The sequence below is a fragment of the Gavia stellata genome, unplaced genomic scaffold (genome assembly GCF_030936135.1).
Source record: "Gavia stellata isolate bGavSte3 unplaced genomic scaffold, bGavSte3.hap2 HAP2_SCAFFOLD_42, whole genome shotgun sequence".
Classification (NCBI taxonomy): Eukaryota; Metazoa; Chordata; class Aves; order Gaviiformes; family Gaviidae; genus Gavia; species Gavia stellata.
The window spans coordinates 911754-977335 of NW_026776913.1; the positions used below are offsets into that span (position 1 = coordinate 911754).

At 51.1% G+C, this 65582-nt stretch overlaps 3 protein-coding genes and 1 pseudogene across 3 annotated transcripts; 3 read left to right on the forward strand and 1 right to left on the reverse strand.

The window, feature by feature from the left end:
• Nucleotides 1-4914: 4914 nt before the first annotated feature.
• On the reverse strand, nucleotides 4915-5862 carry LOC132321514 (olfactory receptor 14C36-like). The gene has a single exon (XM_059835009.1). The coding sequence runs from the start codon at nucleotides 5845-5847 to the stop codon at nucleotides 4915-4917; it is 933 nt and encodes a 310-aa protein (XP_059690992.1). The 5' UTR covers nucleotides 5848-5862.
• A 9315-nt stretch (nucleotides 5863-15177) lies between these two features.
• LOC132321433 (olfactory receptor 14J1-like) lies at nucleotides 15178-25050 on the forward strand. The gene is made up of 2 exons (XM_059834929.1): nucleotides 15178-15372; nucleotides 24091-25050. Exons 1-2 carry the CDS (start codon nucleotides 15178-15180, stop codon nucleotides 25048-25050), a joined length of 1155 nt encoding a protein of 384 aa, XP_059690912.1.
• Nucleotides 25051-44588: 19538 nt separating this feature from the next.
• Nucleotides 44589-45533, forward strand: LOC132321516 (olfactory receptor 14C36-like). The gene has a single exon (XM_059835011.1). It carries the CDS (start codon nucleotides 44601-44603, stop codon nucleotides 45531-45533), a length of 933 nt encoding a protein of 310 aa, XP_059690994.1. The 5' UTR covers nucleotides 44589-44600.
• Nucleotides 45534-56912: 11379 nt separating this feature from the next.
• LOC132321434 (olfactory receptor 5AP2-like) lies at nucleotides 56913-57688 on the forward strand (annotated as a pseudogene).
• Nucleotides 57689-65582: the final 7894 nt, after the last annotated feature.

Here is a 65582-nt window from a genome sequence, read left to right on the forward strand (position 1 = left end):
GGCTGCGAATATGCGTAATAAAATAAGGATTGGTTCGCTGATTTAACAAATGCAACATCTGTAACAACAACTGATATAATATTGTGTTTTTCACCTCACGTACCGTAGATCGCTCAATCCATTTAAACAGTACCCACTACATACAAAGAATCAGGGCGGGGGGGCGGGGGCGCCGGGCGCACACAGCACAGGCACACGCACGGCGGTGGCGGCGGCACCCCCGGGCCCAGGCTGCGGCAGACAGATATTCACCCCCTCCCCGCTCCCCACTTTGCGCCACTTGCTGGTGCCGATTTTTTCTTCCCGAATGCCTAATAAAGCCTTTTGCACTAGCTGTTGGCTCAACTGTAAAACAGGTACTGTGAAAGTAGCCTGGAAATCCGCACGCACAAAAGGACCAGAGCCCATCAACATTTGCGCTTGTACTCCTTGCAAGGGATCTCCTTGCGGGAGAGGCTCAGCAGCTGCCTGATCACATCATTGCTGCCAGGTACTAAAGAATTGAAGCCTTTGTGAGGGACCGAGCAACATTTGAACAATTTGTTTGCTATCATACGGAGTTAACAAATTTGCTGTGAACAGGTGTTCTATTAATGCTCTCGTATAAGGAGAAGTTAACCCGTACTGGGTAACGGCTTGCTTAGTCTCCTTTAATATCTTCCAATCTAAGGGTTCCCACGCTGCTTGTCCCGCTGGTGTGGTAAAAACTGGATAGGCGGCAGCCTCTAAAAACACCCTTTATCCCACTGCTTCCTTAATCACTCCCTTCCATCTATTTTGAAAACCGTTTCCTCCCCTCTCATCTCCCCCACGCCCATCTATTCCTGAGGTCCCGTGCATGGGAGGACGATAAGCAGGTGAAGGGTTAACAGATCGAGCATCTAAGCGAGCTTCCAACACTTCTAACTTTTGAATTAGTTCCCAAAACTGATGATCTTTCAACCCCCCACCCCCACCTTCAGTACTCGATGGCAATGGGGATGGCGGTAAAGGAGGATTAAGAGTTAACTCAGCCATAGGATTCTGCTGTAACTCTTCCGCAGTTTCTTCTCCCCCTTCAGTTGCAGGAGGAGGAGGAAAACCTTCGGCTTCTCCTAAAGGAACAGGTTCTTCTTTTGTTCGGGCTACAGGCACCGTTTTTTCTCGGGGCTGCGGCGCAACGATTCCTGGAGGTTCACCGAAAGACAGTCTTTTTTTTTTTTTTCTTTTTTCTCTTTTTTCCTTTTTCTTTTCTTTTTTTTCCTTTTTTTCTTTTTTCTCTTTTTTTCCTTTTTTTCTTTTCTTTTTTCCTTTTTTCATTTTTTTCCTCTTTTTTTTCTTCTCTTTTTTTTTTAAGTCCAAGGTCACCGGCGAGCCACCGCGCTCAGTTCAGCGAGCGCCAGCGGATCGATGTGCTGCGGGTTTGATTGTGCATCCCTGGATCGTGGGGCCACGCACCAGCGGGGAGGGCCGGGGCACGGGGGGCGTGCGGGGGCCCGTGCCGGACTCCCGCCTCCGCCGCGCTGCACGCCTGGCATGGTGGCCCCACACCCGCACCGGCACCGCCGCGCTGCCGGAGGCCACATCTGTCCAGCTGGGTTTGGCTGGCGGGTGCCGTGGGCGGCGCACCACAAGACAGTCCTATAGGGTTGGTTTCCTTCTCAGGAGACGGAGCCATGAACGCTGCAGCAGCAGCACGTCGCTCTGCTTGCATTTCCGTCAAAGTCTCTGAGATTAACCTCCACACCATTGCTTTCTCCTCACTCACAAGAGACCTCTACCATTGCCATGACCTTTCAATAGGCATATTCCAAGGAAATGTTGACCTTCCCCTGTAACTTCAGGACCACTCTTCTGCCTGTCCTACGCTGTATTTCATTTCTCCTATCTTTCATAGACTTTCCCCTGACCTGATACAAAGACCATTTCTAAAGCCGTTGTGTCAGATGACGACTGCCTGGGCAAAGGCCCTTTCCATTATTCTCCAGTTTTCTCCTTCCCTTTCTCTTTGTTCATTCAGGTACCTCTCAACTGCGCTGCTGCTTTGAGCTTCAGGGACTAAAAGCCGGCCTGTCCTTCAGTAGTCTAATTGTCTCTCTTTAAGAGCCAACTCTTTAATTATGTTGATATTTACTTTTTTGTATCTCCCTATCTAAAGCATTTCTCATGAGATTATCCCTTGTAGAAAGTCAGCCTCATGAGACCTAGCTTCTACTTTATGTGTGGCTGAGGAGTGCGTTTTAATGTTTATGAAACTTTTCCATGCTTTCCTTCTCTTTGCTTGCAAAGAGGAACATTCCCTCTGTGCCGGTGTGCAGGCAGTTCTCTAAGGAAAGCAGGTGGGAGGTGGTGCAATGGCGCTGTAACATTCAGCTCCCAGAGTCCCGAGAAGTCTGACGGAAGGCAAAGTGAGGCAAGTCCCAGGTGGCCAAGGACAGAAATGGTGGGGCTGGGGAGGTGAGGAGCAAGGGTGTCCGTGCAGTGTCAGGCCTCAAGGGACTGCTTTTCCTCCCCGACACTCTGGGTCAATATCAACTGGAGAATGCTGCTGTCACCTTACCTTTAAACTGAAAGGAATAAAATGTAACATTTTAAAAAATGTATTTTTTATTAGGGGCACTTTGAAATCTTCCTCTTTAACTGCACTATGAAATGATTCCAATTAGCTCTACAAGTCTTGAAGACTTGAAGAAAGTGTCATGCAGGGAAATAGCTCGTTAGGGCTTTCTGTACTTTAATGAGCCCCACAGTGTACTTGGGCCTGTAGTCCATGAAACTCTGATGATGATTGTGATCAAACCTCTCAAGAAGTCAAAGGCAGAAGCAAAAGCTAAAGAACCTTGAAGCATTACTGGGTCCCACTGAGGGCCATTACTGACAGAGCCTCCCCAGGGACTCGTTAGAGCCGATAACTGGAGGCTGTGATTGCAGGGAGGCAAAGGCACTGTGCAGGTGGCTGTAATGCTGAGAAAGCCCTTGGATTGTTAGATGAAGCAGAAAGGCCAAACCCTGAGCCCCAGGCCCTGGGCAGGCAGAGCTGGTCCCTCACGTGTGGCTCAGGGCTCTTCCTGGGGGCAGGGGGATGTGAGGATGAGCAATGCCAAGTGCAGAAAAACAGCGCAACACTTCCCAGCCTCCCCAGAAGGGGCGAGGAAGAACCAAAGTCCAGAGCCTCCGGGTTTCTCCTGGTAGGCGTCAGTAGCAGAGGCAACTGCCATAGCCCAGAGGACAAAGACCTTGGCCCTGTTGGGCTTTGGGGAGGGTTTGGTGTTCTGCTGAGGGTGTCCAGTTAGTGCCAGGGGAGGGGCTCGCTTTGTGGATTAGGGTTTGTGTAGGGCTGTGGGGAGGGTGAGGGTCAAGGCTAGCATTTAATGGCAGGGATAAAGGCTGGGAATTGGAGTGAGTAACAGGGTAGGAGGAGGAGTTTCTGGTTTGGGGCTTTGGTTTAGAGGTAAGGTTTGAGGTTAGGGATTAGAGCAGTGGGTTCCTGTCAGGGTGAAGGGTGCCATTTTGGGGTAGGGTTAGGGCTTCAGGTTACTGCTTAGAAAGAGGGTAAAGGCCTCACGTGAATGTTTTCTCAGTCAGTATCATGGTGGCATCAAAACTACCCAAATGCATCTTTCCTCTTCAAAACCTTTCATCTCTCTTGGCCAAACCTCTCTTCCCTCCTCCAAATCTTGTCCCAGCTCCCCCTGACCTCCCCAAATCTGTCATCTTGTTGGGTCCAGCATTGCAATGGCTTTCGAGACCTCAGAGTATCTGTCTCCCCACTGCTGGCTGCTCAGACCTGACCTCACAGCCAGCACCCAAGGGGACACAACGTGCTGCTGTGCTGGAGAGGCCTCGTCGCAGCCTACCCAGCAGCGCTGAAGGCAGGCGATGTCTTCCACCACCCCGAGGTACCCTGCCTGCCTACCAGCTCAGGCTCCAGAAGGGCTCCCAGACGTCGTGGGATGCATTTCCCACGTGGGTGCTTCAGCTCCAAAGGACAGCGACCACCTCTGCGTGGGTAACTGAATCCAGTAGATTTTCAGGAGAAAACTGGAAACCTCTGCAGAAAAGACCTCAATGTAATACCTGGAAAAATCTTCCTTTCCAGCATGGCTGGCTTTTCATGAAGTTTCATGATTTTTTTTCATAGTTTTTTCTTAACAGCAGCAACGGCATGTACTGGCAAGCTGATTCCACTCCCTTGCTCTCTGTGAGTGGTTTTATGCAGCCCCTCAGCAAAATAAATTTTCTTATCATTTCTTCAATTGGAGAAGCATTGCTCCGAAGAACTACTGTCTTTATATTGGCACATTTCATCTCTCTCCTTCTGCCTCTCTGTCTTTTCTCCTTCCTCTGCCTATGCTATCTCCAAGGAAAAGACTCACTGCATGACAGAATAACTCAGGTTGGAAGAGACTTGACCATTGTCTTGTCCGTCTCCCCTGCTCGAGGCAGGAGATGCTCACCCTGATGGCTCTGCCCTGGGTATGTCCCTCAGTGACACTCACCATGCCCACTGTCACTAGACACACTCAGAGATCAGTTCAAAATCCATCCCTTGGTCTCTAAGAGGGCATGATGTGACAAGGAAGTTTTTGCTCTCACATCCATGGCCCAATGGGCCCTTTTGGGCTCTTGTTCTGCTTGACAGCAGCTTTGGAAGAAGAGCCAACCGTGCAGGCAGCGTGCAGGGGAGATCCCGTTTTATTACAGAGCTAGTGTGAGAGAGTCAGTCAGGAGACAATGTTACAGAAACTTTTCTAAGGTGTCCAAGTGAGAGAGAGCACGTTCCTGCCTTAGGTGTAGTGGGACAAATCCAAACAGTCATGCAGGAAAATGATAGGGAGAAATAACAACAACAAAACCAGCAACAGAGTGAATAAACAAAGCTCTAACAGACTACGGGATGCACTGTGAATCATGTGTGAAGAGAGAGGGCAGGTCTCAGCTGTTGAAAAATGTCCATGAAAACCATTTCTTGATGGCACCCTTGAGCTCCTGGTTCCTCATGCTGTAGATGAGGGGGTTCACTGCTGGAGGCACCACCGAGTACAGAACTGCCATCACCAGGTCCAGGGATGGGGAGGAGATGGAGGGGGGCTTCAGGTAGGAAAACATGATGGTGCTGAGGAACAGGGAAACCACAGCTAGGTGAGGGAGGCACGTGGAAAAGGCTTTGTGCCGTCCCTGCTCAGAGGGGATCCTCAGAACGGCCCTCAAGATCTGCACATAGGACAGCACAATGAAAACAAAACACCCAAAACTGAAACAAGCACTAACCACAAGAAGTCCAACTTCCCTGAGGTACGTGTCTGAGCAGGAGAGCTTGAGGATCTGTGGGATTTCACAGAAGAACTGGTCCAAGGCATTGCCTTGGCAGAGCGGTAGTGAAAATGTATTGGCTGTGTGCAGCACAGCGTAGAGCAACCCACTGCCCCAGGCAGCTGCTGCCATGTGGACACAAGCTCTGCTGCCCAGGAGGGTCCCGTAGTGCAGGGGTTTGCAGATGGCAACGTAGCGGTCATAGGACATGACAGTGAGAAGACAAAATTCTGTTGACATCAAAAAGAGAAACAGAAACACTTGGGCAGCACAACCTGCATAGGAAATGATCCTGATGTCCCACAGGGAACTGGCCATGGCTTTGGGGAGAGTGGTGGAGATGGAGCCCAGGTCGAGGAGGGAGAGGTTGAGGAGGAAGAAGTACATGGGGCTGTGGAGGTGGTGGTCACAGGCTATGGCGGTGATGATGAGGCCATTGCCCAGGAGGGCAGCCAGGTAGATGCCCAGGAAGAGGCAGAAGTGCAAGAGCTGCAGCTGACGCGTGTCTGCGAATGCCAGGAGAAAGAACTCAGTTATAGAGCTGCTGTTGGACATTTTCCTCCTCTGGGCATGGGGACCTGTCGAAGGAGGAAAAGACAGTGAGAAGTTAGGGAAGACTTCTCTGAGCAAAACCTATTCAATTTCTCATAGAACCCCACCAAACTGCCTCCACCTATTCAGGAACACCTTTCACACTTGCCTTTTTTTGAGTTCTGGTTGGTGCTGGCTGAGTGTGTCATGAGGAGTCAGTCCAGCCTTGCACCAACAGGTAGATAGGAACACAGGGTGACCTCAGATTAAATCCATTCATGGTGTCAAATGACTTTTCAGCATTGTCTCTCCCAATTCACTCAACTGCAGAACTGAGCTGTGGGGATTTTGTTTTTCTTATGCTGTTCTAGTTGCCCCACTACACCTGAGGAGGGTTTTTAAGGCAGAAACAGCTGGCATTTCTGCTGCACTACAAGTGAAACGTTGGTCCTGAGAGGTAAAGGGACTGTGCTTTCGTGCGGAGTGAGGACATTCTGTCAGCCCTTGTCTCATCTGCCCTGTGCTGGCACCTCTTTCAGCTGGAGGACAATCACACCCAGATGTTCCCCCAAAAAAACTGGGCACTGCTGAGAGCAGAGGAACCCAGTTTCCAAGTGCGGATCTCCAAACCCCTCAGCCCGTCTCATTGTACCTGAGGAGAATCTCAGCTCTGGCCTCCCAGCCAAGGACACAGAGGCACTCATTGCAGCTGCCCACATACAGTCCTCCAGCAGCATTTCCATGCCCTTAGCATCGAGATGTCTTCTCTGCTGGAGTCTTGGGAAACAGAGAGATGCCATGGGAGAGCTGTGCTCTTCTGGAGGGCAGCCTGCAGCCCAGCAGGACCTCCCAGGGAAAGAGCCAAGAGCAGAAAGATGACATGTCCTGACAGGAGGGCAAGATCATTGCCAGCCCCACACAATGCAGTGCCTAGACCCCAAAGTTTGCAGGGGACTTGGATGCTTTTCCTCCATGGGTGCATCTGCATGGCAGGACCCACAACGTCTGTGTCTGGGCTTCAGCCGAATCCTCACCCCCACACCGGTGAGTGCAATGGAAAAAAACAGGGCAGCGGGGACAAGAGGGGAACATGCCAAAGCACTCCTGCCAAGGGAGGCAGGACAGGGAGACAGCTGGACACACGACCATTCTGACTCTTTGGTGGTCTGGCTGCTGGGAAGGCAACTCTTGACAAAGTCCCGTGACATTAAGGGTGGGGGGCTCTGCTGGGTGGGAGAGAAGTCTGTGGGGTAGCTCCAGAAAAGTTTTTTGCATCGCAGGGGATGGCAGGGAGGTGCCCGTATCCTGCCTCCCAAGATGTTTCTGGTAAGAGCTCCCTCCCTGCCCATGTCTCTGCTGCCTAGAGCTGTCCCTGCAGGAAGCTGTCTCTTTGTCTCCACGCCTCCTCCCTGTCAGTGCTCACAGACCCCATCCCACCCACCACATGCTCAGCTCTGTTCTGCAGAGAGCTCCTGCGGCAGAGCACTGCCCAGGGGCATCTCTGAGTGTGCAGGGTCTGAGGACCAATTCATACAAACACTGATGAAACTAGAAATGTGATGATGGTGCTTTCTGAAGGCTGAGGCGCCCTAAAGCACTGTGGGGAGCTCCCCGGGCAGGCTGAGTGCTGACCCTGGCAGGCGGCAGAGTCCCTGCCCCAGCACCCAGCCCCGGGGGTGCAGGGACCCTGCTCGGAAGGACAGCCCTGGGCACCCCTGGCTGCACACCCACCTTCACACCCTGCAGCCGTCCCTGGCAGAAGGCAGCCCTCATGCCCTGTCCCTCTCATGGTGCAGCAGGGAAGCCCTGCTCTGGGGCACCTCCTCCTCTTCTACATTAGAGAAAATGTGAAAGTCCTTCTGACAGGTCCCATAAGCTGTTGCATGTACCAGATTTAGGAGATCCCTCCAGAAACCGCAGCTGCATCGCCCTGCACCCACAGACTTAACAAGTAGAGGGCTTTTAAGATTTCTCCCTCCCTGAGCTCTCAGCATCTTTCTTCTCCCAACTGACTTTAAGCTCTCTCAGGCTCCCGTGTCTCCCCTTCGTGCTTGCAGGCAGTGCCCTCAGCCCTGCTGCGCTCTTCAGAGAAGCTGCTCCTGGGCAGAGCTGTCTCTCCTCAGTGCTGCCCGCTTGCCGTGAGCTCCCTCCATCCCAGGAGCCCGGCCCAGCTCAGCAGCAGAGCAGCCCAAAGCGGCACTTTCTCTGACTCCCACCCTGTACTCCCGGGGGCTCCTCAGGAACCTACCTTGAAACAGACTGATGTAACCACTGTTCCCTCTCTCACCTCTGCAGAGACACTTCTTTCTAGCACTGACCTTTCTCTTCTCAGGGACAGAGTTAAGTCTGAGAAGCACCTTTCCGTGTCCCATCGTTAGACAAGACACCTGGACAGTGACAGACAGAGGTCTCCTTTACCCGTGCTGAGTGAAGGGATTCAGCTGAGTCATTCGAGGTGTCTCATCCTGGGTTTGTAGTCCTGGGACTGGAAGGATACTCAGCTCCCTCCCATGGACACCACAAAGACACAGGAGGTGGGATTCCTCTTGCCTCAGTTCACTTGTTCACAAAATAGGTACCTGCATGGGAGCTCCTCGTCTAAGCTCCGCTGGTATTTGATGGAGGTGGAGGCCAGCAGTGAGCTGTTCAGATGTGACACCTGGTGCCATCTGAGGTGCCAGAGGTGGTCCAAGATATGTGCTGGTAACTGCAAGGTCTAACCGACCAATGCTGAGGGGTTGTGGCAACATCTGGGGACATCATCCTGGAGCCTGTTGGGGAATTCCTTTGCGCAACTTACAGTGGACAGCAGGTGCCCACATTAAGAACAACTAAATCTCCTCTACTCATTGTGTTCAAGGCCACCTGTAGAGGTTTTCAGCTGAACAAATGGAGTCATGTGCCATCAGGACAGCTACCACTCTCTTTCTCTTCTCCATCAGCTCTGCTTCCTACATCTCCAGTGACTCTAATGGAAGCTTTTACATGCACATCCCTATATTGCCTAACCTTAGCCAGGGCAGCTGCTCAATTTAGTGGCTGAATACAGGCCTGCTGTGCCACGGGAAATGTCAGGGCGCTCCAGCACAACTGCATGTTGCTGGCACAACAGCACAGGACCGACAGGGAAACCATGCCCCACTCAGAGTGGGTACGTTATAGACACCTCAGGGCATCCTAGACATTTTTGGGACTGGTCTGAAAGCAGTTGATTCCCACCGCTGCAGTAAGGCCAGGTCTGTCCCATCTCTGTCCACCAGATGCACGCAGTGTATGAACATGAAGCACATCATAGGGAGGTCTCCACTCGTGGGCCTACACTCTCAAACTTTGCTGGTTCTTCTATCCCCTTGATGATACAATCAGGGAACAGGCCAACAATTTTCACAGTGTGCTCGGATCGCAGGATGTCCACACCCAAGGGCATTTTGAGCAGCACCTTGTTTTTGCTGGACACCAGGTATGATAACCAAGGACACCAAAAACTGCAGGAGACAGTTACCCTTCTGCAGCTGAGGGCTGCTGCCTTGAATGCCTCTTCACACTCCTCTGCTTGCAGTAGGTATGTCTCCATGAGCTAAATGGGAGAGTCACAGCCTCATTCATGTGCAAAGATGTCCATGTGGACACCCACACTGGGCTGTGTACCTCACTGAGCTGAACCCCTTTCGAGTTGCTGCTCCAAGCGGGTGCTGGTGTCCGGGATTTGCTGTGTCATATTTACCAGTCATCTGCAGGTGTCTTTGCAAACGACTGGCCATCTCGAGTGCCTGTCTTCAAACCCCTGACCCAAACACTAGGTTTCTGGGGTGCACCAAGCCACTCCCCAGGCTTCGCTGGCTGTGCAGCACTACACTGTGACAGGAGCGCAGGCACCCTGCTGAGGGGTGGAACAAATGCTTTGTGTAGGATTCAGCTTTGCACCCAGTTCTTTCCCCACTCTGCTTGCCTCGTTCAGGGTCGTAAATATATATCTTTACACGTGAGGCAGGCATCTAAAATCACATCTGTGCCCTGGAAGGTCTAGTCCATACATTCAGTGAAGCTGAGGGTGAGATTTGGCTAACCCTGCAGTCAATATTGGCCAGGGCCCTCTACACCCAGCTTGGGTTGAGGAAGTCTTTTCTGTCTGAGGGGGCTTATCCAATGAATCATAGAATCATAGAATGGTTTTGGTCAGCAGGGTCCTTCCAAGATCATCTACTCCAACCCCCTCTGCCATGGGGGGGTCCAGTTGCTCAAAGCCTTACACCCTCCCTCTTGACAGTCTTCAAGATGACGCCGGTGTTTGCCTTTTGCTAGACATCAGGAACCTCCCCCAGTTGAAATGGCCTTTCCAAAATGATGGGGACAGTGCTGACATATGGAAAGAAGTGCTTCCTGGTGCCCTTCACAAGCCTCACTACTTCCATGTCCAGCTAAGCTCTGGCTTTCCTCTCTCCATCCCAGCAGCCTCAGCCATGTATTCCTCCAGGTGGCCCATCCCTGATCCCACCTTCTGCGTACTCCCTTTTCGTGCTCTGTGAGGAGATCCCCGTTCATCCGTGCTGGCCTAGCACCACTTTTGCTGGACTTCCTACACATGGAGTTGTCTGTTCTTCTGCTCTCAGGGGCTTGTCCCTGATGATCAGGAAGCTGCTCTGGGGGATCTTCTCTCTCCAGGGCAGTCTCCAAGGACATCCTGCAAAGTACATCCCTGGGAAAGCCCAAAGCAGCCCTCCACATACATTCACTTCTTCAGCCAGTCCTGCCTTGCCTTTTTGTGGAAAACAAATCTAGTACAGCTTCTCCTTGAGTCAGGTCAGGGATCACCTTCCACCTTCCCCTCAGCAGTACCCTTCTAGCAAAGACCCATGGTCTTCACAGTCCCCAGTGTTGCTTCCTCCAGCTGTCTAAAAGAGAGCTCCTCTGCTTCCTGACCTTCACCAGGTGGTCTACACAAGCCTGTGTAGATGCCATTGTAGAAACCACTGCAGAGAGCACTGCTGATGCAAAGTCAGGTGCAGGTACAATAAGGGATGTAGGAGCCGCTGCAGACACTGACTGCATTACAAATGCCTTTGCCGATGCGGAGGCCATTGCAGATACTGATCCCACGGCAGATATCTTGAGGGTGCTCACAGGGTATGTGCAGGACAAACAAGGGATCCGGCCCAGCCAGCACGGGTTCATGAAAGGCAGGTCCTGCTTGACCAACCTGATCTCCTTCTATGACCAGGTGACCCACCTAGGGGATGAGGGAAAGGCTGTTGATGTTGTCTACCCGGACTTTAGTAAAGCCTTTGACACTCTCCCACAGTAATCTCCTGGAGAAGCTGGTGGCTCCTGGCTCAGACCAGTGCACTCTTCGCTGGGTAAAAAACTGGCTGGACGGCTGAGCCCAGAGAGTTGTGGTGAATAAAAGGAAATCCAGTTGGCAGCCGGTCACAAGCGGAGTCCCTCAGGACTCAATTTTGGGGCCGGTCTTGTTTCATATATTTATGGGCAATCTGGATGAGGGGATTGAGTGCTCCCTCAGCAAGCTTGCAGACGACACCAAGTTGGGCGGGAGTGTTGATCTGCTGGAGAGTAGGAAGGCTCTGCAGAGGGATCTGGACAAGCTGGGTCGATGGGCCAAGACCAACTGTATGCGGTTTAACAAGGCCAAGTGCTGGGTCCTGCACTTGGGTCACAACAACCCCATGCGACGCTACAGCTTTGGGGACGAGTGGCTGGAAAGCTCCCCCGCAGAAAAGGACCTGGGGGTGCTGGTTGACAGACGGCTGAATATGAGCCAGCAGCATGCCCAGGTGGCCAAGAAGGCCAACGGCATCCTGGCCTGTATCAGAAATAGTGTGGCCAGCAGGAGGAAGGAGGTGATCATGCCTCTGTACTCGGCTCTGGTGAGGCCGCACCTCGAATACTGTGTTCAGTTTTGGGCTGCTCACTACAAGAAAGACATTGAGGTGCTGGAGCATGTCCAGAGAAGGGCGACGGAGCTGGTGAGGGGTCTGGAGCACAAGTCTGATGAGGAGCGGCTGAGGGAGCTGGGGTTGTTTAGCCTGGAGAAGAGGAGGCTGAGGGGAGACCTTATCGCTCTCTACAACTACCTGAAAGGGGGTTGCAGAGAGGTGGGTGCTGGTCTCTTCTCCCAAGTAACGAGTGACAGGACTAGAGGAAATGGCCTCAAGTTGCGCCAGGGGAGGTTCAGGCTGGATATTAGGAAAAAGTTCTTTACTGAGAGAGTGGTGAAACATTGGAACAGGCTGCGCAGGGAGGTGGTAGAGTCACCCTCCCTGGAGGTATTCAAGGAGTGTGTGGATGTGCCATTGTGGGATATAGCTTGATGGGCATGGTGCTGTGTGGTGTTGGGTGGGTTGGTTTTGGTGTCTTGTGGTTTGTTGTTATTGTGTGGTGTGTGGTGGTTTTTTTTTTTGTTTTTTTTTTTTAGGTTGGACTTGATGATCTTACAGGTCTTTTCCAACCTTAGTGATTCTGTGATTCTGTGATTCTGTGATAATCTTCAGAAACCGCTTTTCCACCTCAGAAGAGGTGTCGTAAGTGGATTTTGAAAGGGGAGAGGGGTGGGGAGGGCAAACACATGGTTATGATGCATCTGCAGAAATGAGACCTCTCTTTCTTAGCAGTGTAAGATCTCCTTAATCGAATATCACACCAGACTCTCTTCTGCAACACGTCATCATAAGACGACCCTACATAGCAATGCCTTTCAAATGACCTACAAGCACTTTACAAACCCTGGTGAATACCACAGTGGCATTTTCTAAGCGTGCAAACCAAGACAGAGAGCAAAAAGCAGAGGACTTCATCCCTCCATGGCACACCCAATTGTCAACAAGCTTCACCCTCCTCCAGTTCTCATGGAACTGCACCTTGCTCCTAAATGTGTTTTCCCGATTATTTTGGTGGCAGATCTTTGCTGAACCTCTTAGTCTTTAGGAAATGACAGAAAATAGGTGGAACACAATGAAGAGAAGAATGACGGCCTTATTTCTCTGCAAAGTGGCACTTACATATCACTTAACCTCCTGGTCAGAACAAAAGCATGCCTGAAATTCAGTCCAGTTGAACTGTTGAGAATGACCTCTCTTCTAATTTGGTCCAGAATCTAGAATATTGGTCAGGAATGTAGGTTTGAATAACAGTGCACCTGTCTCCACAACACGTTTGGTGAAATAAATGTCCAGTCCTTGACACAATGCTCCCAGAGCCAATACTTCAGCTAATCCAGCACATTCAGAGGAATTAGCTTGTTCAGACATAGACTTTTATAACTTTAATGTCTAAAACGATGAGTTCATTCTCTGGCCTCCTTTGGTAGCGGGGAAGATCAGCACTCTAGAGGGTGATATCATCTCCTCCTACAGTGGTCTTCAGGAGAACTGTACTTAGCATAGACTTGGCAGCTTCGTTTTCCCATAGGTAATGCCAAGTGCCCTGAGCCACATACTGGGCAACGTGTGCTCATTTGCACAAGGGAGGGACTCTTGCTCAGCGGGGCCTTCCTTTGAAGACATGAGGGTTACAATTGTCCCTTAAAGTCTCTCCAAAATTAAAAGGAAACCTGTCTTCTTCTCTAATCCCTGTCACAGTGTTGCCATTTAGTGCCAGTGGCCCTTGGCACAGTGGCAGCTATGAAGTGAGACCATGTGTCGGGGTACAGTCCTGTCCTGCCTGTCTTCTCATTCCAGCTCCTCTTCCCTTAGATACCCTCTCTGTGTGCTTGACACTGCTGAACCCAGATACAGGCAGCGTGGTGGTCAGTGCAGTCAGAGCTGTGGGGCATAAGCTAATGGGCACTCACACACCTCAGTGGACAGGCAGAGGTTGGGGCAGAGTGTATGGGGCCAGGGTGCCAAGACATGTCCCTTATGTTCTCAACTCTCTAAATCTCTCGCTGTCTCTTTCTCCATCTTGCTCGTATCTTAGGGATCCATCTCTATCCCTCAGCTCTCTCACAGTTGTCTCTCAGCCATCTACATGGGATATGATTTACAACGAGCAGAGAATCTGAGGCACCCTCCCCATGGAAGCACCTTCAGGACCAAGGCACCCCAGTGTAGGTGGGGTGAATCGCTGAGTAAAAGGGCTCCTCCATTCCAGGAGCTCTCTGGGCTGTCTAGGTGACTGCCTCGGCCATCTTCAACTCGCTGTAAAGGTATAAATTTTGAGAAAGTTCTTCCTCAGGGTGAAGATCAGTCTATGGCACAATGCATTGCCCTAAAGGCTTTTTTCATGATGGAGCTTTTCTGTCGGGCCCCTCTTCCTGTTGCTTGAAAGCAGGACTTGGCTAACGCCTATGCCAGGTAGTATGGGGAATAACTTCATGCGTCATAATGTAATGTGAGCAAATGAACATTCTCTATCATTCCACAGAAATAGGCACCTCAGTGCGGCAACTCATCTCTCTAATGAGAGGAGGTTCTTCCAAGAAGAGCAGTTTGGCCCTCTCAAAGAACCTCTTCCTGCCCTTTCACGAGGAATGGAGCCCCTAAGCCAAGTGTGAATTCAGTCAGAGGAGGGAAAACCGCCGTGTTGTCTCTGGCAGTGACTACTTCCCGATTCCTTTGTCCAACAAACACAGAAGCGCATGCCCTTCCTCAGGTTTCCTTCCTGACAGGTGGGGAAAAGAAAGTCCTGCAGCACTTCATAGAGAAAGAAGAATGGGACACGTGGACATCACCAGTGGAGTTCCTCCTCCTGCTGGGACTGAGTAATGTCCCCAAGCTTCAGGCACCTCTCTTTCTCCTCTCCCTCGGGATCTACATCGTGACGGTGTTTGTTAACATCCTCATTGTTGTGCTGGTGCTGGCAGATGGGCATCTTCACACTCCCATGTCCGTCTTCCTGGGGAATTTCTCCAGTGTGGAAATCTGCTACACCTCCACTATCCTGCCCAGGCTGCTGGCCAGCTTCCTAGCCAGGGACAGAACCATTTCTGCTCAAGGCTGCATGGAACAGCTCTTTTTCTTTGGCTGTTTTGCAGGTACCGAGTGCTATCTGCTGGCCACCATGTCCTAGGATCGCTACTTGGCCATCTGTCAAGCCCTGCTCTAGGCAAGCCTCATGAACTGGAAGCTCTGTCTCCAGCTGGCGGCTGGGTCTTGGCTAGCAGCATTGCTCATGTCTACCATAGTCACCGGGCTCTTTTCCAGGTTACAGTTCTGTGCTCCCAATGCCACTGATCACTTCTTCTGTGGTTTTGCCCCATTGCTAGAGCTTGCCTGCAGTGACACCACGGTGCTTAGGCTGGTTACTTTCAGAGTCTGCTTTCTGGATGTAGTCTTCCCATTTGGACTCACACTGGTATCCTACATCTGCACCAGAGTTGCAGTCCTGAGGATCCCAACCACCATGGGGAGGCAGAAGGCCTTCTCCACCTGCTCCTCTCACCTCATCGTGGTGACTGTTTTCTGTGGCACCCTCGTCCTTGTCTATATGACACCCAGGACAGCCTCCCTGAGGCAGCTCCATAAAGTCCTCTCCTTTTTCTACACCATCCTCACGCCCCTGGTCAATCCACTCCTCTGCAGCCTGCGGAACAGGGAGGTCGAGGGGGCTCTTGGAAATGCACTCAGAAAAACTGTGGCCTACCTCGACAGCTCACACTAGTTGTGATCCACCAGGAATAAACAGGTGGTGGATATCTTCTGATCAAGTGGGGACCACTCCTATGTGCCTCTTTTGTGTACCAGGTATATCTTTAGAAGTGCAGAATCTTGGGACTGGTTGTGGAATGAGAAGCAGGAGAAGGGAATTTGTGTCTTAAAGAAATATAGGTCTGGTCTTGAAGAGTGTAAAAAACTTGCCTGGCTTTCTTCCTTCTTTAAAGCAAAGCCAGTTGTGATCCTGCAAGTGGGAGCTGTTGAAATGCCACACCTGCCCAGGAGTGGGAGGAAACTGACTCTAAGCATGCTGTTTTCTCTTCTGTCACCCAGCCAGGCTGAGGCGTGGCATTCCTGCATGTCTGGGATTCCTCCCGGCATCTCCGTATTGGCAGGGAGAAGTGGGCAGCTGAATGAAGCCCTTCCACTGGACATGTCTAAATCCAACTCGGTGAATCCCATCCCTCTTGTTCTCTGGGCTTCCTAGCAGAGGACAACTGTGAAAGCTACTCTGATAGGGTCAGCCCCTCTGAAAAAAAAATAAAGTAGATCCTTGCGCAGAGGATAGATGCACAAGTTGGGTCTCAGTTTCCCCATTTTTTAACACAGAGATCATTACTTCCCCCTTCTTTCCTTCTCTTATTCCGACTCCCCTCCACCAATGTAATTACTTATTTGTTTCCCACTGTCTGACTTAGATACTGCAAACCGAGTCCTCCTGTTTTCTTCTTTCTTGCAAAAGAGAGCAAGGTCAGCTCATGGGGCATGATTGAGCACAGACACCCCCAGCAGCAGGCTCTCCCCATTTCCTAGGCTGAGGCAAGCGCACAAGGTGGGAATGTCTCCATCATCTCTGATTTGCGCAAGGGCCTTCCCCCCGACATACTCCCACAACACACTTGTTCCTCCTCCACCCACAGACAGAAATTCCTTCCCACTTCCAGGCTCAGGTCTTGGCTGCAAGAATTTGCTGCACTTCAGAAGAGGCCTTGAGCTTCTTGGCTCTTCTTGGTGCTTAAGGCAATCTTCCGGGCTCCCTCCAGATTTCATGGGGGGACTTCTTGCCTCTAACAAGGACTTTATGACAAGTTTTTATGAAATGTTTGTTTTTCTGTCATTCCTGTGTGTGGAAAGAGTAGACACAGAGAAGGAGGATATACACCAAAAGGGATGCGAGTGAAGTGCCAGTAAGAACCAGGGGAGCTCCCCCCATGCCTGTGGCTTCCTGGCAAGGAGTCTGTCCTGAGAAGGGCATCCAGCCTCTACCCCACTCTGGAGTGGGGAATCAGCAGCACTCGTGCCTCCTGGGGGACACAAACGATGACTTTTCAAGGGCACCTTTCCTCTGAACTGCTTTAGATTTGTCCTTGAGGATGAGGTATAATGGCCAGCACTGCAAATACTGATTTAACTGGCATTGCCCAGAGTGGTCATCAGAGATGCAAACTGCTATGCTGCAGATAATTATATTAAGGCAGATTAATGTTGCGGGTTTGGTTTTGTTTTGTTTCTTCTTTTTTGATACTGATACTCTTAGGGAAATCACACAAGCATCTGAAGGATTATTGAAGGTTTTCTGAGAGAAGCCCCAGCAGATTAGCATCTCAAGCAATGGGGTGCCAGGGGACAAGGGAAGGATGGTTTGGGCACTGCCCTGGGATTTGGGAAACGGAAATGAGTTCTCCTCTCCTTGACACCCTGCCCTTCTCAGTGAGGGCTGTGAAAAACTCTGCCAACTAGGTCGGAACTCACAGCCGTGTCAGGGAACTTCTGTCGAACTGCAGCCAACGTGGTCCTGACAGCTCAGGCGTTGAGTTTCCATTGGAGTCCAAACTGCTACAATTCACACTGCCTCCGTCTTCACTATGACACTGGGTGTTGTGTGACACAACTGTCCTGGATCTCCAGGCAGGATGGGCAAAAGTTTGATAGCTGAACCAGAACTTTTCCTCTTCCTGGAAATGTCAATGCCACAGGCTCGAGCCAAGAGGCCCAAGAAACAAAACTTCCCAGAGGGTCAATTCATGAAAACGTCCCCCAGGCTGTGGGACTTGCTCTTGACTGACAGAGAATTTGTGAGTCTGGACAAATTTGTGAGTCTTCACCTATTTTTCCCCCTCTCTTTGTAACTTGGCTCTCAGCATTTACATATTGAAACTGCTTTGCCACTTTGAAAATGTGTCTTTGAGAAACTAGCTCGGGATATTTTTATTACCTTTTTTTTAGCCCAAATGAATATGCAGCATTGAAGTGGGTTTCCATATATGGAGCAGTTTTGCACAATGTCTGCTCCAAGAGGAGAAATATCTCAGCCTGCAGTGGGTAAAGAGTGAAGCTGTGGGTGGTAAATGTGCTTCTTCAGACGATATGTGGTATGCATGCAAGAGAAAATGTTGTGAAGGTGAATGGGCATGAAAGAAATGGAAAACTGCCCATCCAATGGAGCTCTGCAATATGAGGATGGAGCCGTACATAACATGGCATGATCCAAGTGGGATCAGCATGGAGAGAAGACATTTGTAGGGAAGGTGTTGCAATGGAGTACCTTGACGTCACCCAGCTGAAAAAGAGAGATTGGAGAGTGCGCTGAAGTGATGGGCAGAAGCATCCTGGGCTAAAAGACCTTGGCTAAGAGAAGGTTGGAGGGATTTGGGTTGCAGAGGTTTGAGGTAGTCCTTCCAAGATCTAAGCAGGCTGAGCTTTGGAGACAAGTGAAAATAAGGAAGCTCTCAAGGATGTTTTGCCATTTGTTGTACTCTTTGCTCTCTCTTATCATTTAAAGATACAGTATTGCCCTTAAGTAATCCATGCTCCATATCTTTTTTCTCTGCTTTTTTGAGGAGGGGGAGGTGGAAGAGAAGAATAGTTTCTTTTTTAACTAAAGGCAGCCAAAGGGCAGATCCCAGGTTAGCGAAAAGGTACAAAGGAAGGCAGAATTTTGATGTGGTGTACACTGGCACAAGAGGATTACCTGCATTTCCATTCACTGAAGTCCTAACTAGGCGACTGAGACCGTGGAAGCTCACAGCTCCCTTCATCTGCCCTGCATTTCAGCATGTAAAATGAAGCTAACTGAGTCATAAAGTTGGTTTTGATTCTCTTCACAGCCTAAGGCACAGCATGGGGCAGGAGACAGGCAGGACACCTAAAGAGGCCTCACACTTCTCTGCACAAAAGCTTAGGTGCTTGCGGGAACCTCAGGAGGCATGGCATACCGATTCCAGGGTTCAACAACCTGGTCAAATGCCTTGTCTCCTTCTCTGTAATGGTGGCATCGATGCGTGGCACTCATGTGCGGACTCTGTACAAGGATCATAGAATCATTGATTCATAGAATGGTTTAGGTTGGAAACGACCTTTAAGATCATCAAGTCCAACTGTAAACCTAACCCTGTTAAGTCCACCACTAAGCGCCTCATCCACACGTCTTTTAAAAAGCTCCAGTGATGGTGACTCCACTACATCCTTGGGCAGCCTGTTCCACTGTCTGAGAGCCCTTTTGGTGAAGAAACTATTCCTAATATCCAGTCTAACCTTCCCCTGGCACAACTTGTGGCTGTTTCCTCTTGTCCTATCACTTGTCACTTGGGAGAAGAGACCAGCACCCACCTCTCTACAGGGGGACAATCACTTCCCTAGTCCTGCCAGCCACACTGTTTCTGATATAAGCCAGGATGCAGTTGGCTGTCATAGCAATGCTGGCCAACAGATGAATGTTTCTTTTCCATAGGTATTCAGAGAGATCCTTCTTGTGCTCGGGAGAGGCTGTCCTGCAAGGCCTATCACATTTCCTGAGCTCCTTCCCCCTTCAGAGCTGCTTCCCACGGCACCACCTGGATCAGTCCCCCCTGTATATCAAAGTCTTTGTCTCTGGAGTCCACCAGCCTGTGCTCTGCTGCTGGCCTTCCTTTGACACCTGGGACCCCACTATTTCCTTGTTTGCCAGTACCGCCTCCAGGTGAGCATCCCCCTTGTTGTCCCCACCTGGCAGCTCTGTTCGGAACTTGTCCCAGGAGCCTCCAGGCTGCCGCCATCCTGTCGCTTTGCCTGGCCAGGGAATGCCAGGGCACTTACAGTCCCCCACAGGAACCTGCTCCTTAACTTGGACACTTCCTCGGCTTGCTGAGAGAGGACTATTGCTGTTTCCTCTCCCTGACCAAGTAGGTTATGAGTGCCAAGACCATGTCACCCTTACTGACTTCTCTTCTCATCCTCACTCACAGAAGCTGGCCCAACCTGTTGCCCATCTCATAGAGGAGCTCCATATATCCTAGTTGCTCCTTCACACAGCGTGGTTCCCCCCAATTCTTGTCCTCCCTGTCACCTTCTCCATCAGAGCCTGTATCCCTGCACTGCAGCACCCCAGCTCAGCAAGCTGTGCCACCACTTCTCATTTAATCCCAAACCATCACAGTAGAGTGACAAGTCCTGGGGCTTCAGCTCCTCCTGCCTGTGCTCCAGCTCCCCCTGGCCATGCACCTTTGGGCTGCAGCACCTCAGCCGTGGCACCGGGGTGGAGCGCAGACTTCTCACAGGCAAACCTCATCACTGATCCTGACCCGAACACCATTGTGCACCGAGCAGTTCGTGCTGTGCTGTGCTGCGTGTACAGCGTGGCCTCCACACCTGTACTGTGCTGCAGAGATCCCTTGGGCACAGGACAACCTCAGCAGCTCCTTGTCACAGTGCAGCCTGCGGGCAGCTCCCACTCGGTACCGGCCATCATGGCACCTGCATGGCCTTGTCTCTGTCTGACAATGCAGCAGGAAGGTCTCATGAGAACATTATTTCTGACTGAACGTGGAGAAGAGGCATAGTCTCGTTTCCTCGTAAGCGAATACGGTAAGAGTTTTTGACCAAAATGAGAGACTTTTTTCTCTGGACAGGGTCTGCATGGCATGCTTCGCATGGCTGGGAGTCCCATTCGATGATACAGAACCTAGGCATCCCACCACCTAACTGGATAAAAGATTACCTTTACGATTCTCTCCTTCTAATCCTCGACCTAACTGCATTTTAAATGATACCTCACAGAGTCTGAATACCTTCCTTACTGGGATCATCATGGACCAGGATCTACTGGTGAAGAACTCTCCCAGCACACTTGGATGCAGCCCCTACGGTCCAATGGACTGGTAGGTGTGCAGTTTGCTCAGGTAACCCCTGGCTTCATCCCCATTCACAGCTGGTTGTTCTCCTCCAGAGCCCTGCCTCAAAGCACAAAGGCCTGGGAGACCTTGCTGGTGGAAACTGAGGCAAAGGGAACACAGAGCACCTCAGATCCATCTACACCTACTCTTACTAAAATTAGCAGTGGTTCTGCAGTCTCTCTGTCTCTTCCTTAACTCTTCCTGAAGTAGCAACAGCTCATCTTGGTGCCCTTGAATTCCCTGTTGAGTTTTGATATGGACCATTGCTGTGCTTGGAGGATGCGGTCCATGAAGACAAGATGTGTGCAGGCACAGTGAGAAAAGGATTGTTCTGTTCCTGGACTGTATCATCAAGGGAGTGAATAAAGATCCCTGTGTGATGTGCTTTGTGTTCACGCAATGCCTGCAGCTGTTGGGTAGAGAAGGGACAGACGTTGCCTCTCTGATGACATCTGATGACCAATACCTCTGAGTGATGGCAACAGCAATGGCACACAGGCACCAAATTGCATTGTCTGCAATGCCGCCTGCGGTGTCTTGTCACGCACCCACCCTGAATGGGAATTGCTTTCCTGTTGGTCCTGTGATTTTCTTGCCAGCCCTGGCATCTCATGTAGCTCTGTGTGCCTGGATTTGACCATTACATTGAGCAGCTGCCTTGAATTCTGTACCACAATGTGGGGATGAACACGAGACAGCTGCCAATACAGTCAGTGAAGGTCTAGTGAATCCAACACCTGGAGGAGAGGAAGAAAGAGACGGAGCTCTCCCTATGGCATACGACTGCATTCCATCCTATGAATATCTCTATAGGCTGACCTGAACATAACGAGTAGGGACAGGTTCAGTTGCCCTTAATTTGGGCAGCAGCTGTCCTTTCAGTTCGCCAAAGGAAATTCCCAAGAGCCTCCAAGAAGATGCCCCAGATGTTGGCCTGTCTCTACATCAGCCTGCACGTATCTTCAATCTGTCTCTATTAGCGGCACATATCTTTGACCACCTCTGGCACCTCAGATGTCACCAGACAACTGCATCTGAACAGCTCACTCCTGGCCTCCAGCTCCATTAATTACCATGGGAGCTGAGAGCAGGAGCTCACATGCAGGTGCCTATTGTGTGTCCACCTGAAGGGGGGCAGGAGGAATCCCACCTGCTGTGGGTCTGTGGTGTGCATGGGAGGGAGCTGAGTGCCCTTCAGCCCCAGCACTCCAAACCCAGGATGAGATGCCTTGTCGGGCTCAGCTGCATCCCTTCCCTCAGCAGGGGTAAAGGAGATCCCTGCCTGTCCCTGTCTGGCTGTCCTGTCTAAAGATGGGCCAAGAAAAGGTGATATTTAGGCATGAGTCTGTCTCTCAGCAGGGAAATGTCAGTGCTGGGAAGAAGTGTCTCTCCCCAGCTGCGGGAGGGAACCTCAGTGATTGCTCCAGCCTGTTTCACAGCAGGTTCCCCTGGAGCCCCAGGGACCCCTGGGGGGAGCCCCGAGGGGCAGAGAAAGTGCCGCCTTGGGCTGCTCCTCTGCTGCTGAGCTGGGCCGGGCTCCTGGGATGGAGGGAGCTCAGGGCAAGCGGGCAGCACTGCCGAGAGACAGCTCTGCCCAGGAGCAGCTCCTCTGCAGAGCGCAGCAGGGCTGAGGGCACTGCCTGCAGGCACCGAGGGGAGAGGATCAAGGCAGAGAGAGGTTAAAGGCAGTCTGGGGTGGGAGGACAGAGGCGAGCTCACTGGAGGAGAAATCTTCACAGCCCTTGACACGGTAAGTCTCTGGGTGTGGGGCAATTTAGGTACAGTTCACGAACAGATCTCCTAATGATGGCACATCCCACAAACTCTGAGAGCTTTCAGGAAGAAGTGCCACAGGTGCTCCAGTGTAGAGGAGAAGGAGGTGCCCCAGAGCAGGGCTTCCCTGCTGCACCATCAGAGGGACAGGGCATGAGGGCTGCCTTCTGCCAGGGACGGCTGCCGGGTGTGAAGGTGGGTGTGCAGCCAGGGGTGCCCAGGGCTGTCCTTCCGAGCAGGGTCCCTGCACCCCCGGGGCTGGGTGCTGGGGCAGGGACTCTGCCGCCTGCCAGGGTCAGCACTCAGCCTGCCCAGGGAGCTCCCCACGGCACTGTGAGTGGCCCTTCAGCGCAGGGCAGGGTCCTTCTGCTGTTGAGAGGGTGCTGTGTGGGTCAGGGCTGCTCACAGCTCCACATCACTGCAGGATCTTCCCAGGAGACTTTTCAGGAATCACAGCAAGGCAGGGGCTGCCTGAAAGGGAAGGATCCTGGTCTTTCACTCTTCTCCTCTGGGTTGTCTGGGTGGGCAATGGCACATAGAAATTAATCTCGCATTTCCGGAGGAGGCACTGAAATTCCAAGTCTGTTCCTCTTAGAGGTGAATAAAGCGGGGAGTATTGGAAATCACCATGCCGTGGTCACAGACAGCATCAGTGTCACTTTTCCAGCCTTGCCAGGGCTGGTCTGATGTTCCCCTCAGAGCCTGCACACCCAGAGATGCCCCTGGGCAGTGTCCTGCTGCAGGGAGGGCTCTGCAGGGCAGAGCTGAGCAGGCAGCGGGTGGGATGGGCTCTGTGAGCACTGCCAGGGAGGAGACACAGGGGACAGAGAACCAGCTCCTGGCAGGGACAGCTGCAGGCAGCAGAGACAGGGACGGGGTTGGGAGGACACTGCAAACGAGCACAGGGGGAGGGTGCGCTCAGGCAGCTCTCTTTCTGTGTTTCCCTGCAGATGTCTGCTGGGCACTGTCTGCGGGGCAATGAGCTGACTCTCTCTGTAGAACCTCCCATCGGAGGGACCCCCGAGTCTCTGCTTTGCCTGTCCTGTAGGGCTTGTAAGCTGCCCCCCAGAAAGGCGCAGCTCTGCTGTGGGATCCTCGGGAGTGCGGAGCCTTTCCTTGGGGGTCGGCACTCTCCTCGCAGAGTCAGTTGCTTCTCTCTGGGAGGGGTCGTGTCCTGCCATCTCCATCACAGCTCCACCTCTGGGCTGGGCTGGAGAAGAGTTTGCAGAGCTGTCCTTTGAAACAGGACTCCTCTGGTCTCATCAGAGTGCAGGTTTAGGGTTTTTTTTTAAAAGAGTAATTTGTGTCTGAAGTCATCTCCAAGGCAGCACAAGCAAAAGCACAGGGTGGATTGCAAAATGGCTGATGGACACTGCAGCTCTGTGAAAAAACATAGACAAAATTATTAAAAAGACATGCTGGGTATCTCTGCTCCAGCCCACATTCTTTCAAGTCATGAGTGCAGATATTGAACTTTTCCATGAAAGATGTAATACATCTGACATCCCCTGTGAACATTGGAGCTGTCATAAACCAGCTCCCATGTACCCACTGCAGCAGAGCAAAGCTGACTCCTCAGCAGCAGAAGGGCAGAGCTCCTGCTCCTCACAGCACACTCAGCCAGCACAAACTAGAGAATGGAAATGTATTCCAAGTGCGTGGGGTTGCGATGAAAAATGGAGTGGGTTTTCTCAGAGAAATCTGTCCTAATTTTTCCTGTTTTTTCCTTTTTTGGACAGAGCCCCCAGACCAAGAGACAGAAAATGTCCAACAGCAGCTCCATCACCCAGTTCCTCCTCCTGGCATTCGCAGACACGCGGGAGCTGCAGCTCTTGCACTTCTGCCTCTTCCTGGGCATCTACCTGGCTGCCCTCCTGGGCAATGGCCTCATCATCACCGCCATAGTCTGTGACCACCACCTCCACAGCCCCATGTACTTCTTCCTCCTCAACCTCTCCCTCCTCGACCTGGGCTCCATCTCCACCACTGTCCCCAAAGCCATGGCCAAATCCCTCTGGGACACCAGGGCCATTTCCTACTTGGGATGTGCTGCTCAAGTCTTTCTGTTTGTCCTTTTCATGTCAGCAGAGTTTTATCTACTCACTGTCATGTCCTATGACCGCTACATTGCCATCTGCAAACCCCTGCACTACGGGACCCTCCTGGGCAGCAGAGCTTGTGTCCACATGGCAGCAGCTGCCTGGGGCAGTGGGTTGCTCAATTCCCTTCTTCACACAGCCAATATATTTTCACTACCTCTCTGCAAAGGCAATGCCATGGACCAGTTCTTCTGTGAAATTCCACAGATCATCAAGCTCTTCTGCTCAGATGCCTACCTCAGGGAAGCTGGGCTTCTTGTGGTTACTGCTTTTTTCAGTTTTGGCTGTTTTGTTTTCATTGTGCTGTCCTACGTGCAGATCTTGAGGGCCGTTCTGAGGATCCCCTCTGAGCAGGGACGGCACAAAGCCTTTTCCACGTGCCTCCCTCACCTGGCCGTGGTCTCCCTGTTTCTCATCACTGCAGTGTTTGCCCACCTGAAGCCCCCCTCCATCTCCTCCCCATCCTTGGACCTGGTGGTGTCATTTCTGTACTCGGTGGTGCCTCCAGCAGTGAACCCCCTCATCTACAGCATGAGGAACCAGGAGCTCAAGGATTCCTTATGGAACCTGACCCCATGGATGCTGTTTCACCAACAATAACCTGCCTCCCCTCCTCTCCACATTTCCCAGAGATTCTCTTAGGCCACAAGTCGGGTTTTTCCTCTTGTGATAATTCTACTCATGAAAAATTTTCTTGGTTTATACTCCTTGTGTTGAGTGTTGGTGGTGTCATGGGTCACCCTTGCTCAACACTATGTCAGCTGTGGCCTGTCCAATGGCAGCTTTTCAATAAAAGGGGATGTCCCAGGTGCAGTGCCTGAAGGCTGGTTTCTTCCTACAAAGTTGCTTCCAAGAAAATATCCTTGGAGTTGGTCTTTTAAAGTTTCTGTTCTCCTTTTGTTCTCAGTGTTTTTGGGGTTAAGCTCATGGTAAGGTTGCGTTCCATTGGAAAAAAAAAGTTCTGGTTTTAAAAGCTCTCTTCTTGATGGCCAGTGGTGGTGCAGATGGTCCATGAGCTCCCCATTATCTCCTCAGCTTGCTACATATATGACAGTACTCCTAGCATATATCAGAGGTGTCAGGAGAACATGGGGACTCACGCTGTGCCCTGGGGTTGGAATGACTGGAGACTCAGAAGGTGTAACTCCCTCAAAGGGAACGTGCCCCAAAAGCAAAGCATTAAATCGAGCTACCCACAAACAAGGACTCTGCAGTTCCACTGGAAAATTGTCCCAAACCAGTCCCACACTCCCACCATTTCCGTCTCTGCCCATACAGCAGAGCCCTGAGGAGGAACCTTTGCTGCGTGGTCACCTCTGTCCTCCTCCGAGGCTCGGTGATACCCAGCTCCACTGCCATTATTAACAGAAAGGAAACCAGGTTCCCACTGACATTTACTACACACTGATTCCCACAGCTCTTGCCACAGCTGGACTCTCAGCCCAGCCCATTCTCAGACAGCTCCAGCTACATCAGGTGCTCATGGCCTTGTCTCGACAAATATTGAAAATCTCCATCGACTGATCACCCACCAACTGGCCTGCGTCCTTGCTCCCCTGTTTGGCTCTGAGGGATTTCTCAAAAACCTCTCTCTCAGCCTCTCCTTCTCCATTGCGTGCTCCAGGCCCCAACCATCCTTCTGGCCTCTGCAGGACTCGCTCCAGCCTGTCAGGGTCCTTCTTGTGCTGGGGAGCCCCATCCTAGTCACAGTAGTGCAGACGCGGTCCTGTGGTGGGTTGACTTTGACCAGCAGCCAGACACCAACCCAGCTGATCAGTCACTGCCCCTACTCAATAGGGCCAAGGGAGAAAATAAGATGGACTAGCTCATGGGTCAAAGGGAAGACAGGGAGATCGCTTACTAATTCCTGTCACCGGCAAAGAAGAGCTGGCTTGGGGAAGAGAAATTTAATTTATTGTCAATTAAAAGAGATTTGGATAGTGAGAAGATCTAACAGAAATATTAAAGAACATTTCCCCACCCCGCTCCTTTTTCCCAGGTTCACATTACTCCTTCATTCCCAATTCTTCTACCCACCCCAACCCTGAGAGGCGCAGGGCGGGTGGGAAATGGGAAGGGTCAATCCGTACATAACAGTTCTTCTTGGACACTCCTTCCTCACACTTCTTCTCTGCTCCTGCGTGCGTCCTCTCCACAGGATCCCACTGTAGTTCTGGTCAAGGCTATGTGCTGTTCACTTCTTTCTCTCTTACTTTTTTCCTTCATTCTCACGGCATAGTTGAGGTTGGGAGGGGCCTCTGGAGATTATCTAGTTCAACCCCCAGTTGAGGCAGGGTCAGCTGGAGCAGGTTGCTCAGGACCTTGTCTAGGTGGGTTTGGAAGATCTCCAAGGATGGAGATGCCACCACCTCTCTGGGCAACCTGTTCCATTGTTTGACCACCCTCACAAACAAAAAGTGTTTTCTTGCATTCAGATGGAATTTTATGTGGTTTTAATCTTTGTCCACCACCCCTTGTCTTGTTCATTGGGAAATACCGAGGAGAGTTTCATAGAATCCCAGAATCATAGAATAGTTTGGGTTGGAGGGACCTTTAGAGGTCATCTAGTCCAACCCCCCTGCAATGAGCAGGGATGTCTTCCACAAGATCAGGTTGCTCAGATCCCCATCCAACCTGACCTGGAATGTTTCCAGGGATGGGGCATCTACCACCTCTCTGAGCAACCTGTTCCAGTGTTTCACCATCCTCGTCATAAAAGATTTCTTCCTTATAGCTGCTCTAAATCTATCCTCTTTTAGTATAAAACCATTAGCCCTTGTCCTATCGCAACAGGCCCTGCTAAAAGCTTTGTCCCCATCTTTCTTATAAGTCCTCTTTAAGCGTTGAAAGGCTGCGATAAGGTCTCCCCGGAGCCTTCTCTTCTCCAGGCTAAACAGCCTTCCTCCATAGGAGAGGTGTTCTATCCCTCTGATCATTTTTGTGGCCTCCTCCGGAACCGCTCCGTGTCTTTCCTGTGCTGAGGGCTCCAGAGTTGGATGCAGGACTCCAGGTGGGGTCTCACCAGCGCAGAGTAGAGGGGCAGAATCACCTCCCTCGGCCTGCTGGCCACACTTCTTTTGATGCAGCCCAGGATATGGTTGGCCTTCTGGGCTGTGAGCGCACATTGCCGGCTCATGTCCGGCTTTTCATCCCCCAGTAGCCCCAAGTCCTTCTCGGCAGGGCTGCTCTCAATAAGGCAGTTTGGCTCCCTTGTCTTCATTCCCTCCCATCAGGAATTTATGTGCTCCAATAAGGCCCCTCTGAGCCTGTTCTTCTCCAGACTGAACAGTCCTAGATCTCTCAGCCTTTCCTCCTATGGAAGATGCTGTAGTCCCTTAAACCATTTGTGGTTTCACCAGTGCAGAGGAGAGGGGAAAGACCACCTCCCTCCATCTGCCAGCAATGTTCTCCCAGGAGGCTGTTGGCCTTTGCTGCAGGGGTGCCGTATTGGCACATGCTCAGCAGCTTGTCCTGGGGACGCCCAGTCCTTCTCGGCAGGGCTGCTATCTAGCTGGTCAGCCCCCAGCATGATGTCCACAGTGTGGCTGGATCACAGGCTTTCCTCCCCCGGGGACATTCTCAGCAGCAGCTTGTCCTTCTTCAAGAATCACAGAATCATTAAGTTTGGAAAAGACCTGTAAAATCGTCAAGTCCAACCATCAACCCAACACCACCATGCCCATGAAACCTTGCCCTGCAGTGCCACGTCCACATTTTCCTTTAACACCTCCAGTGACGGTGACCTCACCACTTCCCTGGGCAGCCTGTTCCAATGCTTCACCTCTCTCTCAGTAAAGAAATTTTTCCTAATATCCAGCCTAAACCTCCCCTGGTACAACTTGAGGCCATTTCCTCCTGTTCTATTGCTAGTCACTTGGGAGAAGAGACCAGCACCCACCTCTCTGCAACCCCCTTTCAAGTAGTTGTAGAGAGCAATAAGGTGTCTCCTCAGCCTTCTATTCTCCAGACTGAACAACCCCAGCTCCCTCAGGTAGTGAGCGAGAAGGTCTCCCTGAGAGTCCTTTTCTCCATTTCCCTTAGCCACTCCTCACAACATTTGTTCGCAGGAACCTTCACCAGCTTCATTGCCCTTCTTTGGACAAACTCCAGCATCTCAATGTCTTTCTTGTAGCTAGGGGCCCAAAACTGAACAAAGTAGTCGAGGTGTGGCCTCATCAGTGCCAAGTACAGGGGGACAATCACTACCCTACTCCTGTTGTTTCTGATACGGTCCCGGATGCCATTGGCCTTCTTGGCCACCTGGGCAAACTGCTGGCTCATATTCAGACAGCTTTCGACCAACACCCCCAGGTTAACGGCCCCAGGTCTGGGCAGGACACCTGGGCAGACCCAAGCGCAGGCCCACACTGGAGGGACCGTGAGCGTGTGTGCCCGTGGGTAAGCGCTGCAGGATCTGCACAGACCACTTGTCACCTGCACACCAGACCAGCTTGAGAAGGGAGCGGGATGAGGCCGGTTGTGATACTCATGCCTGTGTGTGTTCTGCCGGTGCTGTGGGTGCTGCAAAGGTGCTGTTCCCTGCTGGAGTTGGTCAGGTGTGTCCATCTGTATTTCCTCGCCGAGACCGGCATTTAGCAATTTCCTTTGAGTGATTCCCCGTTGGGTGACCTTTTACTTTGGGAGGATCCAGTCACTGCCCACCCCAGGAACGTGCTGCCCCTGCAGAACCCCCAGGCTCTCCAGGTAGCTGTAGATTCCCCTCCTGGAGGACGTCTTCTGCACAGTCATATGTGGGACAGCCCTGGGTGCGTAACTCAGTGCTCATTTACCATCTCCACGGCCACCATACACCAAAGGGTGAGTCCAAGATCCAGCCCCAGGTCTCTAACAAACAGCTGTGACAATGTGACAACGAGAGTTTCTCTCTCAATTCCAAGGAGAAAAAGGCCCTTTTGAGGTGAAATTCCTTGGGCCTGTTGCTGCCATCAGCTTTGGAAGAAGAGCCCAAACTTCAGTCAGCACACTGGGGAGATCCCATTTGATTTCAGAAATGCTATGAGAGTGTAGCTCTGTCCCAGTGAAAGACAGACTTTTATTTCAGAGCCAGGGAAGACAAAGCAGGCTCATTAATCAGCAGAAGTAAGGAGAATCTCAACATTTATGTAGGAACACAATAAAGGCTAAGAACAACACAGATAATGAAAACAGAAAGGACAAAAGAGCAAACAAAGGACAGTCCAGCAATGGGATACATGGGAAACATCCCTAAAATCACTTTCTTCATGGCATCCTTGAGGTCCCGGTTCCTCATGCTGTAGATGAGGGGGTTCAAGGCTGGGGTCACCACCGAGTACAGCATTGCCATCACTGAATCCAGAGCTGCAGAGGAGATGGAGGGGGGCTTGAGGTAGGCGAACGTGCCAGTACAGATAAACAGGGAGACCACAGCCAGGTGAGGGAGGCACGTGGAAAAGGCTTTGTGCCGTCCCTGCTCAGAGGGGATCCTCAACACGGCCCTCAAGATCTGCACATAGGACAGCAAGATGAATATAAAACAACCCCAGAATAGAAAAGCACTAAAACTAAGAGGCCCAGCTACCCTGAGGTAGGAGTCTGAGCAGGAGAGCTTGAGGACTGGGGGAATTTCACAGAAGAACTGGTCCAAGGCATTGCTTTCGCAAAGTGGTAGTGAAAATGTATTGGTAGTGTGAAGAAGAGAATTGAGAAACCCACTGCCCCAGGCAGCTGTTGCTATTTTGGCACAAGCTCTGCTGCCCAGGAGGGTCCCATAGTGCAGGGGGTTTGCAGAGGGCAGCCAGGTAGATGCCCAGGAAGAGGCAGAAGTGCAAGAGCTGCAGCTCCCGTGTGTCTGCGAATGCCAGGAGGAGGAACTGGGTGATGGAGCTGCTGTTGGACATTTGCTTTCTGTGGGCATTGGGACGTGTCCAAGGTGAAAAAGACAATGACAATTGAGGACAGACTTCTGTGAGGAAAATAACATGCCATTTGTCATAGAAATCCCCATCCCTGTGATGAATGAGGAACAAGCCAGCGCATTCCCCAGCCCTGTCAATTGAATGGCATGGTGCCTGACAGTTTAAAACAGAGCTTGGGCACCTACTTCCCATGAAGACACTTCCAGGGAAGGACACACAGAGTCAGTGCCAGAACAGAAGCTGACCTGTACCCCCATCCATACCCCAGAGAGCAAGAGCATCACGGAAGGGTGGGGAAACAGGGAAGAAAACTGCAATGCTTCAAAAAAATGAGGTGAGGTCAGAAAGGCAGAGGGGCGTGCTATGAAGCCTTCTCCTTACCCAGCTGTGCTCACCACCTCTCAGATGGTGTCACTGTAGGGCAGGTGGTTTTAGTCTCTTTTTTGTGTACTGCATCCCAAGACACATCCACCTGGAAGGCAAGCTGCCCAGGGGATGACTCATAACGGGGACCCCATGGCCATGAAGGCAGAGGCTCTGCTGGGCAGGAGAGGAGACCAGGGGGTTGCTCTGGGGAAGGTATCTGCACTCCAGGGCATGGCAGGGAGGTGCCCGAATAGCCCCTGCCATGGCATTTCTGGTAGCAGCTCCTTCTCATTCCCTGCCCTTGTCTCTGCTGGAGATGTCCCTGCTGGAAGCTGATTCCCTGTCCCCATGTCTCTCTCCTACCATCTCTCAAAGATGATCTCCCCATCCCACTCACCGTGTGCTCAGCTCTGCCCTGCAGACACCTCCTGGCACCAGGGTACTGCCCAGGGGCACCTCTGTCTGTGCCGGAGCTAAGGAGCAGATCAGAAAAGAGCTAATGAGAAGTGGGGTCTCAGGGCCTTCCCCAGAACATAGAAATAAATTCCCATCTCCCACTGCCCTCCCAGACAACCAAGAGGAGAAAATGCAAAACACCGGCAGCTTCCCTTTCAGGTAACCGCCACATAGACCTTCCTTTTGAAAAGTGCCCTTGGAAATGTCCTGGGGGGTATGTGGAGCTGTGAGCAGCCCTGACCCAGGCAGCACTCTCTCCACAGCAGAAGGACCCTGCCCTGCGCTGAAGGGCCACCCACAGTGCCGTGGGGAGCTCCCCAGGAAAGGCTGAGTGCTGACCCTGGCAGGCGGCAGAGTCCCTGCCCCAGCACCCAGCCCCGGGGGTGCAGGGACCCTGCTCGGAAGGACAGCCCTGGGCACCCCTGGCTGCACACCCACCTTCACACCCTGCAGCCGTCCCTGGCAGAAGGCAGCCCTCATGCCCTGTCCCTCTGATGGTGCAGCAGGGAAGCCCTGCTCTGGGGCACCTCCTCCTCCTCTATCCAGGAGTGACATTCCTGGGTACCATGCCAGCTTTACGAGAGCCCTCCACAAACTGTAGCTGCATTGCCCTGCAGCCAGAGACTTACCGTGTCAAGGGCTGTGAAGATTTCTCCTCCAGTGAGCTCGCCTCTGTCCTCCCACCCCAGACTGCCTTTAACCTCTCTCTGCCTTGATCCTCTCCCCTCGGTGCCTGCAGGCAGTGCCCTCAGCCCTGCTGCGCTCTGCAGAGGAGCTGCTCCTGGGCAGAGCTGTCTCTCCTCAGCGCTGCCCGCTTGCCATGAGCTCCCTCCATCCCAGGAGCCCGGCACAGCTCAGCAGCAGAGGAGCAGCCCAAGGCGGCACTTTCTCTGCCCCTCGGGGCTCCCCCCAGGGGTCCCTGGGGCTCCAGGGGAACCTGCTGTGAAACAGGCTGGAGCAATCACTGAGGTTCCCTCCCGCAGCTGGGGAGAGACGCTTCTTCCCAGCACTGTCATCTCCCTGCTGAGAGACAGAGTCACGCCTAAATATCAACTTTTCTTGGCCCATCTTTAGACAGGACAGCCAGACAGGGACAGGCAGGGATCTCCTTTACCCCTGCTGAGGGAAGGGATGCAGCTGAGCCCGACAAGGCATCTCATCCTGGGTTTGGAGTGCTGGGGCTGGAAGGGCACTCAGCTCCCTCCCATGCACACCACAGACCCACAGCAGGTGGGATTCCTCCTGCCCCCCTTCAGGTGGACACACAATAGGCACCTGCATGTGAGCTCCTGCTCTCAGCTCCCATGGTAATTAATGGAGCTGGAGGCCAGGAGTGAGCTGTTCAGATGCAGTTGTCTGGTGACATCTGAGGTGCCAGAGGTGGTCAAAGATGTGTGCCGCTAATAGAGACAGATTGAAGATACGTGCAGGCTGATGTAGAGACAGGCCAACATCTGGGGCATCTTCTTGGAGGCTCTTGGGAATTTCCTTTGGCCAACTGAAAGGACAGCTGCTGCCCAAATTAAGGGCAACTGAACCTGTCCCTACTCGTTATGTTCAGGTCAGCCTATAGCGATATTCATAGGATGGAATGGAGTCGTATGCCATAGGGAGAGCTCCGTCTCTTTCTTCCTCTCCTCCAGGTGTTGGGTTTACTAGATCTTCACTGAGTGTATTGGCAGCTGTCTCGTGTTCATCCCCACATTGTGGTACAGAATTCAAGGCAGCTGCTCAATGTAAGGTTCAAATCCAGGCACACAGAGCTACATGAGATGCCAGGACTGGCAAGAAAATCACAGGACCACCAGGAAAGGAATTCCCATTCAGGGTGGGTGCGTGACAGACATCCCGGTCGGCATCACAGAGAATGAGATTTGGTGCCTATGTGCCATTGCTGTTGCCATCACTTCAGAGGCATTGGTCGTCATATGTCATGAGAGAGACAGCGTCTGTCCCTTCTCTACCCAATAGCAGCAGGCATTGCGTGAACACAAAGCACATCACACAGGGATCTTTATTCACTCCCATGATGATACAGTCCAGGAACAGAACAATCCTTTTCTCACTGTGCCTGCATACATCTTGTCTTCATGGACCGCATCCTCCAAGCACAGCAATGGTCCGTACCAAAACTCAATTGACACTCAAAAGGGAATTCAAGGGCACCAAGATGAGCTGTTGCTACTTCAGGAAACTTAAGGAAGAGACAGAGAGACTGTGGACCACTGCTAAGTTTAGTAAGAGTAGGTGTAGTTGGATCTGAGATGCTCTGTGTCCCCTTTGCCTCAGTTTCCACCAGCAAGGTCTCCCAAACCTTTGTGCTTTGAGGCAGGGCTCTGGAGGAGAACAACCAGCTGTGAATGGGGATGAAGCCAGGGGTTACCTGAGCAAACCGCACACCTACCAGTCCATTGGACTGTAGGGGCTGTATCCAAGTGTGCTGGGAGAGTTCTTCACCAGTAGATCCTGGTCCATGATGATCCCAGTAAGGAAGGTACTCAGACTCTGTGAGGTATCATTTAAAATGCAGTTAGGTCGAGGATTATAAGGAAAGAAGAGTATAGGTAATCTTTGATCCAGTTAGGTGGTGGGATGCCTAGGTGGTGTAGCATCGAATGGAACTCCCAGCCATGCGCAGCATGCCATGCAGAGCCTGTCCAGAGAAGAGATTCTCCTGTTTTGGTCAATCAAACTCTTACTGTATACTCTTAGGAGGAAATTACTCTATTCCTCTTCTCCACAGTCAGTCAGAAATGATGTTCTCAGGAGACCTTCCTGCTGCATTGTCAGACAGAGACAAGGCCATGCAGGTGCCATGATGGCCAGTACCGAGTGGGAGCTGCCCGCAGGCTGCACTGGGACAAGGAGCTGCTGAGGTTGTCCTGTGCCCAAGGGATCTCTGCAGCACAGTACAGGTGTGGAGGCCACGCTGTACACGCAGCACAGTGCAGCACAGCACTAACTGTTCGATTCACAATGGTCTTCTGGTCAGGATCAGTGATCAGGTTTGCCTGTGAGAAGTCTGCACTCCACCCCGGTGCCACGGCTGAGGTGCTGCAGCCCAAAGGTGCATGGCCAGGGGGAGCTGGAGCACAGGCAGGAGGAGCTGAAGCCCCAGGACTTGTCACTCTACTGTGATGGTTTGGGATTAAATGAGAAGTGGTGGCACAGCTTGCTGAGCTGGGGTGCTGCAGTGCAGGGATACAGGCTCTGATGGAGAAGGTGACAGGGAGGACAAGAATTGGGGGGAACCACGCTGTGTGAAGGAGCAACTAGGATATATGGAGCTCCTCTATGAGATGGGCCACAGGTTGGGCCAGCTTCTCTGAGTGAGGATGAGAAGAGAAATCAGTAAGGGTGACATGGTCTTGGCACTCATAACCTACTTTGTCAGGGAGAGGAAACAGCAATAGTCCTCTCTCAGCAAGCCGAGGAAGTCTCCAGGTTAAGGAGCAGGTTCCTGTGGGGGACTGTAAGTGCCCTGGCATTCCCTGGCCAGGCAAAGCGACAGGATGCTGGCAGCCTGGAGGCTCCTGGGACAAGTTCCGAACAGAGCTGCCAGGTAGGGACAACAAGGGGGATGCTCACCTGGAGGTGGTACTGGCAAACAAGGAAATATTGGGGTCCCAGGTGTCAAAGGAAGGCCAGCAGCAGAGCACAGGCTGGTGGACTCCAGAGACAAAGACTTTGATATACAGGGGGGACTGATCCAGGTGTTGCCGTGGGAAGCAGCTCTGAAGGGGGAAGGAGCTCAGGAAATGTGATAGGCCTTGCAGGACAGCCTCTCCCGAGCACAAGAAGGATCTCTCTGAATACCTATGGAAAAGAAACATTCATATTTTGGCCAACATTGCTCTGATGGCCAACCGCATCCTGGCTTGTATCAGAAACAGTGTGGCTGGCAGGACTAGGGAAGTGATTGTCCCCCTGTAGAGAGGTGGGTGCTGGTCTCTTCTCCCAAGTGACAAGTGATAGGACAAGAGGAAACAGCCACAGGTTGTGCCAGGGGAAGTTTAGATTGGATATTAGGAAAAGTCTCTTTACCGAAAGGGCTCTCAGACACTGGAACAGGCTGCCCAAGGACGTGGTTGAGTCAGCATCACTGGAGGTTTTTAAAAGACATGTGGATGAGGTGCTTAGGGACTTGGTTTAGTGGTGGACTTAGCAGGGTTAGCTTTACAGTTGGACTTGATGATCTTTAAGGTTGTTTCCAACCTAAACCATTCTATGAATCGATGATTCTATGATCCTTGTACAGAGTCCGCACATGTGTGACGCATCAATGCCACCATTACAGAGAAGGAAACAAGGCATTTGACCAGGTCGTTGAACCCTGGAATCGGTATGCCATGCCTCCTGAGGTTCCCGCAAGCACCTAAGCTTTTGTCCAGAGAAGTGTGAGTCCTCTTTAGGTGTCCTGCCTGTCTCCTGCCCCATGCTGTGCCTTAGGCTGTGAAGAGAATCAAAACCAACTTTATGACTCAGTTAGCTTCATTTTACATGCTGAAATGCAGGGCAGATGAAGGGAGCTCTGAGCTTCCAGGCTCTCTGCCACCCAGTTAGGGCTTCAGAGAATGGAAATGCAGGTAATCCTCTTGTGCCAGTGTACACCACATCAAAATTCTGCCTTCCTTTGTACCTTTTCGCTAACCTGGGATCTGCCCGTTGGCTGCCTTTGGTTAAAAAAGAAACTATTCTTCTCTTCCACCTCCCCCTCCTCAAAAAAGCAGAGAAAAAACATATGGAGCATGGATTACTTAAGGACAATACTCTAATCTTTAAATTATAAGAGGGAGCAAAGATAGTACAACAAATGGCAAAAAAACTTTGAGAGCTTCCTTATTTTTACTTGTCGCCAAACCTCAGCCTGATTAGATATTGAAAGGACTACCTCAAATCTCTGCAACCCAAATCCCTCCAACATTCTCTTAGCCAAGGTCTTTTAGCCCAGGACACTTCTGCCCGTCACTACAGCGCACTGTTCAATCTCTCTTTTTCAGCTGGGTGACGTCAAGGTACTCCATTGCAACACCTTCCGTACAAAAGTCTTCTCTCCATGCTGATCCCGCTTGGATCATGCCATGTAATGTACAGCTCCATCCTCCTCTTGCAGAGCTCCATTGCATGGGCAGTTTTCCATTTCTTTCGTGCCCATTCACCTTCACAACATTTTCTCTTGCATGCATACCACATATTGTCTAAAGCAGCACATTTATCCTCCACAGCTTCAATCGTTTCCAGATGCAGGCTAAGATATTTCTCCTCTTGGAGCAGACATTGTGCAAAACTGCTCCATATATGGAAACCCACTTCAATGCTGCATATTCATTTGGGCTAAAAAAAGATAATAAATATATCCTGAGGTAGTTTCTCAAAGACACATTTTCAAAGCGGCAAAGCAGATTCAGTAGAGGTATGAAATTTTGCCCATCCTGCCTGGAGATCCAGGATAGTTGTGTCATACAACACCCAGTGTCATAGTGAAGACGGAGGCAGTGGGAGTTCTCGTGGTTTGGATTCCAATGCAAATTGAACGCCTGAGCTGTCAGGTCCACATTGCTGCAGTTAAACAGAAGTTCCTTGACACTGCTGTGAGTTCTGACCTACTTGGCAGAGTTTTTCACAGCCCTCACTGAAAAGGGCAGGGTGTCAAGGAGAGGAGAACTCATTTCCGTTTCCCAAATCCCAGGGCAGTGCCCAAACCATCGTTCCCTTGTCCCCTGGCACCCCATTGCTTGAGATGCTAATCTGCTGGGGCTTCTCTCAGAAAATCTTCAATAGTCCTTCAGGTGCTTGTGTGATTTCCCTAAGAGTATCAGCATTTTAAAAAAGTAGAAACAAAACTAAACCAAACCCCCAACATTAATCTCCCTACATATAAATATCTGCAACACAGCAGTTTGCATCTCTGATGGCCACTCTGGGCAACACCAGTTAGATCAGTATTTGCAGTGTCAGCCATTATACCTCATCCTCAAGGACAAATCTAAAGCAGTTCAGAGGAAAGGTGCCCTTGAAAAGTCATCTTTTGTGTCCCCCAGGAGGCACGAGCACTGCTGATTCCCCACTCCAGAGTGGCAGAGGCTGGATGCCCTTCTCAGGACAGACTCCTTGCCAGGAAGCCACAGGCATGGGGGGAGCTGACCTGGTTCTTACTGGCACTTCTCTGTGTCTGCTCTGTGTCTGCTCTTTCCACACACACAGCAATGACAGAAAACCAAATGTTTCATAAAAACTTGTCATAAAGTCCCTCTTAGAGGCAAGAAGTCCCCCCATGAAATCTGGAGGGAGCCCGGAAGATTGCCTTAAGCACCAAGAAGAGCCAAGAAGCTCAAAGCCTCTTCTGAAGTGCAGCAAATTCTTGCAGCCAAGACCTGAGCCTGGAAGTGGGAAGGAATTTCTGTCTGTGGGTGGAGGAGGAACAAGTGTGTTGTGGGAGTATGTCAGGGGGGAAGGCCCTTGCGCAAATCAGAGATGATGGAGACATTCCCACCTTGTGCGCTTGCCTCAGCCTAGGAAATGGGGAGAGCCTGCTGCTGGGGGTGTGTGTGCTCAGTCATGCCCCATGAGCTGACCTTGCTCTCTTTTGCAAGAAAGAAGAAAACAGGAGGACTCGGTTTGCAGTATCTAAGTCAGACTGTGGGACACAAATAAGTAATTACATTGTTGGAGGGGAGTCAGAATATGAGAAGGAAAGAAGGGGGAAGTAATGATTTCTGTGTTAAAAGATGGGGAAACTGAGACCCAACTTGTGCATCTTTCTTCTGTGGAAGGATCTACTTTTTTTTTTCAGAGGGGCTGACCCTATCAGAGTAGCTTTCACAGTTGTCCTCTGCTAGGAAGCCCAGAGAAGAAGAGGGATGGGATTCACCGAGTTGGATTTAGACGTGTCCAGTGGAAGGGCTTGATTCAGCTGCCCACTTCTCCCTGCCAATACGGAGATGCCCTGAGGAATCCCAGACATGCAGGAATGCCACGCCTCAGCCTGGCTGGGTGACAGAAGAGAAAACAGCATGCTTAGAGTCAGTTTCCTCCCACTCCTGGGCAGGTGTGGCATTTCAACAGCTCCCACTTCCAGGATCACAACTGGCTTTGCTTTAAAGAAGGAAGAAAGCCAGGCAAGTTTTTTACACTCTTCAAGACCAGACCTATATTTCTTTAAGACACAAATTCCCTTCTCCCGCTTCTCATTCCACAACCAGTCCCAAGATTCTGCACTTCTAAAGATATACCTGGTACACAAAAGAGGCACTTACGAGTGGTCCCCACTTGATCAGAAGAGATCCACCACCTGTTTATTCCTGGTGGATCACAACTAGCATGAGCTCTCAATGCAGGCCACAGTTTTTCTGAGTGCATTTCCAAGAGCCCCCTTGACCTCCCTGTTCCGCAGGCTGCAGAAGAGTGGATTGACCAGGGGCGTGAGGATGGTGTAGAAAAAGGAGAGGACTTTATGGAGCTGCCTCAGGGAGGCTGTCCTGGGTGTCATATAGACAAGGACGAGGGTGCCACAGAAAATGGTCACCACGATGAGGTGAGAGGAGCAGGTGGAGAAGGCCTTCTGCCTCCCCATGGTGGTTGGGATCCTCAGGACTGCAGCTCTGGTGCAGATGTAGGATACCAGTGTGAGTCCAAATGGGAAGACTACATCCAGAAAGCAGACTCTGAAAGTAACCAGCCTAAGCACCGTGGTGTCACTGCAGGCAAGCTCTAGCAATGGGGCAAAACCACAGAAGAACTGATCAGTGGCATTGGGAGCACAGAACTGTAACCTGGAAAAGAGCCCGGGGACTGTGGTAGAGCATGAGCAATGCTGCTAGCCAAGACCCAGCCGCCAGCTGGAGACAGAGCTTCCAGTTCATGAGGCTTGCCTAGAGCAGGGCTTGACAGATGGCCAAGTAGCGATCCTAGGACATGGTGGCCAGCAGATAGCACTCGGTACCTGCAAAACAGCCAAAGAAAAAGAACTGTGCCATGCAGCCTTGAGCAGAAACGGTTCTGTCCCTGGCTAGGAAGCTGGCCAGCAGCCTGGGCAGGATAGTGGAGGTGTAGCAGATTTCCACACTGGAGAAATTCCCCAGGAAGACGGACATGGGAGTGTGAAGATGCCCATCTGGCAGCACCAGCACAACAATGAGGATGTTAACAAACACCGTCACCATGTAGATCTCAAGGGAGAGGAGAAAGAGAGGCACCTGCAGCTTGGGGACATTACTCAGTCCCAGCAGGAGGAGGAACTCCACTGGTCATGTCCGCTTGTCCCATTCCTCTTTCTCCATGCAGTGCTGCAGGACCTTCTTTTCCCCGCTTGGCAGGAAGGGAACCTGAGGAAGGGCATGCGCTTCTGTGTTTGTTGTACAAAGGAATCGGGAAGTAGTCACTGCCAGAGACAACATGGAGGTTTTCCCTCCTCTGACTGAATTCACACTTGGCTTAGAGGCTCCATTCCTCGTGAAAGGGCAGGAAGAGGTTCTTTGAGAGGGCCAAACTGCTGTTCCTGGAAGAACCTCCTCTCATGAGAGAGATGAGTTGCTGCACTGAGGTGCCTATTTCTGTGGAATGAGAGAGAATGTTCATTTGCTCACACTAGACTTGGCGTTAGCGAAGTCCTGCTTTCAAGCAACAGAAAGAGGGGCCCGACAGAAAAGCTCCATCATGCAAAAAAGCCTTTAGGGCAACGCATCATGCCATAGACTTTTACTTCACCCTGAGGAAGAATTTTCTCAAACTTCATACCTTTACAGCGAGTTGGAGGTGTCCGAGGAAGTCACCTAGACAGCCCAGAGAGCTCCTGGAATGGAGGAGCCCTTTTACTCAGCGATTCACCCCACCTACACTGGGGTGCCTTGGTCCTGAAGGTGCTTCCATGGGGAGGGTGCCTCAGATTCACTGCTCGCTGTAAATCACATCCCATGTAGATGACTGAGAGACAACTGTGAGAGAGCTGAGGGATTGAGATGGATCCCTAAGATACGAGCAAGATGGAGAAAGAGACAGCGAGAGATTAAGAGAGTTGAGAACATAAGGGGCATGTCTTGGCAGCCTGGCCCCATACACTCTGCCCCAACCTCTGCCTGTCCACTGAGGTGTGTGAGTGCCCATTAGCTTATGCCCCACAGCTCTGACTGCACTGACCACCACGCTGCCTGTATCTGGGTTCAGCAGTGTCAAGGACACAGAGAGGGTATCTAAGGAAAGAGGAGCTGGAATGAGAAGACAGGCAGGACAGGGCTGTACCAAGACACGTGGTCTCCCTTCATAGCTGCCACTGTGCCAAGAGCCACTGGCACAAAATGGCAACACTGTGACAGGGATTAGAGAAGAGGAGAGGTTTCCTTTTAATTTTGGAGAGACTTTAAGGTACAATTGTAACCCTCATGTCTTCAAAGGATGGCCCCGCTGAGCAAGAGTCCCTTGTGCAAATGAGCACGCGTTGCCCAGTATGTGGCTCAGGGCACTTGGCATTCCCTATGGGAAAACTAAGCTGCCAAGTCGATGCTAAGTACAGTTCTCCTGAAGACCACTGTAGGAGAAGATGATATCACCCTCTAGAGTGCTGATCCTTCCCCGCTATCAAAGGAGGCCAGAGAATGAACTCATCTTTTTAGACATTAAAGTTATAAAAGTCTATGTCTGAACAAGCTAATTCCACTGAATGTGCTGGATTAGCTGAAGTATTGGCTCTGGGAGCATTGTGTCAAGGACTGGACATTTATTTCACCAAACATGAGTGATCTGGAGACAGGTGCACTCTTACTCCAAACTACATTCCTGACCAATGTTCTAGATTCTGGACCAAATTAGAAGAGAGGTCATTCTCAACAGTTCAACTGGACTGAGTTTCAGGCATGCTTTTGTTCTGACCAGGAGGTTAACAGATATGTAAGTGCCACTTGGTCGAGAAAGCAAGCTCTTATTGTTCACTCCATTGTGTTCCACCTATTTTCTGTCATTTCCTAAAGACTAAGAGGTTCAGCAAAGATCTGCCACCAAAATAATCGGGAAAACACATTTAGGAGCAAGGCGAAGTTGCATGAGAACTGGAGGAGGGTGAAGCTTGTTGAGAACCGGGTTTGCCATGGAGGGATGAAGTCCTCTGCTTGTTGCTTTCTGTCTTGGTTTGCACGCTTAGAAAATGCCACTGTGGTATTCACCAGGGTTTGTAAAGTGCTTGTAGGTCATTTGAAAGGCATTGCTATGTAGGGTCGTCTTATGATGTCGTGTTGCAGAAGAGAGTCTGGTGTGATATTCGATTAAGGAGATCTTACACTGCTAAGAAAGAGAGGTCTCATTTCTGCAGATGCATCATAACCATGTGTTTGCCCTCTCCAACCCTCTCCCCTTTCAAAATCCACTTACGACACCTCTTCTGAGGTGGAAAAGCGGTTTCTGAAGATTATCCCACTTCTCTTGAAACCTGCCTTGAGAGCATCTTTCATCAGCTGGTTCCTGAGGCTGAAAACAAAGGGACTCGTCAAAGGAGTTGGCACTGTGTTGAGAAGGGCCACTGCCTTGTTTCAGGAAATGTGGTGACTTGAAGGCTGGACATACATGAAGATGCAGCCCAGAAGGGAGTCGAAGTAGCACTGAGTTAAGCAGCCTGGGCAGGACATGGCTTTGCTGGCCATGCACAAGTTTTCTACGGCTTTGGGTATGATGGATATGGTGATGAAAACCTCCAAACAGGAGAGGTTACAGAGGGAAAAGTACGTGGGACTGTGGAGGTCTCTTTCAGCAAGAACGAGGGAATGATCAGCAGGTTTGCCCCTAAGATCACCAGGTGCGAAGCCAGGAGAGCGATTGCCATGAGGGACTCCTGATGGTGGAGGGAGGGGAAGCCCAAGAGAAGGAACTCTGTGACAGTCGTATGGTTCAACATTTCTGCATCCGAGCTGCAGTGGTGGGGGGCGTGGGGAGAATAACCCCATACATCAGGACAGGCTGGGACGTGAGCAGCTGAGGAGAAGGGCCTGGGCACTACGAGGGATACCCTACAACCAGTAGCGTACGGTCCCTATGAACAAGGGCAGCTGCACGTGGGGCTGTGTTAGGAGGAGTGTGGGCCACCCAGACAACTTGAGTGATCATCCCCCTTGACTCAGCACTGGTGTGGCTCCACACACATGGGTGTGTCCCAGAGGGTGGCTCCCCAATTTGGAGAAGTCAGGAGGAACTAGAGAGTGTCAAGTGCAGGTCTGCCAAGATGGGGTTCGGGACCAGGTACACATGACATGTGTGGGGCAGCTGAGGGACCTGGGCAGCATTGACCCAGTGGCAGAGAGGCTCAGAGCAGTATAGGAGTAGCCTGAGACTGCTGGAAAGGTGGTTTCAGGGATGATGGAATCTTTTTTTCGTAGTGGGAAATGGCATGAGAAAGAACTTAAAGCACAAAGTGCAGCTAGAGAGGTCCAGACTGGACACAAGGAAAGAGAAATGTCACTCGAAGGGCGGTGCTGTGGTGTAAGAAGTCACCCAGAGGGAGACTGGATCAACCCAAGGCTTTGTGTTGCAAGGGACAACGAGGAAGGATGGAGAGATATCAGTAAAGGAAGATGCTCAGGTGAGAGCCAGGTGGGGTAGCAGGGTGGATGTCTACAGCCTGCAGAGAAGAGGTGCAGGTGTGGGAGACCGTAGGACAGCCAATGGTGGAGATGAGAGAGGGACGAAGAAAGTCAGAAAAGCCCCCAAGAGAGATCAGCTCTTTCCCTCCTCGGCTGTGGCTGTTGTCTCTGCCACTGACACCCATGAGGAAGCACCTTGTCCTTACAGCACTCGGGGCTCATTGCCTCCCCTTCCCCACCTGGGAGCCTGGGAGGTATCCTACCGTAGTCCTGCCCTGGGCATTGCCCATCCCCACATCACACCGCCCCAGGAAGAGCCCTGAGCAATGTGTGAGGGACCGGATCTCCTTCCCAGGGGCTGGGGGTCAGAGCTTGGCCCTTTGCCTTTAGGTAACACATCCAGGGTTACTCAGAATCTCTTCCTTCACATTGCCTTTGCCTACCTGTCATCACTGCCTGGAGTTTTCTGCTCTAAGCAGCCCCTGGGGAGGCTTTGTCAGCAATGTCCCTCCGTGGGACCCATTAACACTCCAAGAAACAGTGGAGATTGCATCAGACACTGACTTCTTGAGAGGTTTCTTCAACTTCCTCTCACTATCTGAGGTTCATGGACTGGGCACCAAACCCACCTGAGGGGTCATTAATACACCTGGAGCTGGTCCTCTGCTGCTGAGCTGTGCCGGGCTCCTGGGACAGAGGGAGCTCATGGCAAGCGGGCATCACTGTCGAGAGACAGCTCTGCCCAGGAGCAGCTCCTCTGCACAGCGCAGCAGGGCTGAGGGCACTGCCTGCAGGCACCGAGGGGAGAGGAGTGAGGCAGAGAGAGGTTAAAGGCAGTCTGGGGTGGGAGGACAGAGGTGAGCTCACTGGAGGAGAAATCTTCACAGCCCTTGACACGGTAAGTCTCTGGGTGCAGGGCAATGCAGCTGCAGTTTATGGAGGGCTCTCGTAAAGCTGGCATGGTACCCAGGAATGTCACTCCTGGATAGAGGAGAAGGAGGTGCTCCAGAGCAGGGCTTCCCTGCTGCACCATCAGAGGGACAGGGCATGAGGGCTGCCTTCTGCCAGGGACGGCTGCAGGGTGTGAAGGTGGGTGTGCAGCCAGGGGTGCCCAGGGCTGTCCTTCCGAGCAGGGTCCCTGCACCCCCGGGGCTGGGTGCTGGGGCAGGGACTCTGCCGCCTGCCAGGGTCAGCACTCAGCCTGCCCGGGGAGCTCCCCACGGCGCTGTGGGGAGAAGCTGGGGGTGGAAGGAGAGACCAGTGCAATGGCAGGGTCCTTCTGCTGTTGAGAGGGTGCTGTGTGGGTCAGGGCTGATCACAGCTCCAGATCACTCTGGGGACATTTGCAGAGGGTTGTTCACCTCCTCAGCAGCTGGACCTCCAGCGTAGGACCAGTGCATGTGTCCTACAGTTGATACACAACAAATATGCTAAAAACAAGTGCCCTGCAGTGTTGCTATCTGTGAGGTGGAGAGCACGGCTGGGTAAGGGGACGGCTTCACTGCCTGCCCATCAGCCTTTCTCTCCTTGCTTCAGTTTTTCAGACCACAGACATATTATGTATTTCTACACCTGCCTGTGGTGCTCTCAAATCTCAGGAGTTGGTGTGGAGGGTGAAGGTCAGCTTCTGTTTGGGGGGACACTGCGCCAGGTATGTCTTCATGGCAGGTAGGTGCCTCAGTTTTTTTTAAACTGTGAGGCACCATGTCGCTCAGTTGGTGGGGTTGGGGAATGAGCTGACTCAGTCCTCATTCAGCTGAGGGAGGGGGATTTCTATGGGAAATGGCATAGGTTTTTCATCAGAGAAGTCCTTCTCAACTTGTCACTGCCTTTTTCTCCTTGCACAGGTCCCCATGCCTGGAGGAAGAAAATGTCCAACAGCAGCTCTATCACCCAGTTCCTCCTCCTGGCATTCGCAGACACGTGGGAGCTGCAGCTCTTGCACTTCTGCCTCTTCCTGGGCATCTACCTGGCTGCCCTCCTGGGCAATGGCCTCATCATCACCGCCATAGTCTGCGACCACCACCTCCACAGCCCCATGTACTTCTTCCTCCTCAACCTTTCTTTCATCGACCTGGGCTCCATCTCCACCACTCTCCCCAAAGCCATGGCCAATTCCCTCTGGGATACCAGGGCCATCTCCTACTCAGGATGTGCTGCCCAGGTCTTTCTGTTTCTCTTTTTCATTGCAGCAGAGTTTTATCTTCTCACCATCATGGCCTATGACCGCTACATTGCCATCTGCAAACCCCTGCACTACGGGACCCTCCTGGGCAGCAGAGCTTGTGTCCACATGGCAGCAGCTGCCTGGGGCAGTGGGTTGCTCAATGCTGTGCTGCACACAGCCAATACATTTTCACTACCACTCTGCCAAGGCAATGCCTTGGACCAGTTCTTCTGTGAAATCCCACAGATCCTCAAGCTCTCCTGCTCAGACTCCTACCTCAGGGAAGTTGGGCTTATTGTGGTTACTGCTTGTTTCAGTTTTGGGTGTTTTGTTTTCATTGTGCTGTCCTATGTGCAGATCTTAAGGGCCGTGCTGAGGATCCCCTCTGAGCAGGGACGGCACAAAGCCTTTTCCACGTGCCTCCCTCACGTGGCTGTGGTGTCCCTGTTCCTCAGCACCATCATGTTTTCCTACCTGAAGCCCCCCTCCATCTCCTCCCCATCCTTGGACCTGGTGGTGTCATTTCTGTACTCGGTGGTGCCTCCAGCAGTGAACCCCCTCATCTACAGCATGAGGAACCAGGAGCTCAAGGATGCCATCAAGAAATGGTTTTCCCGGACACTTTTCAACAGCTGAGACCTGCCCTCTCTCTTCACACATGATTCACAGTGCATCCCGTAGTCTGTTAGAGCTTTGTTTATTCACTCTGTTGCTGGTTTTGTTGTTGTTATTTCTCCCTATCATTTTCCTGCATGACTGTTTGGATTTGTCCCACTACACCTGAGGCAGGAATGTGCTCTCTCTCATCTGGCCACCTCAGAAAAATTTGTGTAACTCTGGCTCATATCTGACTCTCTCACACTAGCTCTGTAGTAAAATGGGGTCTCCCCTGCACACTTCCTGCATGGTTGGCTCTTCTTCCAAAGCTGCTGTCAAGCAGAACAAGAGCCCAAAAGGGCCCATTGATCCACGGATATGGGAGCAAAAACCTCCTTGTCACATTATGACCTCTTAGAGACCAAGGGATGGATTTTGAACTGATTTCTGTGTGTGTCTAGTGACAGTGGGGATGGTGAGTGTCACTGAGGGACATACCCAGGGCTGAGCCATCAGGGTGAGCATCTCCTGCCTCGAGCAGGAGGGACGGACAAGACAATGGTCAAGTCTCTTCCAACCTGAGTTATTCTGTCATGCAGTGAGTCTTTTCCTTGGAGACAGAAAAGGCAGAGGAAGGAGAAAAGACAGAGAGGCAGAGTACAGATGAAATGTGCCAGTATAAAGACAGAAGTTCTTCTGAGCAATGCTTCTCCAATTGAAGAAATGATAAGAAAATTTATTTTGCTAAGGGGCTGCATAAAACCACTCACAGAGAGCGATGGAGTGTAATCAGCTTGCCCGTACCTGCCCTTGCTGCTATTAATAAAAAACTATGAAGAAAATAATGAAACTTCATGAAAAGCCAGCCATGCTGGAAAGGAAGATTTTTCCAGGTATTACATCGAGTTCTTTTCTGCAGAGGTTTCCAGTTTTCTCCTGAAAATCTACTGGATTCAGTTACCCACACAGAGGTGGTCGCTGTCCTTTGGAGCTGAAGCACCCACGTGGGAAATGAATCCCATGACATCTGGGAGCCCTTCTGGAGCCTGAGCTGGTAGGCAGGCAGGGTATCTCGGGGTGGTGGAAGACATCGCCTGCCTTCAGCGCTGCTGGGCAGGCTGTGACGAGGCCTCTCCAGCACAGCAGCACGTTGTGTCCCCTTGGGTGCTGGCTGTGAGGTCAGGTCTGAGCAGCCAGCGGTGGGAATACAGATACTCTGAGGTCTCGAAAGCCATTGCAATGCTGCCCCCAACAAGATGACAGATTTGGGGAGGTCAGGGGGAGCTGGGACAAGATTTGGAGGAGGGCAGAGAGGTTTGGCCAACAAAGATGAAAGGTTTTGAAGAGGAAAGATGCGTTTGGGTAATCCTGATGCCACTGTGATACTGACTCAGAAAACATTCACGTGAGGCCTTTACCCTCTTTCTAAGCAGTAACCTGAAGCCCTAACCCTACCCTGATATGGCACCCTTCACCCTGACAGGAATCCACTGCTCTAATCCCTAACCTCAAACCTTACCTCTAAACCAAAGCCCCAAACCAGAAACTCTTCCTCCTACCCTGTTACTCACTCCAATTCCCAGCCTTTATCCCTGCCATTAAATGCTAGCCTTGACCCTCACCCTCCCCACAGCCCTACACAAACCCTAATCCACAAAGCGAGCCCCTCCCCGGCACTAACTGGACACCCTCAGCAGAACACCAAACCCTCCCCAAAGCCCAACAGGGCCAAGGTCTTTGTCCTCTGGGCTATGGCAGGTGCCTCTGCTACTGACGCCTACCAGGAGAAACCCGGAGGCTCTGGACTTTGGTTCTTCCTCGCCCCTTCTGGGGAGGTTGGGAAGTGTTGCGCTGTTTTTCTGCACTTGGCATTGCTCATCCTCACATCCCCCTGTCCCCAGGAAGAGCCCTGAGCCACACGTGAGGGACCAGCTCTGCCTGCCCAGGGCCTGGGGCTCAGGGTTTGGCCTTTCTGCTTCATCTAACAATCCAAGGGCTTTCTCAGCATTACAGCCACCTGCACAGTGCCTTTGCCTCCCTGCAATCACAGCCTCCAGTTATCGGCTCTAACGAGTCCCTGGGGAGGCTCTGTCACTAATGGCCCTCATTTTATATATATATATATATATTAATGCTTCAAGGTTCTTTAGCTTTTGCTTCTGCCTTTGACTTCTTGAGAGGTTTGATCCCTCTCATCATCAGATTTTCATGGATTACAGGCCCAAATACACCGTGGGGCTCATTAAAGTACAGAAAGCCCTAATGAGCTATTTCCCTGCGTGTCACTTTCTTCAAGTCTTCAAGACTTGTGCAGCTAATTGGAATCATTTCATAGTGCAGTTAAAGAGGAAGATTTCAAAGTGCCCCTAATAAAAAATACATTTTTTAAAATGTTACATTTTATTCCTTTCAGTTTAAAGAAGAGGTGACAGCAGCATTCTCCAGTTGATATTGACCCAGAGTGTCGGGGAGGAAAAGCAGTCCCTTGAGGCCTGACACTGCATGGACACCCTTGCTCCTCACCTCCCCAGCCCCACCATTTCTGTCCTTGGCCACCTGGGACTTGCCTCACTTTGCCTTCCGTCAGACTTCTCGGGACTCTGGGAGCTGAATGTTACAGCGCCATTGCACCACCTCCCACCTGCTTTCCTTAGAGAACTGCCTGCACACCGGCACAGAGGGAATGTTCCTCTTTGCAAGCAAAGAGAAGGAAAGCAAGGAAAAGTTTCATAAACATTAAAACGCACTCCTCAGCCACACGTAAAGTACAAGCTAGGTCTCATGAGGCTGACTTTCTACAAGGGATAATCTCATGAGAAATGCTTTAGATAGGGAGATACAAAAAAGTAAATATCAACGTAATTAAAGAGTTGGCTCTTAAAGAGAGACAATTAGACTACTGAAGGACAGGCCGGCTTTTAGTCCCTGAAGCTCAAAGCAGCAGCATAGGTGAGAGGTACCAGAATGAACAAAGAGAAAGGGAAGGAGAAAACTGGAGAATAACGGAAAGGGCCTTTGCCCAGGCAGTCTGCATCTGAAACGACGATTTTAGAAATGGTCTTTGTATCAGGGCAGGGGAAAGTCAATGAAAGATCAGAGAAATGAAATACAGCGTAGGACAGGCAGAAGAGTGGTACTGTTGTTACAGGGGAAGGTCAGCATTTCCTTGGAATATGCCTTTTGAAAGGTCATGGGATTGGTAGAGGTCTCTTGTGAGTGAGGACAAAGCAATGGTGCACCCCTCTTGGAAGGAGGCCAAAAGTGCACCCCAGGGAACCCCAGGCTGTACAAGCTCACTTCACAGAACCACAGAATCACAGAATCACTAAGGTTGGAAAAGACCTGTAAGATCATCAAGTCCAACCATCAACCTACAAACCCCACCATGCCCATTAAACCATGTCTCACAATGCCTCGTCCACACGTTCCTTGAAAACCTCCAAGGATGGTGACTCCAGCACTTCCCTGGGCAGCTTATTCCATTGTCTTACCACTCTCTCAGTAAAGAAATTTTTTCTAATATGGAGTCTAAACCTCCCCTGGTGCAACTTGAGGCCATTTCCTCTTGTCCTGTCACTAGTCACGTGGGAGAAGAGGCCAACACCCACCTCTCTGAAACCCCCTTTCAGGTAATTGTGGAGAGCCATGAGGTCTCCCCTCAGCCTCCTCTTCTGCAGACTGAACAACCCCAGTTCCCTCAGCCGCTCCTCATAAGACTTATGCTCCAGACACCTCACGAGCTTTCTCGCCCTTCTCTGGACACACTCCAGCACCTCAATGTCCTTCTTGTATTGAGGGGCCCAAAACTGAACACAGTATTCAAGGTACGGCCTCACCAGCGCCGAGTACAGGTGTACTCGTTTGGTGAGGAGTGTGCCATCAGTTAGAGGCCTCTTGGGTGACATTTCTGGGACCTTGAAAGAGAAGAATTTGTCCAAAAGCAGTCAGCATGGACTCACCAAGGGTGAATCATGCCTCACCGACTTGATTGCCTTCATGATGAAGTAGCTGCATTTGTGCATGAGGGGAGAACAGTAGATGTTGTTTACCTCAGCTTAAGCAAGACTTGTGGCATGGTCTCTCTCAATATTCTTCTACCCAAGTTAGGTTCTTACAGTCTGGATGGGTTGACAAACAGATGGGTGAAGCACCAGTTGGATGATCACGCTGAGAGAGCAGTGGTGACGGGGTCATAGTCTACCTGGAGGCTAATGGGACATACTGGGGCATTGTGGGGCAGCACAGGGGACTCTGCTGAACCTGGGCAGTTTAATACGTGTAGCTATGACTTGGAGGAGGCAACTCTCACCTTGTTTGTCGATGACCCTAAATTGGGAGGACCATTGCTGTGCCCTAGGGATGCCATAGAGGGGAAACTGGAGAGGTGGGAGGACCGTCCTGTCAGAACCTTCATGGGATAGAAGGTGGCCAAATGGCAGGTCCTGTGCCTGGGACAGACTAACGCCCTGCAGTGGTAGGGGCTGAGGACTGCCTGGCTGGGGATCAGCTCTGCGTAAATGGCCCTGGTGGTGCTGGAGGACAGAAAGCAAATTAGAACATCTGTACACTACCATGTAAATTTCTGGGCCTCATGTGGGGCAGGGGAGGAGGGAGTGAGCGGCTGTGTGGCTGCTGGGCTATTGGCCAGAAATAACCCATTACAGCAAGGAACATGTTGATAGCTGGGAGCGAGTTCAGAGGAAGACCGCCAAGATGCTCAGGGGCTTGAGGACTTACATTGGAGGAGGAACTGAGGGACAAGTCCTTGTTCAGCCTGGAGAAGGGAAGGCCTCAGGAATATCAGCCTGCCAGTCACTGTGGGTATGTTTTCAGGGAGATGGAACCAGTCTTGTCACCATGACCTTTGGCAGGAGGATAATCAACAATAGTCAAGTGTTGAAATAAGGACTAGTCAGGCTGGAGATAAGGAAAAACATTTTCTCCATAAGGGCATCCAAGCATCAGAGCAGGTTTCCCAGAGACATTGTGCCATCTCTGTCCTTGGATGCTTTCAGCCTCCACTGGATAAAGCCTTAAGCAACGTGGTCTGACTCCATAGCTGCTTCTGCCATGAGCACGACGTTGGACCAGAGACCCCCTGGAGTCCCATTCAGAAGAGTGGAAAACTAAATGATGCTGCAGTTCCTTCCCCTCTGGGTCTTCCCTTGATGAGAGTCAGGAAAGTTTTCAGTTCCACATGACCACCATGGAAGTAAGTCAGATGTTAGTATGGTCAGAGCAGCTGGAGCTTGCTTGTCCGTTTCCAGGCAGTGTTGCTCAGATGCAGGGCTGCTTGACAGCTATCTCCAAACAGCCCTGATCATTCCCTTTGCTTCACCTTTCATTCCCTTTTCACTCTTTTCCCACCTCTCAATTCCTGCTATTTACTACTCCTTATCCCCTCCCATGTAAAAAGCCAACTCGTTTTCATCGTTTCCCCACTGGCCCTGCCTTGGCTTCACTTTGGACCTTCCTTTGGTGGTTCTGAGATGGTTACCACGGTACTTTCTACCTTGGTTAGCAGCTCCATTACACTAGCAGTCTTCTTGTCATCTGTAGTGTTCTGATCTCGTTGGAGGCACCACGACTCAGGATGACCATTGGCACACGTGCTTTAACAGCTGGACTGTTGGAGCTTCAGTCCAGAGAGACCTTGACACACCTGGAGATTTGGCCATGTCCTGGCCCTGGCTGGGGTGGAGTTAACGTTCCCCATAGCAGCCCTCATGGTGCTCAGCTTTATATTTGTAGCCACAGTGCTGTTGCTACCACACCGCTGTTTTGGCTCTTGCTTAGCAGTGCCGGTGCAGCATCAAGGCTACCTCTCCAACCTCCCTCCCCTGCAAAGGCCTGGGGAGGTGGGCAAGGGCTTGGGAGGGGACAGAAAGTGTTTTGGGTGCCCTTGGGATGTGTCCTTCACACAATGATGTGTTTTGCATCGGTCTAAGGCTATCCACTGTGGAAAGTGGACTTATGAGGAGGTAAGATGGCCTTAATATACAGGTGAGGAATGTCTTCTATGTTGTATTGAACTATGTCTACCTTTGGTTTTGTTTGTTGGCAAGTAAGAAACTTCCTTCTGTGCCTGTGTGCAGCTCGTTCTCCAGGTGAAACAGTGGGAATTGGTGCCAAGGGGCTGAAACATGCAGCTGCAGACTTTAGGTGAAGAGACTATGTTTTTACAGCACTGCTGTAAGGTCCAGGTGGTTGAAGATAGAAATGGTGGGGTTGGTGGAAGCTACCAAGACTGCCCATATAGTTTCTGCCATAAAGGGTCATGACTTCCATATCTGTTCCTCCTCAGTTAGGATATGCTCTCTTTCAATATAAATTGCAGATTGCTGTTAACACTTGCTGTGTATGCAGAAAAATAAAGGGAAATGGGAAAAGAATAAATTGTTTCTTCCTGTTGAATGTTGAACTCTTTTCACTTTGAATACATTCCTGAAACTGCTCAAGTGAACCACATAAAAGCTGAGAATATTAGGAAAATTGGCTTGTTAGGGCTTTTTTTAATGTTCGAGTGCCCTCTGGAGCCAAGTTTCTGAACTGCATATCCTGAAAGACCGAACAGGCCTCTAGAGAAGGAAAAGCAGAAGCAAACCTCCACGTTTCTGAGGGTGTTAGTGAGCCCCACCAAGCGCCAGCACTGCAGAGACCATGGAGGGAATGCTGGACAAGGTGACCATCGCTAGGGGCTGGTGAAAGAGGAAGTCAGAGGTGATGGATAAGAGGTGGAAAATGAAATGTGGGGGTGGCTCTGATGCCAAGCAGGCCCTTGATGTCTTTCTCTAAGGAGGATGACCTAGTCCTGACCCCCATCACCTTGCAAGAGGCATCCTGTCCCTCACTGGATGCTCAGGGCTCTTCCTATGAGCAGTGGGATGTGGGGTGCGCAATGGCAAGTGCAGGACAGCGGTCGCACAGCTCCCAGCCTCTATGAAGGATGAGGAGACAAGAAAGCACTGGGGCTGTAAGGAAATGGTGACCTTCTTGGAAGAGGCAGAAGTGACAGCGAAGAGGACAAGGACCCCACTTGTGTTGTTGAGAGGTCCCAGACCCACCAAGACTCTCAGCTGTCCCCACCGCAGGCTTTCCTACACTGTCCTATGCCTGTGCCTGTTTCCCAGCAGATTTAACCACCTGCCTCCTTCCCTACTTCACTTTGACCAGGGATGGCCTAAGCTTTACCAGCGTCTCTCTGTTCACCCTGGCTGTTGCTTCAAACACAATGCTTCAGTTTTCTGAGGATTTGCCAATGCCTGTGAGTCCGTCACAAACCATTCAGCTCCTTTGAAAGCCCTGCTAATGTCTCACTACCATCAAAGATGTTCCGGCCCCAAACTCGCTTACAGCCTCACTCCATATCCCAGCACTCAGCTGCGCATCCTCCTTCTTATGCTCTCTCACAACAACTTCAGCATGCCTCCTCGCCAATCCCCTCACCCACTACTTCAGGTTCTCTTTCTTCCTTTAACACACTCACTGCTACGCACACCCCACTCTCCCTCTGCACTCCTAGGTACAAGCCCCCATTATCTTTCCCTGCGATAATGGGACCTCATCCCAGGAGGCTCATCCATATTTCCTGAGGTGCATCCAAGTGTGGGGAGCGAAGGAGGGGAGGAGAGCAAGGTCAGCTCATGGGGCAGGACTGAGCACAGCCACCCCCATCAGCGGGCGTTCCCCATCTGCCCGGCTGAGGCATGGACACAAGATGGAAATGCCTGCAGTACCCAATTGGTACAGACCTGCAGGCAGAGGGCAAACATTTTGTTTCGACCCTTTAAGCCTGACCATCAATCCCAGTTCTGTTCTGTCTCTTTATCCATCCATCCATCCACATGTCCTGAATACAATAATATACACTGTTCCCCACAGTGTTCTCCTGGAGAAGCTGGCGGCCCGTGGTTTACACAGGTACACTCTTCGGTGGGTAAAAAACTGGCTGGATGGCCGAGCCCAGAGATTTGTGGTGAATGGGGTGAAATCCAGCTGGCGGCCGGTCACAAGCGGAGTCCCCCAGGGCTCAGTTTTGGGATCGGTCTTGTTTAATGTCTTTATTGATGATCTGGATGAGGGGATTGAGTGCTCCCTCAGCAAGCTTGCAGACAACACCAAGTTGGGCGGGAGTGTTGATCTGCTGGAGAGTAGGAAGGCTCTGCAGAGGGATCTGGACAAGCTGGGTCGATGGGCTGAGGCCAACTGTATGCGGTTTAACAAGGCCAAGTGGCAGGTCCTGCACTTGGGTCACAACAACCCCATGCGACGCTACAGCTTTGGGGACGAGTGGCTGGAAAGCTGCCCCGCAGAAAAGGACCTGGGGGTGCTGGTTGACAGACGGCTGAATATGAGCCAGCAGCATGCCCAGGTGGCCAAGAAGGCCAACGGCATCCTGGCCTGTATCAGAAATAGTGTGGCCAGCAGGAGGAAGGAGGTGATCATGCCTCTGTACTCGGCTCTGGTGAGGCCGCACCTCGAATACTGTGTTCAGTTTTGGGCTGCTCACTACAAGAAAGACATTGAGGTGCTGGAGCGTGTCCAGAGAAGGGCGACGGAGCTGGTGAGGGGTCTGGAGCACAAGTCTGATGAGGAGCGGCTGAGGGAGCTGGGGTTGTTTAGCCTGGAGAAGAGGAGGCTGAGGGGAGACCTTATCGCTCTCTACAACTACCTGAAAGGGGGTTGCAGAGAGGTGGGTGCTGGTCTCTTCTCCCAAGTGACTAGTGACAGGACTAGAGGAAATGGCCTCAAGTTGCGCCAGGGGAGGTTCAGGCTGGATATTAGGAAAAAGTTCTTTACTGAGAGAGTGGTGAAACATTGGAACAGGCTGCCCAGGGAGGTGGTAGAGTCACCCTCCCTGGAGGTATTCAAGGAGCGTGTGGATGTGCCATTGTGGGATATAGCTTGATGGGCATGGTGCTGTGTGGTGTTGGGTGGGTTGGTTTTGGTGTCTTGTGGTTTGTTGTTGTTGTGTGGTGTGTGGTGGTTTTTTTTTTTGTTTTTTTTTTTTAGGTTGGACTTGATGATCTTACAGGTCTTTTCCAACCTTAGTGATTCTGTGATTCTGTGATTCTGTGATAATCTTCAGAAACCACTTTTCCACCTCAGAAGAGGTGTCGTAAGTGGATTTTGAAAGGGGAGAGGGGTGGGGAGGGCAAACACATGGTTATGATGCATCTGCAGAAATGAGACCTCTCTTTCTTAGCAGTGTAAGATCTCCTTAATCGAATATCACACCAGACTCTCTTCTGCAACACGTCATCATAAGATGACCCTACATAGCAATGCCTTTCAAATGACCTACAAGCACTTTACAAACCCTGGTGAATACCACAGTGGCATTTTCTAAGCGTGCAAACCAAGACAGAGAGCAAAAAGCAGAGGACTTCATCCCTCCATGGCACACCCAATTCTCAACAAGCTTCACCCTCCTCCAGTTCTCATGCAACTTTGCCTTGCTCCTAAATGTGTTTTCCCGATTATTTTGGTGGCAGATCTTTGCTGAACCTCTTAGTCTTTAGGAAATGACAGAAAATAGGTGGAACACAATGAAGAGAAGAATGACGGCTTTATTTCTCTGCAAAGTGGCACTTACATATCACTTAACCTCCTGGTCAGAACAAAAGCATGCCTGAAATTCAGTCCAGTTGAACTGTTGAGAATGACCTCTCTTCTAATTTGGTCCAGAATCTAGAATATTGGTCAGGAATGTAGGTTTGAATAACAGTGCACCTGTCTCCACAACACGTTTGGTGAAATAAATGTCCAGTCCTTGACACAATGCTCCCAGAGCCAATACTTCAGCTAATCCAGCACATTCAGAGGAATTAGCTTGTTCAGACATAGACTTTTATAACTTTAATGTCTAAAACGATGAGTTCATTCTCTGGCCTCCTTTGATAGCAGGGAAGATCAGCACTCTAGAGGGTGATATCATCTCCTCCTACAGTGGTCTTCAGGAGAACTGTACTTAGCATAGACTTGGCAGCTTAGTTTTCCCATAGGTAATGCCAAGTGCCCTGAGCCACATACTGGGCAACGCGTGCTCATTTGCACAAGGGAGGGACTCTTGCTCAGCGGGGCCTTCCTTTGAAGACATGAGGGTTACAATTGTCCCTTAAAGTCTCTCCAAAATTAAAAGGAAACCTCTCCTCTTCTCTAATCCCTGTCACAGTGTTGCCATTTAGTGCCAGTGGCCCTTGGCACAGTGGCAGCTATGAAGGGAGACCATGTGTCTTGGTACAGCCCTGTCCTGCCTGTCTTCTCATTCCAGCTCCTCTTTCCTTAGATACCCTCTCTGTGTGCTTGACACTGCTGAACCCAGATACAGGCAGCGTGGTGGTCAGTGTAGTCAGAGCTGTGGGGCATAAGCTAATGGGCACTCACACACCTCAGTGGACAGGCAGAGGTTGGGGCAGAGTGTATGGGGCCAGGGTGCCAAGACATGTCCCTTATGTTCTCAACTCTCTAAATCTCTCGCTGTCTCTTTCTCCATCTTGCTCGTATCTTAGGGATCCATCTCAATCCCTCAGCTCTCTCACAGTTGTCTCTCAGCCATCTACATGGGATATGATTTACAACGAGCAGAGAATCTGAGGCACCCTCCCCATGGAAGCACCTTCAGGACCAAGGCACCCCAGTGTAGGTGGGGTGAATGACTGGGTAAAAGGGCTCCTCCATTCCAGGAGCTCTCTGGGCTGTCTAGGTGACTGCCTCGGCCATCTTCAACTCGCTGTAAAGGTATAAATTTTGAGAAAGTTCTTCCTCAGGGTGAAGATCAGTCTATGGCACAATGCATTGCCCTAAAGGCTTTTTTGCATGATGGAGCTTTTCTGTCGGGCCCCTCTTTCTGTTGCTTGAAAGCGGGACTTGGCTAACGCCTATGCTGGGTACTACGGGGAATAACTTCATGCGTCATAATCTAATGTGAGCAAGTGAACATTCTCTTTCATTCCACAGAAATAGGCACCTCAATGCGGCAACTCATCTCTCTAATGAGAGGAGGTTCTTCCAAGAAGAGCAGTTTGGCCCTCTCAAAGAACCTCTTCCTGCCCTTTCACGAGGAATGGAGCCCCTAAGCCAAGTGTGAATTCAGTCAGAGGAGGGAAAACCGCCGTGTTGTCTCTGGCAGTGACTACTTCCCGATTCCTTTGTCCAACAAACACAGAAGCGCATGCCCTTCCTCAGGTTTCCTTCCTGACAGGTGGGGAAAAGAAAGTCCTACAGCACTTCATAGAGAAAGAAGAATGGGACAAGCAGACATGACCAGTGGAGTTCCTCCTCCTGCTGGGACTGAGTAATGTCCCCAAGCTTCAGGCGCCTCTCTTTCTCCTCTCCCTCGGGATCTACATCGTGACGGTGTTTGTTAACATCCTCATTGTTGTGCTGGTGCTGGCAGATGGGCATCTTCACACTCCCATGTCCGTCTTCCTGGGGAATTTCTCCAGTGTGGAAATCTGCTACACCTCCACTATCCTGCCCAGGCTGCTGGCCAGCTTCCTAGCCAGGGACAGAACCATTTCTGCTCAAGGCTGCATGGAACAGCTCTTTTTCTTTGGCTGTTTTGCAGGTACCGAGTGCTATCTGCTGGCCACCATGTCCTAGGATCGCTACTTGGCCATCTGTCAAGCCCTGCTCTAGGCAAGCCTCATGAACTGGAAGCTCTGTCTCCAGCTGGTGGCTGGGTCTTGGCTAGCAGCATTGCTCATGTCTACCATAGTCACCGGGCTCTTTTCCAGGTTACAGTTCTGTGCTCCCAATGCCACTGATCACTTCTTCTGTGGTTTTGCCCCATTGCTAGAGCTTGCCTGCAGTGACACCACGGTGCTTAGGCTGGTTACTTTCAGAGTCTGCTTTCTGGATGTAGTCTTCCCATTTGGACTCACACTGGTATCCTACATCTGCACCAGAGTTGCAGTCCTGAGGATCCCAACCACCATGGGGAGGCAGAAGGCCTTCTCCACCTGCTCCTCTCACCTCATCGTGGTGACTGTTTTCTATGGCACCCTCGTCCTTGTCTATATGACACCAGGACAGCCTCCCTGAGGCAGCTCCATAAAGTCCTCTCCTTTTTCTACACCATCCTCACGCCCCTGGTCAATCCACTCCTCTGCAGCCTGCGGAACAGGGAGGTCGAGGGGGCTCTTGGAAATGCACTCAGAAAAACTGTGGCCTACCTCGACAGCTCACACTAGTTGTGATCCACCAGGAATAAACAGGTGGTGGATCTCTTCTGATCAAGTGGGGACCACTCGTAAGTGCCTCTTTTGTGTACCAGGTATATCTTTAGAAGTGCAGAATCTTGGGACTGGTTGTGGAATGAGAAGCAGGAGAAGGGAATTTGTGTCTTAAAGAAATATAGGTCTGGTCTTGAAGAGTGTAAAAAACTTGCCTGGCTTTCTTCCTTCTTTAAAGTAAAGCCAGTTGTGATCCTGCAAGTGGGAGCTGTTGAAATGCCGGACCTGCCCAGGAGTGGGAGGAAACTGACTCTAAGCATGCTGTTTTCTCTTCTGTCACCCAGCCAGGCTGAGGCGTGGCATTCCTGCATGTCTGGGATTCCTCCCGGCATCTCCCTATTGGCAGGGAGAAGTGGGCAGCTGACTCAAGCCCTTCCACTGGACATGTCTAAATCCAACTCGGTGAATCCCATCCCTCTTCTTCTCTGGGCTTCCTAGCAGAGGACAACTGTGAAAGCTACTCTGATAGGGTCAGCCCCTCTGAAAAAAAAATAAAGTAGATCCTTGCGCAGAGGAAAGATGCACAAGTTGGGTCTCAGTTTCCCCATTTTTTAACACAGAGATCATTACTTCCCCCTTCTTTCCTTCTCTTATTCCGACTCCCCTCCACCAATGTAATTACTTATTTGTTTCCCACTGTCTGACTTAGATACTGCAAACCGAGTCCTCCTGTTTTCTTCTTTCTTGCAAAAGAGAGCAAGGTCAGCTCATGGGGCATGATTGAGCGCAGACACCCCCAGCAGCAGGCTCTCCCCATTTCCTAGGCTGAGGCAAGCGCACAAGGTGGGAATGTCTCCATCATCTCTGATTTGCGCAAGGGCCTTCAGCCCTGACATACTCCCACAACACACTTGTTCCTCCTCCACCCACAGACAGAAATTCCTTCCCACTTCCAGGCTCAGGTCTTGGCTGCAAGAATTTGCTGCACTTCAGAAGAGGCCTTGAGCTTCTTGGCTCTTCTTGGTGCTTAAGGCAATCTTCCGGGCTCCCTCCAGATTTCATGGGGGGACTTCTTGTCTCTAACAAGGACTTCATGACAAGTTGTTATGAAACGTTTGTTTTTCTGTCATTCCTGTGTGTGGGAAGAGTAGACACAGAGAAGGAAGAGATACACCAAAAGGGATGCGAGTGAAGTGCCAGTAAGAACCAGGTGAGCTCCCCCCATGCCTGTGGCTTCCTGGCAAGGAGTCTGTCCTGAGAAGGGCATCCAGCCTCTACCCCACTCTGGAGTGGGGAATCAGCAGTGCTCGTGCCTCCTGGGGGACACAAAAGATGACTTTTCAAGGGCACCTTTCTCTGAAATGCTGTAGATTTGTCCTTGAGGATGAGGTCTAATGGCTGACACTGCAAATACTGATCTAACTGGTGTTGCCCAGAGTGGCCATCAGAGGTGCAAACTACTGTGTTGCAGATATTTATATTTAGGCAGATTAATGTTGGGGGTTTGGTTTGGTTTTGTTTCTTCTTCTTTTTTAGATACTGATACTCTTAGGGAAATCACACAAGCACCTGAAGGACTATTGAAGGTTTTCTGAGAGAAGCCCCAGCAGATTAGCATCTCAAGCAATGGGGTGCCAGGGGACAAGGGAAGGATGGTTTGGGCACTGCCCTGGGATTTGGGAAGCGGAAATGAGTTCTCCTCTCCTTGACACCCTGCCCTTCTCAGTGAGGGCTGTGAAAAACTCTGCCAACTAGGTCGGAACTCACAGCCGCGTCAAGGAAATTCTGTCGAACTGCAGCCAACGTGGTCCTCAAAGCTCAGGTGTTGAGTTTCCATTGGAGTCCAAACCACGACAACTCACACTGCCTCCGTCTTCACTATGACACTGGGTGTTGTGTGACACAACTGTCCTGGATCTCCAGGCAGGATGGGCAAAAGTTTGACACCTGAACCAGAACTTTTCCTCTTCCTGGAAATGTCAATGCCACAGGCTCGAGCCAAGAGGCCCAAGAAACAAAACTTCCCAGAGGGTCAACTCATGAAAATGACCCCCAGGCTGTGGGACTTGCTCTTTACTGAGAGAGAATTTGTGAGTGTAGACAAATTTGTGAGTCTTCACCTATTTTTCCATCTCTCTTTGCAACTTGGCTCTCAGCATTTACGTATTGAAACTGCTTTGCCACTTTGAAAATGTGTCTTTGAGAAACTACCTCAGGATATTTTTATTATTTTTTTTTTTAGCCCAAATGAATATGCAGCATTGAAGTGGGTTTCCATATATGGAGCATTTTTGCACAATGTCTGCGCCGAGAGGAGAAATATCTCAGCCTGCAGTGGGAAAGGAGTGAAGCTGTGGGGGGTAAATGTGTTGCTTCAGACGATATGTGGTATGCATGCAAGAGAAAATGTTGTGCAGGTGAATGGGCATGAAAGAAATGGAAAACTGCCCATCCAATGGAGCTCTGCAAGAGGAGGATGGAGCCGTACATAACATGGCATGATGCAAGCGGGATCAGCATGGAGAGAAGACATCTGTGGGCAAGGCGTTGCAATGGAGTACCTTGACGTCACCCAGCTGAAAAAGAGAGATTGGACACTGTTCTGAAGTGACGGGCAGAAGTGTCCTGGGCTAAAAGACCTTGGCTAAGAGAAGGTTGGAGGGATTTGGATTGCATTTGAGGTTGCATTTGAGGTAGTCCTTCCAAGATCTAAGCAAGCTGAGCCTTGGAGACAAGTGAAAATAAGGAAGCTCTCAAGGATGTTTTGGGATTCATTGTACTGTCTTTGCTCTCTCTTATAATTTACAGTACTGTCCTTAAGTAATCCATGCTCCATATCTTTTATCCCTGCTTTTTTGAGGAGGGGGAGGTGGAATAGAAGAATAGTTCCTTTTTTAACCAAAGGTGGATTAGGGATGGACCCCAGGTTACAGAAAAGGTACAAAGGAAGGCAAAATTTTGATGTGGTATACACTGACACATGAAGATTACCTGCATTTCCATTCTCTGAAGTCCTAACTGAGTGGCTGAGACCGTGGAAGCTGAGAGCTCCCTTCATCCGCCCTGCATTTCAGCATGTAAAATGAAGCTAACTGTGTCATAAAGCTGGTTTTGATTCTCTTCATAGCCTAAAGCACAGCATGGGGCGGGAGACAGGCAGGACACCTAAAGAGGACTCACACTCCTCTGGACAAATGCTTAGGTGCTTGCGGGAACCTTCAGGAGGCATGACATACCGATTCCAGGGTTCAATGACCTGGTCAAATGCCTTGTCTCCTTCTCTGTAATGGTGGCATCGATGCGTGGCACTCGTGTACAGACTCTGTACAAGCATCATAGAATCATCGATTCATAGAATGGTTTAGGTTGGAAAAGACCTTTAAGATCATCAAGTCCAACTGTAAAACTAACCCTGCTAAGTCCACCACTAAACCATGTCCCTCAGCTCCTCATCCACACGTCTTTTAAAAACCTCCAGCTATGGTGACTCAACCACCTCCCTGGGCAGCCTGTTCCAGTATCTGACAACCCTTTCGGTGAAGAAACTTTTCTAAATATGCAGTCTAAACTTCCCCTGGCACAACCTGTGGCTGATTCCTCTTGTTCTATCACTTGTCACTGGGAGAAGAGACCAGCACCCACCTCTCTACAGGGGGACAATCACTTCCCTAGTCCTGCCGGCCACACTGTTTCTGATACAAGCCAGGATGCAGTTGGCCGTCATAGCAATGTTGGCCAACAGATGAATGTTTCTTTTCCATAGGTATTCAGAGAGATCCTTCTTGTGCTCGGGAGAGGCTGTCCTGCAAGGCCTATCACATTTCCTGAGCTCCTTCCCCCTTCAGAGCTGCTTCCCATGGCACCACCTGGATCAGTCTCCCCATACGTCCAAGGCTTCTCCTCTGGAGTCCACCAGCCTGTGCTCTGCTGCTGGCCTTCCTTTGACACCTGGGACCCCACTATTTCCTTGTTTGCCAGTACCGGCTCCAGGTGAGCATCTCTCTTGTTGGCCCACCTAGCAGTTCTGTTAGGTACTTCTCCCAGGAGCCTCCAGGCTGCCGGCATCCTGTCACTTTGCCTGGCCAGGGAATGCCAGGGCACTTACAGTCCCCCACAGGAACCTGCTCCTTAACCTGGAGACTTCCTCGGCTTGCTGAGAGAGGACTTTTACTATTTCCTCTCCCTGACAAAGTAGGTTATGAGTGCCAAGACCATGTCACCCTTATTGAATTCTCTTCTCATCCTCACTCACAGGGGGTAGCCCAAACTGTGGCCCATCTCATAGAGGAGCTCCATATATCCTAGCTGCTCCTTCACACAGCATGCTTCCCCCCGATTCTCGTCCTCCCTGTCACCTTCTCCATCAGAGCCTGTATCCCTCCATTGCAGCACCCCAGCTCAGCAAGCTGTGCCACCACTTCTCATTTAATCCCAAACCATCACAGTAGAGTAACAAGTCCTGGGGCTTCAGCTCCTCCTGCCTGTGCTCCAACTCCTCCTGGCCATGCACATTTGGGCTGCAGCACCTCAGCCGTGGCACCGGGGTGGAGCGCAGACTTCTCACAGGGAAACCTGATCACTGATCCTGACCAGAAGACCATTGTGCATCGAACAATTAGTGCTCTGCTGCGCTGTGCTGCGTGTACAGCGTGGCCTCCACACCTGTACTGTGCTGCAGAGATCCCTTGGGCACAGGAAAACTTCAGCAGCTCCTTGTCACAGTGCAGCCTGCGGGCAGCTCCACTCGGTACCGGCCATCATAGCACCTGCATGGCCTTGTCTCTGTCTGACAATGCAGCAGGAAGGTCTCCTGAGAACATCATTTCTGACTGACTGTGGAGAAGAGGAATAGAGTCATTTCCTCCTAAGGGAGTACAGTATGAGTTTGATTGACCAAAACAGGAGACTCTTTTCTCTGGACGGGCTCTGCATGGCATGCTGCGCATGGCTGGGAGTCCCATTCGATGATAAACCACCTAGGCATCCTACCACCTAAGTGGATCAAAGATTACCTATACGATTCTCTCCTTATAATCCTCGACCTAACTGCCTTTTAAATGGTACCTCACAGAGCGTGAGTACCTTCCTTACTGGGAACATCATGGACCAGGATCTACTGGTGAAGAACTCTCCCAGCACACTTGGATGCAGCCCCTACGGTCCAATGGACTGGTAGGTGTGCAGTTTGCTCAGGTAACCCCTGGCTTCATCCCCATTCACAGCTGGTTGTTCTCCTCCAGAGCCCTGCCTCAAAGCACAAAGGCCTGGGAGACCTTGCTGGTGGAAACTGAGGCAAAGGGGACACAGAGCATCTCAGATCTATCTACATCTACTCTTATTAAACTTAGCAGTGGTTCCACAGTCTCTCTGTCTCTTCCTTAACTCTTCCTGAATTAGCAACAGCTCATCTAGGTGCCCTTGAATTCTTTTTTGGGTTTCAATTGAGTTTTGGTACGGACCATTGCTGTGGTTGGAGAATGCGGTCCATGAAGACAAGATGTGTGCAAGCACAGTGAGAAAAGGATTGTTCTGTTCCTGGGCTGTATCATCAAGGGTGTGAATAAAGATCCCTGTGTGATGTGCTTTGTGTTCACGCAATGCCTGCAGCTATTGGGTAGAGAAGGGGCAGACGTTGCCTCTCTTATGACATCTGATGACCGATGCCTCTGAGTGATGGCAACATTCAATGGCACACAGCCACCAAATTGCATTGTCTGTAATGCCACCTGCAGTGTCTTGTCACACCCCCACCCTGAATGGGAATTGCTTTCCTGTTGGTCCTGTGATTTTCTTGCCAGCCCTGGCATCTCATGTAGCTCTGTGGGCCTGGATTTCAACATTACATTGAGCAGCTGCCTTGAATTCTGTACCACAATTTGGGGATGAACACGAGACAGCTGCCAATACAGTCAGTGAAGGTCTAGTGAATCCAACACCTGGAGGAGAGGAAGAAAGAGACTGACGTCTCCCTATGGCATAAGACTCCATTCCATCATCTGAATATCTCTATAGGCTGACCTGAACATAACGAGTAGGGACAGGTTCAGTTGCCCTTAATTTGGGCAGCAGCTGTCCTTTCAGTTGGCCAAAGGAAATTCCCAAGAGCCTCCAAGAAGATGCCCCAGATGTTGGCCTGTCTCTACATCAGCCTGCACGTATCTTCAATCTGTCTCTATTAGCGGCACACATCTTTGACCACCTCTGGCACCTCAGATGTCACCAGACAACTGCATCTGAACAGCTCACTCCTGGCCTCCAGCTCCATTAATTACCATGGGAGCTGAGAGCAGGAGCTCACATGCAGGTGCCTATTGTGTGTCCACCTGAAGGGGGGCAGGAGGAATCCCACCTGCTGTGGGTCTGTGGTGTGCATGGGAGGGAGCTGAGTGCCCTCCAGCCCCAGCACTCCAAACCCAGGATGAGATGCCTTGTCGGGCTCAGCTGCATCCCTTCCCTCAGCAGGGGTAAAGGAGATCCCTGCCTGTCCCTGTCTGGCTGTCCTGTCTAAAGATGGGCCAAGAAAAGGTGATATTTAGGCGTGACTCTGTCTCTCAGCAGGGAAATGACAGTGGTGGAAAGAAGTGTCTCTCCCCAGCTGCGGGAGGGAACCTCAGTGATTGCTCCAGCCTGTTTCACAGCAGGTTCCCCTGGAGCCCCAGGGACCCCTGGGGGGAGCCCCGAGGGGCAGAGAAAGTGCTGCCTTGGGCTGCTCCTCTGCTGCTGAGCTGTGCCGGGCTCCTGGGATGGAGGGAGCTCATGGCAAGCGGGCAGCACTGCCGAGAGACAGCTCTGCCCAGGAGCAGCTCCTCTGCAGAGCGCAGCAGGGCTGAGGGCACTGCCTGCAGGCACCGAGGGGAAGAGAAGCGAGGCAAGGAGAGATTAAAGCCAGTCTGGAATGGGAGGATGCTGAGAGCTCACTTGGAAAGATGTTTTCACAGCCCTTGACACGGTAAGTATCTGGCTGAAGGGGAATGGATTTGCGGTTCCTACATGACTCTCCAAAAGCTTTTACACCCCACAGACTATGGGATCTTTTGGGAGGGTTTTCCTCTGGAGGAGGAAAATGTGCTCCAGAGCAGGTATTTCCTGCTGCACCATCAGAGGGACAGGACTGCCTTCTCCCAGGGATGATATCAGGGATGTGAACTCGGATTCTTCGTTCTTGCTGTCAGGCTCTCTGGGGATGGGAGTTTCATCTGCAGAGTCACACACTGATCTTGTGCGTCCTTCCATGCAAGTGTGTCCATGGGAACACGGGTCCCAGCTTTCCTCACACCTGTGAGGCTGTGGACAGTGCAGTCTGTGGGGCTGGGGAATGAGCTAGTTTTCCCTTAGTGAGACTCCATCATGAAAAACATAGGTATCTCCTTGAGGTATCCTTCATGCTGTGAGCTGCCCTCCAGGATGCAAATCTGTCCCATAGCATCTTTGTATTATCTGAAAGCACCATGGATAAGCACAGAGATGTTATGACCAAGGAAATGCTGTTGGGTTGGTGAAATAAGCCGTGTGTGTCCTTGGCTAGAAATGGGTTGCTGAGACGTCGAGAAAGAGTGAGACATTTAATGGTCTGCAGTGGATCCCTCCGCTCTCAGCAGTGTCTGGGGGCTTTTCACAGAAACAAAGCAGTGGGATCGCCCTCAGTCTCAGAAAGACGCAAACCCAGGGCATCTCAGACTGACGGACAGACCAGCTCCCCTCACTCTGCTCTAACCCAAAGGCAATCCTCTTGCTTTCACTGTGTTCTCACTGCATGCAACAGAAATACTGAGGGTTTCTGACATCCCAAAACCATCCTCAAACAAGATGGGGGAATTTAAAAACAAAGAGAAAACTTTCAGTCTGCTTTCTGCCAACCTCGTTCCTTAGCACTGGGAATGCAGATGCTGACAAGCTCTTCTGCATTAGGGGT

Coding starts and splice junctions, on each gene's coding strand:
- LOC132321514 (XM_059835009.1), bottom strand. CDS start 5,847: ATGTCCAACAGCAGCTCTATAACTGAGTTCTTTCTCCTGGCATTCGCA.
- LOC132321433 (XM_059834929.1), top strand. CDS start 15,178: ATGGGGAGGCAGAAGGCCTTCTCCACCTGCTCCTCTCACCTCATCGTG. Junction 15,373..24,090: donor GCAGCCTGCGGAACAGGGAG/GTCGAGGGGGCT, acceptor TTTTTTGGACAG/AGCCCCCAGACCAAGAGACA.
- LOC132321516 (XM_059835011.1), top strand. CDS start 44,601: ATGTCCAACAGCAGCTCTATCACCCAGTTCCTCCTCCTGGCATTCGCA.